This window comes from Ruditapes philippinarum, unplaced genomic scaffold (assembly GCF_026571515.1).
Source record: "Ruditapes philippinarum isolate M1 unplaced genomic scaffold, ASM2657151v2 ctg681_1_1_1_1, whole genome shotgun sequence".
NCBI classification, from domain to species: Eukaryota; Metazoa; Mollusca; class Bivalvia; order Venerida; family Veneridae; genus Ruditapes; species Ruditapes philippinarum.
Window position 1 is genome coordinate 133706 of NW_026864845.1, and position 72089 is coordinate 205794.

At 33.4% G+C, this 72089-nt stretch overlaps 5 protein-coding genes across 5 annotated transcripts; all 5 read right to left on the minus strand.

The window, feature by feature from the left end:
* Nucleotides 1-12140: 12140 nt before the first annotated feature.
* LOC132727022 (alpha-mannosidase 2-like) lies at nt 12141-21369 on the minus strand. The gene is made up of 4 exons (XM_060712436.1): nt 21191-21369; nt 18437-18552; nt 16589-17046; nt 12141-15498 (listed from the first exon to the last, which is right to left on the minus strand). Exons 2-4 carry the CDS (start codon nt 18547-18549, stop codon nt 12812-12814), a joined length of 3258 nt encoding a protein of 1085 aa, XP_060568419.1. The 5' UTR covers nt 18550-18552; nt 21191-21369; the 3' UTR covers nt 12141-12811.
* A 5802-nt stretch (nt 21370-27171) lies between these two features.
* LOC132727023 (uncharacterized) lies at nt 27172-39899 on the minus strand. Its single transcript, XM_060712437.1, has 19 exons — nt 39233-39899; nt 38437-38519; nt 37671-37791; nt 37036-37164; nt 36271-36393; nt 35161-35279; nt 34717-34821; nt 34025-34151; nt 33417-33618; nt 32785-32929; nt 32299-32463; nt 31822-31889; nt 31211-31292; nt 30796-30865; nt 30093-30318; nt 29592-29682; nt 29052-29174; nt 28417-28649; nt 27172-28002 (listed from the first exon to the last, which is right to left on the minus strand). Exons 1-19 carry the CDS (start codon nt 39590-39592, stop codon nt 27878-27880), a joined length of 2697 nt encoding a protein of 898 aa, XP_060568420.1. The 5' UTR covers nt 39593-39899; the 3' UTR covers nt 27172-27877.
* A 5600-nt stretch (nt 39900-45499) lies between these two features.
* LOC132727027 (L-xylulose reductase-like) lies at nt 45500-48434 on the minus strand. The gene is made up of 4 exons (XM_060712440.1): nt 48398-48434; nt 46620-46784; nt 46308-46425; nt 45500-45652 (listed from the first exon to the last, which is right to left on the minus strand). Exons 2-4 carry the CDS (start codon nt 46767-46769, stop codon nt 45543-45545), a joined length of 378 nt encoding a protein of 125 aa, XP_060568423.1. The 5' UTR covers nt 46770-46784; nt 48398-48434; the 3' UTR covers nt 45500-45542.
* A 682-nt stretch (nt 48435-49116) lies between these two features.
* Nucleotides 49117-51286, minus strand: LOC132727020 (L-xylulose reductase-like). Its single transcript, XM_060712434.1, has 3 exons — nt 51232-51286; nt 50583-50680; nt 49117-49275 (listed from the first exon to the last, which is right to left on the minus strand). The coding sequence occupies exons 1-3, from the start codon at nt 51284-51286 to the stop codon at nt 49117-49119; spliced, it is 312 nt and encodes a 103-aa protein (XP_060568417.1).
* Nucleotides 51287-59624: 8338 nt separating this feature from the next.
* On the minus strand, nt 59625-66659 carry LOC132727021 (L-xylulose reductase-like). Its single transcript, XM_060712435.1, has 8 exons — nt 66561-66659; nt 65005-65091; nt 64327-64424; nt 63165-63319; nt 62466-62508; nt 60731-60889; nt 60425-60542; nt 59625-59793 (listed from the first exon to the last, which is right to left on the minus strand). Exons 2-8 carry the CDS (start codon nt 65075-65077, stop codon nt 59684-59686), a joined length of 756 nt encoding a protein of 251 aa, XP_060568418.1. The 5' UTR covers nt 65078-65091; nt 66561-66659; the 3' UTR covers nt 59625-59683.
* Between the last annotated feature and the right edge of the window lie 5430 nt (nt 66660-72089).

A 72089-nucleotide genomic window follows, 5' to 3' on the forward strand; every position in this document is an offset into this window, starting at 1 on the left:
TTTGAAGTCTTAAGCACAGATGTCTTAGGTTATTTTATTTACAAATGTTAAGCGAAGTTTTGAAATGGCAGAATATTGATTGAACTTGGTGGAAAATTAAAAAGATAAACATGTGACTACAAGGACAAAGCTTGGTACAAGAATATTTTAAGGAATGATTGTCTTTGTAAATTATGTCTACAATTTACAATATAAGATGAAATTCATTTTATCTTAGATCGAAACAATGCAAAATATGGTTAATATCGTTGATTTATTGTGCACCTTTTATGTAGAATTGCAAAATATTTAACCAAGATGTTTGAGGTTAATGGTTAATGAGAACAGCATATATCAAACAATTCAAATATGTTGTCATATTGAAAATAACCATTCTCATTTTCTCACATTTGTGATACTCATAATAATTCTATGCTCGCATAACATACTTTTTATGCATGCATGAAAATTTTTACTGTTTAATAAATGTGCTGTTCTCATACGACCAATTAATAAACTTATGTTAGACTGCATTTTTATCATCGCATTTTTGCATTGTTTCGCCCTCGTACTTTCATCATCATACATTCGTTTTTTCCCTCGTCGTGCTTTTGCCTCTTTCTTTTTTTGCGTCGTTTTAAAATTACTACACTTATAAGCGTCGGCCTGAAGAATTTCCGTACTAAACGTACTAAAATATATTTTCAGATTATTTTGCCTTGAAAATGTTTTTAAAATTCATGATGTACAACCGTCATATCGCGTACAGGAAAAAACGAAAAAGAAACGAGAAAAAAAAACGCATTGGCTTCCGTAACAAAAACAGTTTCGGAAATGGTTTTGCCTGAAGTGAGATGGTGTGATTCGTGTATAATCATAAATGATTTGTAATGCGGAAACTATCTTAACAATTGTGCGATGAGTAAGCGGTTTAAAACGTTAATAGCTTCAAATCTAAACATTATAAGTGGGAAATGAACAGGCAAAATGCAGTTATAGCTTTTCTGAGTCTCTAAGTAACGATTTTTTTATCCCTGAACTTGTTTGAAATATTATAAACAACGTGCATATATCGTAAGTTATTGCCACGCGTTTCTATTTCGGTAATTTGAAAGTCGTAAAGTTTGAAATACAAGACATTCGGAATGATTCTTTACAGTTTAATCAAATTACTCATAGTTTAAAGAACTGCAGTTAAGTAAACAGTCAAAAATGTGTTTCTTGTGTAGAAAATTAGTTCTTTCCTTCCTTCTTTTGTTTCTTGCTTAGCTAAGCATATTTGTTTTATATTCTACAGAACTCATTGTTGTCGTTTTTGTTGTTGTTTTTATTGCTTTATCTGTTTGCAAATTCAATTAAAAACTCAGTACGTGTAAAGACAATATTACAATTATTATTATTATTATTATTATTATTATTATTATAATTATTTACAGCATTATTTTGTGTACTTTAAAACATTTTCATAGACGTTTGAAAAAAAAACTTTTAAAATTGGAAATTTTATAATATTATATGAAAAATAGAATCGAACATGTGTTATGTAACATCGAAAGATATATCCAAATGTTTGAAACTCGTGAACACAAAGTACGACAACAATTAGCCGAACGATTTATGAATCATGCTGCTCAGTATTTTTATTTATGAATCAACGATGACCTTCCATTATTAATATGTGCCTCACAATTTTTTGACAAGCGTCTGGTGAGAATGATTTGAAATCAGAGCTTCCTGGACGATTGATCTATCATCATTTTTCAGTTTATTGAAAAGCATGCATAGCACGTGAAGAGAATGGTCAGCTTTTTATAACGGACATGCTGAAGGATATAAGCATGGACTAAGTGAATACTGACTGATTTAGCGTTTTCTGATGACCACACTTGCTACCAAATGTATTCTTTCACGGAGAATATATACATGTCTTTCATCTTTTCAATGAAGATTTACGAACTTCGATCTAACACTCAGTCCCGTTAGGATGGCAATAACAATTAATGGAATCTCAAACGGACTAAATGGCCCTACATATGTCTCGTCTCAGATGTGGCCCAATAATCATGTTCTATAGAAAATTAAACACCATACTGTTATCATTAAAACAACATTTATTCATTTGATCATTGTTTCTTTTTATTTTATATCAACAAGAGGTGTTACAACTGTTTTGAGAAGAGATTACCGTAGTTTTTTTAACTCATACTTTTGTGATCGTGTTTTCTTCGTTTTCTATTTATATCAGAAACTGATCCGTGGGAAAATGCGGTACATCGTTTTCCTGATAGTTCTGAAATATTCCCCGACATTAAACAGTAAATCTCTTCGGAATAACAAAAACATTCACTTTGTCTAATAGTATTTAATCACTGATAAGGTGTTACCTTTATGGGCTTTAGCTTTCCTTTGTGCTTTTTAACAATTTATAAAGAATAAAACCCGATGGACGAAAACCGGCCGTCGGTCCTATTGTCCCCTCGACGACTCCCGTACAGAGACAGGTTATAACAGTCACACGGCCACGTGACGTCGGTCCGATTAACTACCAATTTGTAAGATTAGAAGCTACATTTGACATGAATAAACGATAAAAACTGAAGACACATTATAAATCACAAAACGCTAAAGAGTAGAAAATGATATAAAATGTCACCATGGATGGTATAGGTTTATGTTTTCTTGATAGTAAAACATCTATCATGGTACTGTATCGTTTAATCTTTATGTCCAAGGTATAAAACACTGTAAACATAGTGCGTGTGATGATTATGAAGATGGTCCTACCGAGCGTGTTCAGCACGATTTGTTGGATGTTTACATCGTAGCAACATGTTTGCTTGTCACGTGCGATTTTTGGCCGATCATCGGCATCAGTACGAAACGGTTTCGATTAAACTTTACGTTGTACTGGATGAACCCCAACGGCGTGCGTGCATAATTATTTTATTTTTTGTCGTCTGTATTTACCCGGAAGGCTTTTTTGATACCCCCCCCCCCCCTCATTTCTGTGAAAACATTGCACATTTCATAACTTTTTTTAAACCTTTTTTTATCTCATAATGATAATGCTAAAAATCTCTGAATAAAACTATAAAGATTTCACAACTTCAAGATTTCAAGATTTTAATTAAAACCAAGGCATATAATAATTATGCATAAGGGTATGGTAGATTTACAATATAATGAACAGTTATTCAAAAGTGATTAACAAACTGGTCGGTCTTTCGTAAAATAAATGTGTTGTGCGAGTCACTCACTTGGATAAAAAACAACAATTGAATAGAAATTTAAAAATCATTTTAATCGAACTGACTTTCTCGTTAATTAATACCCTTACCCGAATTGAAGGAGCCTCTAATACGACATTTATGACATCTTAAAGTTATTTAATGGACATGTCATCTTCTAAATTAAATTCATCACGAACTCATCTTCTGCCACATTTTGCCTCATTTAACAACTTTTGTCCCGTTTATTGCTCAACGCTTATTTTATTTCTCTTCAAGATGGAAATAAAACCCGAAACTTTCTCCATTTTCCCGAAATAAGTACCCCGAAGAGAATACCGAGATTTTAAGTACGCGAATTATGTCAAAGTCATAAAGAAGACTATTTTCATAGAAATGTTTAAGAATTAATAAAAATTCTTTTCATAATTTTGAAAGATTTAGTTGACAGTCTTCTTTCTTATTTGTGAGTAGGTTTTTGTCTTTGTCACTACATATCGGTGTTTTTTTGTTTTTGTTTTTTTTTTCTGAAAACAGATGGCGTTAATAGACTAAAACTATTTATTACCTAACCTCTTCATTTTCATTTTCCAGCTCTAACATTGTTTTGTAACTGCATACGAAATCTGTTGCTAATCACTCCTATTAAGATGAAAAGTATAAAGATTTGAACAGAAGACAACAAAACAACCTAATCAAAATCAACAACAACAAAACAATAAAACACCATGACATCGGATCATTCTTCCTTAGAATTAAATCTATTAAAATGCAAGTTTAAATCGGAGACGAACAAAAGCGTTTAGTTACTTGAAACAATCGCTGATCATTGTTTTTATTATGATTATCATTAATTTTCTGGTACCAGGTGAAAATTGCCGTGCATCGCTCTGGTTCCCCAGGTGCGTCTCCATTAATTTAATGAAACAGGGATAAGTCAATGAAAAGGCAGGTTACGGTTGGGAGATTGTGTTACATGAAATCAGATCTTAAAATGTTTTACGGAGACGAGCTCTTGAGTTTAATGTTTCTTTAATTGAAGACGATTTTTAGACGATTAAAGTATTTTACATTATAATTCATTTGAAATTAATGAAAAGTACAAGGATCCCCACAACATAAGGTCAGTGTTTGATTGGAATTTAATTACGGATGTTGAAGACTTAAAGATGTGCAAATTGAAAAGAAAATGATGGCACTGTCACGTGAAATTAAGTAACGCGGTAACAGATTGGCGGTAAAAGTGGTTTTACAATAATTTTTACTTAACCACTGTTTTAATTTTTAAACAACTTGGCGGTCTGATATTAATTAAACTATATGTTAATCATCCTGGCAATTTGTTTGAGGTTTTCAACTTCTAACCAAGCAGAACGTTGCATGGCAGCCCAGTTGTTCAATTAATGAAAGAATTACAACATGAGACTCAACTTAATGAAATAAACAACAACAAAAAATTGAAAAAGAAAAAGAAAACAATACTTTGAATACGAGACGAGAGAAGGGTTAGAAATCCTATCCAATCAGAGCATATTAAACGTGGGGCAAACATAATACACAGTTTTACGTCTGAAAAAAATGGTCATAGGAAAGAAATTTATTAAATTAATTATTGTCATGAATTATTTTTTATTTATTTAGTATTTTGTTGATGAACTGTTGGTCATCATGCATGATTAGTTACATTAAAACGATTGTTCAGACTTCATATGATTTAGGCATAATTTACGAGGGTTTCGCTGCCAGTTTTGATAAATATTTCAGAAGTTGTAGAGATCACAGTGAATGTCGGCTGATTACCGTTAGAGATAATCATTTAATAAGTGGGCTGTCTTCTGCTATTCAAACGCTAAATGACCCGTCTGCACGCGCAGTGGCCATTCTTTGAAAGATCCGGCGTTCTGATTGGTCCAGGCATGGGTCATTTAGAAGTATCGGCTTCATTTGATATTCACTTGGAAACCGATCGCCGAAAAGTTATTGGTCAGTTAAAAGTTTAACTACCATTATTGGTGGAAACTGCCTTTGTTCTTTGATCGCATGCCGGAAACGCGATGAAGATAGAAAACTGGGAGGGATGCATTACGGGTAATTTGTCGTCTGCTATCAGGGATGAACGGGATACGCACGAGAGATGCAGACAGTCGCGAGATAAGACGCACTTCATTAATGAACATGTTATTTTGTGTAGACAGTATCATGCTAATTAGAAACCTCACTACTGGAATAAATCAAATTTCCGAAATCTCTTTCATAGAAAAGAATATCTTCGCTAAATATAAGATATTAAATAATTTCCATAAAATTAAGCGAAACAAAACGAAAATATTAAATAATCAAAGCTCGTCTCCATCGTAATTAAGTGCACATATTGTCAAAAATAACAGAGGGTGAATAGAATAAATAGAAGCGCCAGGAAAACATGGCACCGTGTTAGAATATCGCGAGAACTCGTATTAACCAATCCAAGAATGCCAATAATAATACCGGCTCATAGTTTCAAATTCTTAAGCAAACTGAAATATAGAGTTTGTAGACAATTTATAAGCTCCCAAGTTATATTACCTTGCAAATTAATAAATTGTTTGACTTAAAGCGGCGTCTTGTGCATCAAAATTCGTCTGCGGACATTAAATTGATTCTTATCTAATGAATTGTTCAGACTGCTAAATTAGAGTAATGCTGAATGTAAAACTTACATAATACAGATGAACTTGTTTGTAAAAGCCCCTGATTGAAAGTGAAAATTATAATCATTAACTGAAATGTGGTTGCTCGTCACACCTGTGTTTACAATATAAATGCTAAAGTGGGTAAATAAAATTCTTACTTTAAGTGGTAGAATGTTTGAACGTGGTCTCCATTCGAAGGTGGCCATTGACACAGGGCTGACTGTAACTAGAATTGGTTTACGTTTACCGAGTGAACTAATTGAAAACTAAGCAATAGTAAATATTACCCTGCTGGCAGTGTCAGCCTTTTTTATTCTTTGATAATACAAAACTTGTTGTTCCTGATTAATTGTTATTTGCGTCTAGACCAAATTATGAACGTAGAATTATTACTTAAGTTTTTAAACAGTTGGCGAGTCTCTTGTATTAGATTTTAAATGACTGAATAGTTTATTAGTAGCAGTTTATTGAAAATGAAATAGCAATAAATGAAAAGAAATAAACATAATGTTTACGGGCGATGGTAATTTTTATGTTCTATACTGTATAGTATTTATGAAGGGAAATATAGGCCATTTTTCTGTAGCTATATGACTAATAATGTGACTAACAACTCGACAAAATAAATAAAGCATCTACCAATACATGTATATTGAAAAGCAACAGATAAAAAGTTAGAGGTGGAAAATAGACGAGATGAACGATGTAGGAATGAAACCAGAATAACAAAATGGGTGCGGAATGGGATGGTGTGATAAAAAAGATTTGACAAAAAAAGTTGTGATACAGGGAATTGTGGCAGAGAAAGAAGCTGTGGTGGAAAAAGATGTGATTGAGAAAGATAAGGTGGAGAAAACGAATGTGGTGTAAAAATACAGCAGAGGATGTCGTTGAGAATGTGGTGGAGAAAGGGAATGAAGTGGAGAAAGATGTTGTGATAAAGAAAGGTGTGACAAAAAAGATGTTGTGATTGAGAAAGAAGATGTGGTGGGAAAGGAGATGCGATGAAGATAAAACGATGTGGTGGAGACACAAAACGTGATGTAAATAGGGACGTCGTTAGAGAAAGATATTAAGTGGAGATTTGTAAAGAGGTGAAGTAAACGTAGGTAAGTGTCGATGTCTTGTGACACAGAAAGTAAAAAGAATGAAAGAAAAGCATTGGTTACCTTTAAGCTATGTGTATGGTGAAGAGATTATTTCCAGACGCTACTTATTCTACAAAATGAAATAATTCCAAAGTTTTGTTTGCCCCGTCATACCATGAAATAAGCTCGGCTAATTAACTTTGACAATAATTTTACAGAATGATAAATTAAAAAGGCTTTAAATCTAAATATGGAAACCTAATCGCAATATTTCACACTAAGCACCCGTCGTTGAATAAAGTGTTTCATTTACTTCAATGAAACTGTCCAGTAAATTATTCTAAGTAGGGTGGTCAGTGACATATATCTGTCAGGTTTAATAACGCACCGCGAGACTACAGTACGCGAGCCACGTGCCTTTACACGCGTTAATTGTTGTTCTTTTTCCTGTTCAAATCTTGTCTAGGAAATCGGCAACAGTTACAATCATCGATACGCACCGATAGTGTCCGAATGTCAAATATATCATATTTTGAAATAATGAAGAAATCGCCAAAATTAGCTAATTTATTCCGAACACGATACTTGAACTTTTCATTGCTCCACAAAGCGGTGTCTTGTCTTTAATGAGCGAACTTTGGCCTTTGGTTAACGATCAAATGCGCATCAATATCACAGTATCAAACAATACAACTTCATTCTGGCAGCTCCTGTGAGTGATAAGAAAGGTGTGTCATCGTTAATTGAGTGCAAACAAGGGTTTAAACGGTACACTCGTCCACAGCGTCTTGTAAGCGATGTTAGGACACTGTCGATTTCTACAGAAAACCCACTTAAAATTAACTTAACAGGAGATGTCATTTAGAAACGATGGCCGCTTTTAATGAAATTGATAGTCTTACAGTGAAAACCAAAATCTGCACTTTGAGTCACGTTCAGTATACACCATAACATATTTTTCAATTTCAAAAAGTTCTATGATATTTTAGGAACATATGTCCACACACATAACAAAAAATCCTCGTAAATCAGGGTATCATGTCTTTAATATTATTCCCGTGTACATCTCAAATGAACTATGAAAACGTGGAAAAATGCTTTAAATTAATTTCAATAATTTGTTAAATCGGCATGAAATTAAAATGAAACACGCGGTAGCCTTGCTTCCTTTCAAAGTAATATATCTGCAATTAAATCATTGGAATGAAATTTAATTCATTTCCCAGTAACCTTTGTTCAAAACAGTTTTTATTCCGTTATAATGTGTAACGCTTTCATAATAATCATTTGTTAATACTGTACTCAATGCTAATTTCCGATAGAAAACAAATTCAAAATTACAATTTGGTTCAATAGCTGTTTCAAGTCCAAAAGTGACAATTATAGAAAAAACAGATCTGTAATTTTCTATCACTCGCCTTCTTTTATATCAGAAACATCAAAAAGAAAACAGGAGCGAGTCAATTAAGCGGGTATTATTTCAAATACATAATAAAACTATCTCACAATAAAACATAAAAGCTCTGACTTTAATTTAAAGAGGGCTGGGGTATAAAAAAGGTATCACTTGGACAGTTCTTTTGATAAAATGATGTCATTTTAATGGACTAGTCGCTGTTTTACAGTTGTTCCTCTGGCTACATGTACTTCAAAGGTGGGATGATCAAATGTATTTATGTATTTAGTAATTCTAGCGACATTGTTTTTTTTCTTGGCAATTGTTACATGGCACATTTACTAAATCATTAATTCTCTAGATCAAAAAACGATGACTTATATAATGTAAATATGCAATTATTCATCTTTCCATTCACTGGTCCTTAAATGGTAATAAATCGTTTGAATAAAATGCATGTGGCATTTAATCAGAGTCATTTTATTTGTTTTGATCAAATGCAATAATTGTATCCTTTGTCAATGAAAGCAATACCTTGGAACGCGCATTAGCAGTGGTTGTTTTATGGAATCACACAACCAAGCATTCTACGACTATTTTCAATGTAGTTTGTTACAGAAGGGAGGTAATCCAAGTTTAAAAAATATTAAAGAACAAACATGCTTACTTCCCTCTTACATTTATTACTCATTACGTGTCAAAAAAAATACAACTTTATACACTATGTACATAATTTTATTATTCAAAGATTTAAAAAATCACCTTATATTGTTCTTACAATTACAAATGTACTTAACTTCTATAAATGATACAATGTATATTAATTATAAAATAAACAAGACAGTTTTAGTAAACAATCATATCACTTACATGAATTTTATATTTAAACTTGTTACTGGAACACCACAATATATTCAATTCTGTTCAATTGTTTTGTAAAATCAAAATTTAGTCTCAAAAATCTTGAAGGAGAGTAATACAAACTTTAGTAACCACATTTTTACTACGTATATCCAATTTATTCAGTGTAATTGAAATTGTACAAATTTTGAACGAATTAGTCTTAAAATCTCACCCTGCTAAAGATATGTTATGGCATTATAACTGCCTTGAATTTAGAATTATTTAAATTTAATTTAATAGATTCCAATATCTAAATGTTAAAAGTATTCAGCCACCAGATATAAAGTCTGGTCATACAGTATTGCTGTTTTTATCTTAACCTTACCATGCTGAATAACTACATTTGTAAAATGAACATATCCATATTTGAATCTGGGTAAGACCATTTTTTTTAAAAGGGAAATTTTAACATATTTATTGACTGAATAGCAAATAGTGCAGACCACTATCAAAGAGCATGCATGAATACACTGCATTAGACAATTTAACAAACATCATTAAATGAGTGTGCTGTGCACTTGTTTAACTATATTTCCACAGCTAAAAAAAGGCCCTCATAACCATCACTTTAAACCAAACAATATTTTTCAGTGTCCTGGCCCGGCTTTCACTAACATTCTTAAACTGAGACAAATCTCAACCTTAGATTGTCTCAATATTTGACTGAGATTCTTACTCATCTGAGAACAATCTCAAGATTTTATAATTAGCTGAGATTTTGACTTTGACAATGTTAGTGAAAACGTGAAAAACTGTTACTGAAAGCCAGGCCTGGCACATACAAAGATACAGAATAGAGGGGAAGTTGACCTGATGTTTTTTGGAGCAAACTGTTTGGAGAAAGGAGACATGACAGAAGGTGAGATGTCAAAAAGCTTACTTTAAGCATAAAGTGAACACTTAGAAAATACATGTACATTCTATTTGGCATTAAGTCAAAACTGTAATAATAACAAATCATGAAAAATACATCAGCAGGAATGTTAAAATGTAAATATTATGAAGTAAACAAAACTCATAAATCTAAAATCTATAGAAAATTTATACAGTAACATAATTATAATAATAGTAGTATCTATAACAAGAAGAATGATAATAATAATACAATTTTTGTCAGTAAAAATTTAAGTAGATAACATCAAAATCTTTTATGTACGGATATGTTTATACCTTGAAAGACATATATACGGACAAACAATGGTTATTTATCAATTAATAAATCATTTTTAACTTTGTCACAATCAATACAAGCAAGCTTGTTAACCCTTACCCATCTAAATATAATAAATGGACTTGTCCATCTTTTTACATGGACAAGTCCATTCATAAATACTAGGGATAAATTCAAAATACTTTTATATACAGATGGAATAGTGAACAGTGCAAACCATGATCAGGCAGCACATATGTGCCAGATGATCATGGTCTGCACTGGTCACATGGGTAGAATCTGGTGCTGCTAGACCGCAAATAGTTTATCAAAGAAGCATCAAATAGACAAAAGTTTTTATAAATCCTAAATAACATATCTAGAAAAATTAGTAAAAATTTTGCAATACAAATACAATAAATATTGTAAAAATGTGTTTGCTCCCCACCCATCCAGTATAATCATATAAAGAAATTTGCTCCCCACCCATCTAGTATAATTATATAAAGAAATTTGCTCCCCACCCATCTAGTATAATTATATAAAGAAATTTGCTCCCCACCCATCTAGTATAATTATATAAAGAAATTTGCTCCCCACCCATCTAGTATAATTATATAAAGAAATTTGCTCCCCACCCATCCAGTTATAATTATATAAAGAAATTTGCTCCCCACCCATCTAGTATAATTATATAAAGAAATTTGCTCCCCACCTATCTAGTATAAATAAGTAAAGAAAGACTAACATACAACATGTACAAAATATCCTTTACACATAATAATTTCAAAATCTAAAGTTATTGAATAAGAATCTAGCTACAGATAGATGGCTAGTAATCATACAATACATCAACTGATCAATTAGCACCTAAATAATACTTTGCCTCATGTAAAACACAAAATATGAACTTAAGTCCGATTGCAACCCAGTACAACTGTTTTATCTGGAGCCGCTTTCTTACCTTCTTCACAGCCTACACTCAACCTCACCCTTAAGTATAAACATGCAGTCACATATATAATATATGTAGGCCATTAACCCATATCCTGCTTAATATACTCCATTTTGAAATAGTTTATAATCAATTTGAAACCCTACCATGCTAAACATCTTAAATGAACTTGTCCATCTTTCAGTCTCCACAATTATCAATACCATGGGAAAATTTCAAAATATAAAAAACTTAATAGCAAACAGTGCAGTCCATAATCAGTGCTGGCTGATCTTGTTCTGCTTTGCACAGCCAACGGCTAAGGGATGCACACATAAAAAAATGAAAGTTTTGTCTGCAATCAATTTAATATTGTCTCAGCTAAAATTTCCCAGATTTGCAAGCTTGCCTGGTTTTATACTTATGGTAAAGTCTTTATAGTTTTATTTTATAAATGGTTAATTTATACAGTATTTATTTTAGCCGGATAGTGTAGGAAGCTATAAATTTATAAACATACTCTCAAATCTATAAATGGTTAACAAAATATATATCTTACAATCTAAATTAATAACCCTTTTTGAAATAATTGGACTAATACAATAACAATCAAATACATATTTTCACAGTGCTGACTTTAGGATTATTTATTATAATCCTATGTCAAAATAAAACATGTTTGATTAATTGGGATCAGCCGTAAGAAAATGACTAGTATCTACTGAAAAAATAAAATACATTTATACTCTTTCTTTTTACTATGAACTTGTAAGCCCTTCTTCTTTTATACATAAAGACATATAGACAAATTGAAAACTTTTCCATAATACTTACATGTATTTAAAATTTTGCATGATCTCTGAAAAAACTGCATGCTCTCTTGAAATTTTGCATGATCTCTTAACAATTTGTATGATCTCTTTAAAATTTACAATATTTCTGCAAACCAACAACATTTCTGGTCATGCTAAAATATAATTACATGTCAGGGTGCAAAAATAACTGGGTAGTCTCTCCTTTGGAATCAAAAAACTATTCCGTCCTATTATGCATATCATAACGTTTTTGCTTTTTTCATGTAAAGCATTATTCTACCCAACCAATAAACCCTGGAAACTAAAACTATTGTATTTTATTAAAATGTAAATACCAAATTAAACTTGTGATATTACAACAATGTTTACATATTCATTAAGTAACTGTAAGTTTGAATTAAAAGTCTCACCAAGACTGTAAAAGGTCATATGGTGACTTTCCAGCTTTACTTGGGGACACACCCCTTCGTGCATATTCAACATGAGCGCACCTGTTAAGGACCACAGATACATATTCATTAATGCCATAATACTTAACTACTTCAAAAAAAGGCAAAAATTGCTTCTCAAAGTAATATATATATATATATGAACAATAATGTTCAAAAAACTAAAAAATTGATCGTAATTTTATTTTAAATTTTCTTTCACTTTCTTCCAGTAGTAATAACATAAGACTTAAGCTCCATTGGCGGAACCTGAAGATTTCTTAGGTCAATATTTGATTGTTTTGTAGCCAGGTGTGTTAATGACGTTTCTTTTACATCATTATTAGATACATCGGGTAACAAATCTGCAATATTAACTTCGTCATTCGGGCACTGTAACCCCTGGGTGGGGTACCCACACTTATAACCTTTTCTGTGGATCACTAAGCTTGTACCATTGTATGCTAAGTCTGATTTATACAGGGATTTCATGGCAACTATAAATATATCACATGGTAATGGCTGCTTCAAAGGCACAAAATTTGGAGACACTATCTCCGAATTAATCGGTGTATACAACTTCAGAATTGGATTGTTTAAAAATTCATTAAGTATATTCGCTTGCATAGATGGGAATGTAAATTTGTCTTCAAAATCACGAGTATCGTAATGTTCAACTGTTAACATATACTTTGTCATTGTGAGTTTATTATCAGATATACCCTCACCGAGACCTCTCTCATCATCGTACAGTAACTGTCTCTCGATCATAAACTCTAACCAGCCCTCCTCAAGTGAAGCTGCACCATGCGCTTGTCCTGTATGTAAAGTTACACGAGTTTTACCATCTTCTATAAAAGCCATTGTAGTAACTGGGTAGTAATTTCTATCGATACTTTGAAATTGTTCGTGTGCAGAGTGCCTCTTGCGACCGATGAACTGATATCCATTTTCATCTGTAAAGAAATTACCTATTTCATTCCTAACGCCGGTTTCTAACCTCATGATTGGCTCCCTATCTCTCATGTTAAGGACAAACATGTCTAAGGCATTCTGAATAAGGAGTTGTCTCCCTTGCACACCAGGATGATGGTATAGCCTGACTCTATGATATAAGTTGACATAAACTGCTTGAACCTCAGTACAGAATGGCCCTTCAACCACTCGTACAACAGGTAAGCCTTCTAACATATCAGTTGCCGGACCAGTAGGTAAAAATATGTATGCACCACTCCCACGTGAAGTGTATTGCTTAAATTCAAGTTCAATTTTAGTTTCTCTTGTTTTGTTATTTGTTTTGTCAAGCCATTTGGTCATTAATCCACTTATTGACTTGAATTCTGCAGCTATTTGACCATTTTCAATAAATATTGCTTCATTTAGATATCCCCTATGTCTCGGCTTTTCTTGCTCAAATTTCAGTTCTGGAGCTATTATTAGTTCTTGTGTATTGTAAATAACAATTTTGGACCAAAAGCTATTTGGCGTCCTATTTATGATCTGGAAGGTGTATGTTTCAATGCCAAAAGCCAAGATCTCTGATAGAAACACTATCTCGAAAACATTTCTATCCACCTCAGTACTGGATGTAAATACGGGATTAATTTGAAAAGGAATGTCTTTTCTCTTGGAGTCTTTTATCTGAAATTGAACAGAGTCTACAATAACTTCCACAAATTCCGACCGCAGATGACTGGTTGGATTATAGAGTACCAGTCTAGTACCTTCCTTGGTTGGTGTTATTTTCTGATGCATTGACGCCTGTTTAAACGAAGCTCTAGTCAGTTCCGGTTCAAATATAGATGGGATATTGTCAAGTTTTCCCTTCGTCAATAAAAACTGGGCTGCTGATCCAAGAACCTGAATTGCATTATCAAATGCCACAAGAAGTTTTTCTTCATAATCTTCTACTACATATGCCTTGGACGTCCCTGTTATTGCATCATGGTGTAAAAATATTCCAAGATTATCTCTCGCCTCTTTTAGCAGCCTTGGTGCCCTCTGAAGAAATTTATAATCAATTTTCCAGAACCTACTGTAGGCCAAAGCAATTGAATGAAGTATTTCTGATGCTCTGAGTCTAGTTTCAACCTCTCTACAAAATCTTTTATCAAATGGACGGGTGGAAAAATAGCCTGTCCAATAGGCTTTATCGTGGTCAGAATATGGGAAGAAATCTCCGGATAATTCTTGCATAGGAAATGAACTACTTTTTACAGCTTGCTTCATTTCATTGAAATAATCAGTAATAGTCCCAAACTTCATATTTATTTTCCACTCTGGTTTAGAATTCATGTACTTCATTAATTTCTTATAATTTTCATACTGCTGGTCCCATTCCTCAATATGATCATATCTAAAATCATCGCCCAGTGGCACAAAAATAGTCCCGTGAGTAAACAGGCTTGACTTTAACCTGTACTGCTCATACAGCTCTTTAGCTTTGTTCACTATATTTTTATCCGTAATAGGCTGAATGACACTAAATTCCGGTTCACCCGGTATTTTTCTAAAATCAAACATGGCGCATATAAACTTATCCGGTCCACAAGTGTGATGAAGACTGTACAACATATAAGGCATGACATGGCATAAAATATCATCTGACTCAGATTTGCTCCAGAACTGTTTCCAATAAAATTCCAGACTTTTCTCCATAGCCATTCTTCCCTTCGTACCTTGATGAATTCTCCCTATCACCATGTTAGACATACCCGACTGTTTCCATAAGTAAGGCATAGTACCAGAGTGTCCGAACGGATCTATAGACCAACTGCTTGTTGGCTTGACACCAAATGTCTCATAAACCCACTGGTGGCCTTCCATCAGCTGGTCTATCACTGTGGTGTAGTGAGTAGAAGCCTCATCTGGCATAACCCAGCCACCTGACACAATTTCAAGTCTTCCTGAAATACATAACATACATGTATTATCTTGAAATACATCACATATTATGATTATGAATGTAAACAAATGTAATCAAAATGTAATCTTGATAATTGCAATTCCATCAATTACAACTTGAACAGATTAAATCAAAGCGAGTCTGCAATTTTCATGTAATTCTGCTGTTTTCAAAGCTTCTGAGAGATCACCCCTTTTCCAGATTTAGTTATTAGAGCAAATAGATTGCACTAATGGTTACCAAAGTTATCATGATCATGATATTATTATCACGTAATTGATCACATTTAAAGTAATAAATAATATTGACAGATATCATAAAAATCTAGCAATTTGTTTGAGACCACCTTTTTTTTAAAACATTCTTCCTTGAAGTATATTTACAATAACAATATAGTAAATGGTTTAAGATAAATATGATTAAAGTAAGCATCATGTTAACTTAATAAGGATATAAATTTATATAAATATAACAAACAAGGGCCATAATTCTTTTATGTACTGCTTTCATTAATACTAGAATCGATCCAGTGGTTATTTTAGTCATTTTAAAAGACAAATATCATGATAATGGTGCACAATGAATATGTCCTTTTGAAGAAATAAAATAAACATTATAAAGATTATAAAAAGCACATGGTAGCTACTTGAAGCAATGATCTGTTTAATTTGTTTATTTTTCTGGTTTTTATGCCAATTTTTACACATTTTAGGTCATATCTCTTCAGTTTATACACCTAACACTAGGTTAACAGGGTTTCCTGGATAAAAAACCATTAATTACCAGTTTCTTCGCAAGTAAATGACTACTAATCTCACATTATTTCTGAAACAGCTATGAAAGACAAATGACCATTTAACTGAATGCTTGAGATCAATTGTCATAGATCTGAGGATGATACCAGCAACACCTTTGGCCCTTGGTTACTTTTTCAATGTTCTACCTATTAAGCTAACCAGGCAGGCAAATGACCCTTGGAGTGTTAAAAAAAATAAAATAAAGTAATCGTTCAACCACAAACTTAGGTACATGTATTTCACAAACTGACAGCTTTATTGGCTTACCAGTACATACATTATTCAATAACATACCTGATTTGATCAGTTCATGGAATTGTTCTTGTATAAGTTTAGACTGACTTCCCCACCACCTATGCAAGAATATAATCTCTGCCCAGATAAATGTCATATCAGGATATAGGTGCAGCTTCCGTACCATGTGATCCAGAATAAACTTTACTTTCCTATTATAATATTCATCTACAGTCTCCAACCAGCCTGGATCTAAATGTGAATGAGGCACTATTATAACATTTAAAGGTTTTAAACTGGGACCATAGGCTGCATCCTTCAGCTGGGCGTGTGGTAGATTATACAGCCCGTTTGTATATGTGTTGAAGTCTGTTCTATCTGCCAAGTCTTGTGTTGTTGTAACATCCTTTGGCACTGAAAAGTCAGCTCTGCACTGACCCTCGTTTAATTTCCATCTTTTAAAACTGAACGATAGAGGATTTTTGTCCATAAATTCTTTTAACTTGTCTTTATGAGAACTGAAAAGGAACACAACAATATCTTTCAAAACAAATCAAATTGAAAAAGAAATCAAATATGTTCATGAGAGAGCCACAAAGTTCAAATATTTTGTTTTTAACTTCTGATGCACACAAGAAATTATCAATACAGTATCAAAACAAGAGCTGTCGGTAGGACAGCAACGCTCGACTATTCTAAGTGCTTGATAGTAAAAAAATGCTTGATACAGTTACCTCCTCCTGTTTACAGGTTGGGGTAATGATGGTGAACAAGTGTGCAAAGTTTCAAAGCCATATGTCAATGGACTTTGAAAATATTTTAACTATTACAAAAACTTTAACGTAAATTCTAAGTCGAAAAAGGGGCATAATTCTGTCAAAATGCTTGATAGAGTTACCTCCTCCTGTCTACAGGTTGGGATCAGGATGGTGAACAAGTGTGCAAAGTTTCAAAGCCATATGTCAATGGACTTGGAAAATATTTGAACTATTACAAAAACTTTAACGTAAATTCTAAGTCGAAAAAGGGGCATAATTCTGTCAAAATGCTTGATAGAGTTACCTCCTCCTGTCTAAAGGTTGGGGTCATGATGGTGAACAAGTGTGCAAAGTTTCAAAGCCATATGTCAATGGACTTTGAAAATATTTTAACTATTACAAAAACTTTAACGTAAATTCTAAGTCGAAAAAGGGGCATAATTCTGTCAAAATGCCTTGATAGAGTTACCTCCTCCTGTCTACAGATTGGGGTCATGATGGTGAACAAGTGTGCAAAGTTTCAAAGCCATATGTCAATGGACTTGGAAAATATTTGAACTATTACAAAAACTTTAACGTAAATTCTAAGTCAAAAAAGGGGCATAATTCTGTCAAAATGCTTGATAGAGTTACCTCCTCCTGTGTACAGGTTGGGGTCATGATGGTGAACAAGTGTGCAAAGTTTCAAGCCATATGTCAATGGACTTTGAAAATATTTTAACTATTACAAAAACTTTAACGTAAATTCTAAGTCGAAAAAGGGGCATAATTCTGTCAAAATGCTTGATAGAGTTACCTCCTCCTGTCTACAGATTGGGGTCATGATGGTGAACAAGTGTGCAAAGTTTCAAAGCCATATGTCAATGGACTTTGAAAATATTTGAACTATTACAAAAACTTTAACATAAGTGGTTACGCCGACGCCGACGCTCGGGTGACTGCAATAGCTCTACTTATTCTTATCGAATAGTCGAGCTAAAAACTTACTGCACAATCACTGTTTTTAGAAATTAAGCTGAAAAAATTTAAACAACAGCTAGTGAACAAGATCTTGAACTACCTTTGCTAGAAAAGACTATTTTAAAAAAAAAATGGTTGATAACTATTTGAATTGTTAACATTTAAACTTTATATGAGGATGACTCTTTACCTGAACATTTTCGGCATGAACCCTGTATATGACAGGAATAAGTAAACAACAGTTAAGGCCCCTGCCACAGACATCACAATCGCTCTGTGTCGGAATTTCATTCTTAATCTCATCCACTGAAGTCATGAAATTTAAAAAACAATATTGTTTTTAATGCTTGTATATAATTGTAATTGCCATAATAAAAAAGAATTATATAATATTACTGAGTTTAGCCTTACTATAATTGGACTATATGACTGGATTATGATACTTGCTTCCCTATAAATAATTATAAATATACTGATTTTGATATAACTGTTACCAATCTAAAAATATTAAGTACTGTAGACTTGTATATAATATCTTGTGTGTCTACAGTAAATATCTGAGATGAACACTTTCCATTCTTTCTCTTTTTTTATTAATTCTGTGATGATCATAGCTGTTTGATTTTTCTGTGATTTATCTTACGTGAAAATCCCAATCATTGATCTGAAAACTATGTAAAAATATGTGTATGCAGTATGTGTGTAATATTATGTACTTCCCCCTATTACAAGAGCTTTAAGGATTACTACAAAATGAATCATCAAGAGTGGGGCTTAACCAAGTGACTGACTAGTCCAGTCTATGCGAAAGACTTCAGAGTTTTACTGGACAGTAGGTCCTGTAAACTGAAAATTTTTACTGGACCAAACATGATTTTACTGGACCGAAAAAAAAACCTGATTGGTATAGCATTTTGAGTCACTTGATAAGTGTCAGCAGTCAAAAAATTTGTGTACAAAAAGAAAATTATATTATCAACGAAGTGAAGTTATCTTTTTTCACCACAATCAAATTGTAAACATAAATATTGTTATACATGTATTCAATGGATTTTGCTATTTAAACTTTTATTCCATACAGACTATATATACTAGCAAAATGAGAGGGTAAATTTCAGCAACAGTTTGGCATATGTATGTAAACATAATTATATATATCGGTAATTTAGTTAAGTTGACAGATTTAATAATTGTTCAATGATTTTGGCACCTTCACAGTATAGTTTAATTTTTGTCAACATCTTGGACGATCTTTCATATCCGTAATTGGCTGCTAAACACCAGTTGAGCACATGTGTAATTTAGCATTACTCTAAGTCTGTGGATTAAAGACGTAAATTGTTTCAATTAATACACTGACACTTTCAACTGTGTAAACAAGCTAATAGCGGGTGACCTTTCACATCAGGGCCGACGGTCCGACGGTCTTTCGGAAAGACTGCTAGTCAGACTAGTTATCCAAGCATTGTTGGCCCCGTGGGTTCAAACCCCGTCAGGATGAGTACAAAATCGCTGTATGCTGATTTGGCAGGACAAGTGGAAATTGACCGTCACAAATGTAATAGAAAGCTAGAATTCTCAAAATCAGTTTGTTTACATCTACAATGTCATGTAACAATGGAAAACCGGAAACAAAGCTTGTGTTTTAGGTTATGTATAAATCTCTCAAGGCATTGTTAATTGAGTACGGGTGTGAATCAAATGTGCCTGACAATGCCCTATAAAGTGGCAGTGCACGATTAAAACATAAACTAAAACACAAGCTTTGTTTCCTGCTTTGGTTCGCTAAATTTTTGTAAAGAAATTGAATGATTGATTATGAGAATTTTTAGTGGTCTTCTGAACCCGCGAAGTACTATTGCATCAGCAAAGTTTATCTTGAAAATCAAGGCAAAAATGCAGGATGAGTAGCAAAGCATGGACAAGTAGAATTTCGAGCCACTCATGATAATCTTGCAGGACGAGTGCTTTGAAAAGAATTTTTGATCCCTGCGCATTTTTCTAAAGGAACATATGAAGGAGTCAATAAGACATTGGAGTGTACATAGTACCGACGGAAACGCCTTATGTTTAACAGTTATATCAGCATGCCCATTCACGCACTACAGTGCATAATTCGCGCACAAAAATTCTAGATGCACGCATAAAAATTGTAAGCAGGGGGTACATGCAAGCAAAGTAAAATCGTAAGAATGAATGTTTGGGATAGCCTAATATGCATATCAACTAAATGTCGTTGCCATCTACCAATGGTTAGGAACAGTCTAAACCCGGTCACAATTGCATGTCTGCTTTCAAAGTCATCTCCAATGATCAGCAAAAAGTTACTCACTTGATTTTTTAACAACTACCTTCAATTGTGAGCTTTACGTATGTCATATGATAAGAAAATATTAACTTTGAGATTTTGAAATAAATGTACATTATTTCGGATATAAAAAATTTTGGTTATGGGTAATAATCATATTGACTAAACAAAATACCAGTGATTGTAATGGCTGTTATATTGCTACCTTAAGTGATGAGTTCGTGTCTGTGTTAGTGGGTAGTAATACATTTACTAAGTGAAACAGCAGTTGTTCATTAATATCATGTTGACTATAATGTTCTTACAAACAAAACCATGTTAAACTTATGGGTACCCCCAGATTTTGAAATGTACCCCAAATTTTCAATGGCATGGGGTACATGTACCCCTACATTTGAAATTGAGTGGACATGCTGTATATATATATAAGTCTAAATTAACAGTCTAATGTAGGACTAATAGCCAGGTAAGCTCGATTTTATATTATTTTATTGATCTGTGATATTTTAATGAGTTAATTTATGTCATAAATTATCTTATTCGTAAAAATATGTGTTGGGTGTTGCAAATAAATCCTGAGTGAGTTTACTAGTTATTGACTTGGCTACCGTCCCTACACCTGTGGTGGAAACTCACCGGTCACTTCCTCTAAAAAGTATCTTCAAAACAAAACTCGATAATAGCACTAGTTCACAGCTTGTGGAACATAAGCATGAGAAATGTTTGTGAACAGTCTCAAAATAAAACACGCTATATTAACAGTACGTTATTTCAAAAAGAAGTAAAGTTTATTCACTGATAAATCATCGTGCAAATGGTGTAAATGAAAATAGGGGCAATAACGGGTCGGGCAATAACTGCTAAAAGTGTTTGTTATTTCTTGTCTAAATCCCGTATGATACCGTAACATAAATTACTGAATCTTATTGGGCACTAATTAATCAAATGCCAACTTCAAAACATTTTTAAACTTAACATAAAGTCTGTTTTAAGTAGACGGGTTAATTTGACTAAATGACAGTATATATCATCGTATCATTGTATTAGATCTAATTTAAATTACCTATAATTATAAATACTGTTTTTTTTTATCCTCCTATAAAGTGATTTTTTTCACTGTATTTTACAGCCGAATAAAGGCTGTTTCCCCTACTGACGGCCCTAGCCCAAATAAAGTATATTTTCCCCTAAAAATGCTAATATTTTCCCCTATAATGCCTGATGCTCTTCCTTACCAGAACCATGACTTAACAGCATCTGACTTATATCAGCTTGAAGACAGAAATCTGTTCCTATAGACAGTCTCTGCTTTGTACCATGCATGTTAAATTGAATTGAAATTAATATTTTTCATTAAATGTGTGGGTAAATTCCATTTCCAGTTGTTGGAATTTGAGTTCAGGTTTCCCCCTTTTCTGATTTATCGCGCTATATTTTCCCCTTCAGAAAGCCACAGGTTGTTTTGAAAATTTGAAAAAAATCACTGCTATATAATATTTTAACATATAAAGTAGCTATATGTTAACTTATAAATAAATTTTACTACTTGATTAACTATAAAATTTTGTGCTCTTAGTTTTTATGTTTCTGATTTGCTGTAGTCATAATCTTACCTGTGTTTTTTCATAATTTTAACCTATTCATTGTCTTATCTTATATCACAGTCCATAATTTAATTTATTAATATCAATTTTATGAAATGATATTTTTATTTGCTAAACCGTTATTTCATATATGCATATTTATGTTTATGTAACTGTGACCTATGATGTGGCCAAAAAAATATATATAATTATTCATTTATCACGCCCTCTCTACTCGTCTGGCAAAAAAGTAAGCTAGCTTATTTCCTGGGACCAAAATTAAAAATTTACAATTTTTGGTCCCAGTTATTTCTCATGTTCATGTCAATTTTAAATATAGAAGGGAATTACTATACTTGTATCAGCTCCTCATTTCTCATTTCTCTTTCCTCATTTGCAAAACCGTGACTAAAGGTAAGAATTGACATCGAATGAGGTAAAACTCGATGCGATTTTTTTTCGATGGGCCATGACTGTCTTTTAGTTAATCTATTAACGAACCATGTAAGCTAACTTCAACAATAAAGGAATTAAAAAAACAACTCTATATTCAACCAGAAATCATTGTTCGATTCCAATAATTTAATTCTTCATTGTATGGTAACAAAATATGCTATCTTTAGATGCATATCTTTTTACGAAACTTAAGTGTAAATATGTAAGTTAACTTTTTACAAGGATGTATCAATAAAAACGTCTCTGACTATATGACACCATAGCACCAATGTTGCACTTTATATGTTGACTTTGACATTATATGGTGCCGATATAATACCAAAGTATCGGATTTAACTCAATATAGGACTAGAGCAGTACTTCGATCTAGACGCTTACAGAAATCATGATCAATAAAAAGACAAATGTCGTTTATTGTGGTTTTTTTCCCGCTGATTCTTACATTTTTCATTCATTATTATACATAAATCGATGTGAAAAGATGAACAAGACCTTTTAAAATTCATTCCGTTGGGTTTTAGCACTTAATCGTTCAAACGCGTTGCCCGGTATATACCGGAATACGGTATTTAGTTTGGTGCTCCAATCCATTTTAGTCTCACTATCCATTACGTATAAAATAAGTATAATGTACAAGCAAGGATACTTCATCAACGACATAGCCCGGCTATATCCTAGCTCGATTTTACGAGGAACTGGCTGACAAATGCGTTTCACATCTTACCCGTGCCGGCTTATCTCAGACAATGTTTCTTGAACCATTATGCCGCTTTATTGCCATAAATGGAGGTTCCATGTTACTGCACTGTTAAACCGGAACAATATGTTAATCGCGTATAGTGTTCAGAAAAGTACGAAAGCCTAATAGTGTCAAATAAAATAAAAAATAAAAATGCAAAGGCGTTATTACGCGAATCAAAAGGCGTAATAACGCGAATAAAGGCGTAATAACGCAAATCAAAAGGCGTAATAACGCGAGTAAAGGCGTTATAACGCGAAATAAAAGGCGTAATAACGCAAATCCAAAGGCGTAGTAACGCGAATAAAGGCGTAGTAACGCGAACCAAAAGGCGTACTAACGCAAATTAAAACGCAATATAATGCCAATTTAATACCATATTTATACTAATCAAATGGCCTAGTAACGTGAGAAAGCAAGACCAATATTGATCTGAATTTATTGCTCAAGATATAAACTCGTATAGAATAATATAATATACATTTACAATAACTAACATTCCATTTGCGCAGTAATAATGCAAACTATTTGTCATAGACTAATGAAGACTCTTTAATATTTGCCAATTTAAGGTGACTTGGTGCCTTATAGGTCTATTGGACTGGACGTAACTATAGTTAATCTGAATTCACATATATCACCTCATTGATTTTACACATGTCACTATAGTAAATGAATTTCTTTTCTCTTCTTATCTTATCTTATCTTATATCTTATCTTATCTCATATGTGCGTCATATGTTCAATTATCTTCGGATAATATATCCTATTTGATTACCTTATAACCTCTAGTATATTCTAATTATGTGAATGCCATTCCTAATTAAGCTATAGGTAATAGGCTATAGGTAACAAGATTTGGGAAAGGTATAAGTTAGTCACATTAGGGTGATTATTGATAGGTATGCTTAAATGGGGGATAGTGTTTCAGTTAAGTCACAATTATGGGAGACATTGCCTTCTTTGTCTATGTAAAAATGTATTTATAGTTGGGTGATAGTTAACCTCTAATCCGACGAAAGCATTTCCCAATAAAAGATTTAAAAATCAGACTGTGGCCTTAGGACGTATCCGTACAGAATTGAAAATAAAACGTACGTCTTGATCGATTTATTTAGATCAAATTGTTCTTCCTATCTTACATTACTAGGCCACTGAATTATATGGTATTGAATAAGCGTTATAACGCCTTTTGTTTTGCGTTATTACGCCTTTTGATTCGCGTTATAACGCCTTTATTCGCGTAAGTACGCCTTTTGATTCGCGTAATAACGCCTTTATTCGTGTTAGTACGCCTTTTGATTTGCGTAATTACGCCTTTTGATTCACGTTAAAAAGCGAATAAAGGCGTTAATACGCCTTTTGTTTTGCGTTATAACGCGAATAAGGCGTTACTACGCCTTTTGATTCGCGTTATAACGCCTTTATTCGCGTTAGTACGCCTTTTGATTCGCGTTATAACGCCTTAATTCGCGTTATTACGCCTTTTGATTCGCGTTATAACGCAAATAAAGGCGTTACTACGCCTTTTGTTTCGCGTTATAACGCCTTTATTCGCGTTATTACGCCTTTTGATTCGCGTTATAACGCCTTTATTCGCGTTCGTACGCCTTTTGGTTCGCGTAATTATGCCTTTGGATTCGCGTTATAACGCGAATAAAGGCGTTATCACGTCTTTTGATTCGCGTTATTACGCCTTTATTCGCGTTATTACGCCTTTTCTTTCGCGTTATAACGCGAATAAAGGCGTTATAACGCCTTTTGATTCGCGTAATTACGACTTTGTTTCGCGTTATAACGCGAATAAAGGCGTTACTACGCCTTTTGATTCGCGTTATAAGGCCTTTTTTTGCGTTATAACGCCTTTCAATTCGCGTTTTAACGCCTTTATTCGCGTTATAACGCGAAACAAAAGGCGTCATAACGCGAATCAAAAGGCGTTATAACGTGAACATAAAGGCGTAATAACGCGAACCAAAAGGCATAATAACGCGAAACGAAAGGCGTTATAACGCTAATTTAATACCATATAAATTCCAAACCGTGGCCTTGTGATGTAAGATAGGAAGAACAATGTTGATTTAAATGAATTGATCAAGATGTACGTTTTATTTTCAATTCTGTACGGATACGTCCTAAGGCCACAGTCTGATTTTTTAAATCTTTTATTAGGAAATGCTTTCATGAGATTAGAGGTTACTATCACCCAACTATAGATACTTTTCGATAAAGACAAAGAAGACAATGTCTCCTATAATTGTAACTTAACATAAACACTTTTACCCCTCTAAGTATACCTATCAATAATTAGAGATACTTTCACCCTAATGTGACTTACGTATGCCTTACGTTTTTCCAAATTTTGTTACCTAAAGCCAATTACCTATAGCGTAATTAGGAACGACATTCACATAATTAAAAGATACTAGAGGTTATTAAGTAATTATACAGGACATATCCGTAGATAATTGAACATATGACGCACATATAAAATAAGATAATATATAAGAAAAAATAGAAATTCATTTACTATAATGACATGTGTAAAATCAATGATGTGAATTCAGAGTAACTGTATTGACATATAACCCAATGGACCTTTAAGTCTCCAAGTCACCTGATATTGACAAATATCAAAAAGTCTTCATTAGTTTATTACAAATGGTTTGCAATATTACTGCGCAAATGGAATGATAGTTATTGTAAATGTATATTATTATTAATTTATATACGAGTTATATATCTTGAGCAATAAATTCAGATCAATATTGTTCTTCCTTTCTCACGTTACTAGGTCATTTGATTAGTATAAATATGGTATAAAAATGGCATTATAATGCGTTTTAATTTGCGTTATTACGCCTTTTGGTTCGCGTTACTACGCCTTTATTCGCGTTACTACGCCTTTTGATTTGCGTTATTACGCCTTTTGTTTCGCGTTACTACGCCTTTATTCGCGTTACTACGCCTTTTGATTTGCGTAATTACGCCTTTTTGGTTCGCGTTACTACGCCTTCATTCGCGTTACAACGCCTTTTGATTTGCGTTATTACGCCTTTTGTTTCGCGTTATAACGCGAATAAAAGCGATATTACGCCTTTTGATTCGCGTTATAACGCCTTTATTCGCGTTATTACGCCTTTTGATTCGCGTTATAACGCCTTTATTCGCGTTATTACGCCTTTTGATTCGCGTAATAACGCCTTTATTCGCGTTATAACGCCTTTGCATTTTTATTTTTTTTATTTTATTTGACACTATTAGGCTTTCGTAGAAAAGTGTACTTTTAAAGGAAAAACGTAGATTTTAAAAATAGCCGCACCGGCAACCACAAATGCTACGCGGGCATCTGGTGGCCGTATACTTTTGGTCTTGCGTCATGTTCCCTTTTATTGGCATGGAATAAAGACCCCCAAGCTATTGTGCTGGCTAATTTGCAATGGGATTAGAAAACTGGTAAGTCACGGTAGGCTCCGATTTTTTTTATAAATTGTAAAGTTGTTTATATTTAGAAATAACAAGTCCACGCGGCATCTGCCGGTCATGTTTCTTAAGTTAAGGAAATTGCCTTGTATTTCAGTAAATTGTAAACTATTACACTTTCTTATTCGCAATGAAATCGGAACATAAGGTAGCACAAGATGGGCCGACATAGAGAAAGGACAAAATAAACCAATCGTGAAACGTCATTTCATCATTATTGACTGATTAGAGAACAGTGCAGATCATGATCAGATGACACGAACCATCAGATAGTAGTTTTGGTAGCATTTGGTGCCGCAAGCAGACTAGAGGATGACGTGGAGCAACGTGGTCACAATGGGTATCAACTTACTAACAGTTTATCAAATTTTATGTTATTAATTGTCATGATATGATATCAACAAAATGTGTTTGCTTATCTAAAAAGTAAATACATCTTACTATATACACATGTAATAATTAAATATACCTATAAACTATACATATAGATTCTATATTTACAATATGATATGACGCCTTTATTATGTTCAATAGTGCCTTGTATGGACGCTCTTAAACACTGTTGTCAAGAACGGATTACATGTATTCCCTACTCCAGTATGACCTGATCACTTATATTTGTTTATACATTATTTTTATGAATGCTGCACGTGAAACAATGCTGCAAGAAATGAATGGTAAAAGCAAGAAACATTTCCAGTAACAATCCATTGTAATTCTCTGTCATTGACAATATGCTTTAACAAAAACAGCGTACATAATAAAATGCAGACGACAATCACAAACAATCATCTATTTAGGAAATAATATTTTACTGAAATAATGTCCTGGGCGGCCTGGTTACATATTTTCCTCACTCACACACTTTACACTTATTCTTTTTTTACTGATCTGGTATACATGTACATATCACTAAACACTAAAATCCAAAAGTATTTTTATGGTAACTAACTATGTGTAATCTTAACCATTTGTCATGGAAGGCAATTTTTCTGCTAACTGTTTAATTGCATTTGCATTGTATTCAAACTGCACATCGCTAAAACCTTATATATCTTATATTCACAGAATCATTGATTTAAGTCTGTTGTTCTGTGTGTTATCTGTGTAGTTGAGAGTTAAGTCAATTTCCGTGTCACATTCTACATCATACAGTTGTTGCAACAGTACTTCAATCTTTGTCCATCCTACAATGTAAAATATTCATGACAACATTGACACCACTTCTTATATACCTCCCTCCAATAACAGTACCTTTAGGACGTTCTGTATTGTATGATTAGTATTGTTAAGTATTGTTTACACTACAAACTGTTCACTTCACATATAACTTAGATGTACGCTAACATGCACGATTTACCATGCCGCTAACGATTGCAGCGATTCTTTTGAATATATTTCTGAAACCTTTTACACTAGCTCTACACTCGAACAATTTTGAAACAATATCCTTACAAATAAATCTTTGATTCAGTAAACTTAAAATCTATAAGCTGGGCGCATAAAAGCCGCTTTGAGAGGTTGAATTAAGAAAAGTAGGTTTTCGAAATCTTGAGAATGTTACGAGATAAAAAGAAGTCTAAATGAAAGTTTTGACACACCTCTTTTCTTTATGTGAAAGCGTATACCATCAAATCTGCTCAGTGTCGGCACGGAGCTCTTTCTTTTGCTTACGAAAGAGCTGATAGCGGCCGAGAATCTGACTTCAGCATTTCGCAATCCTTTCATGGTCGCACTCTCCACCCAGGGGTGTTGCCTCGGTTTTTCAATCGTTCCGTCCTTCAATAACTCATCCATTTCATGGTCAGACAGAGGAGCTGATATCTCCAGACCTCTAAAGTAAAACACGATATTTGTGCTTATTAATTTGTATGAGAAACACACATATAATTTACCAGAACACTACAATTACGATGTTTAAAGGTAAAACACAAAAACGTTATAATCTTTCTTCTTTAAAAGAGATCCCATGTGTTTTAGTTTTATTGTACGTGTATGTGTGATTTACATGGCATTATAATTTAACTGAATTTAAACTCAACTTGTACATAAATGATTAACGTTTTATACACCCAGCCCAATGTTTCTGAATATTGTTAGGTTAACTCTCATGTATCATCATTTCAACACCAGTACAAACTAGATTCGCAAAGTGTTTCATTCATTTAAAGTTAAAATACCATCTGTTTTGATATCGTTATTTAATACAAATACATGTATATTGCATAGCACATACGTGTCAGCATCTATTCCAAGACCAAGATCCTTTATTTTCTTCTCGACATTTGAATCACATTTTCCCTCCTTCTGGATGGTGTATTCATACATAAACATGTCCACAACGAACGCCGTTACAATGCTATATAATGTGTAAATTAAGCAGGTTATTCCGTTATACATAGAAACTGATTCGGAATAGTTAGTTATATCTTCTTTTTCTTCTTAAAATGCTTTTTGGTATCAAAACCCTCGAGAAACTCATTACAGTCTTTGTAAAGTAAGCATCTTACACGGGAAGCTTAAATAGCTATTAATATCGAAAGTATTAATGTCTGAATGAAACACATGTATTTTTATTTTAAAAGTTACAGGAAAAAGTCACTGATTAAAAGATGAATATTTGATCAAAAAATGTCAAAAGGACTAATATTAAAATAAACATATGTCAAAAATTTGGCGATCACCAACTTATACAAAATTAATTGCTAAATTATTAGTAAAGAATGGAAAATAATAATACAAGTTAAGTACAAAAGAAAAAGAAGCAAGTACATACTTCATTACGACAACGGAGACGCACATAAAGAAGACTGCAAAATATATCCGTGCGGCCTTTCCAACAACCAGCACATAACCCTGTGTGAGAACTTTGGTATGTTAAGGAAACTGTTATCATAGAAAGTGTTTTACATGATATGTGATTAACACGAACATTTACTTATAACTATAAATGGAATTAAGCTTTCAATGATTTTCAGGGACAAAAACTCCAAACATAAAGTTTCACAGAGCAAATATATAAAATATGGTAACTTGTACTTGATAACATTTTGTTAATGTTGAATTCTTAATTAGAAGAGAGTTAAATCGTTTTAAGCTCGAGGCCATAGCAATCAGACTTTGTTCTTAAATCCAATCATAATCAATGCAATATTTGCATGTTAAGTTATTTTCTTCAGTGACTGACTGTATTACACACTAACTATCAACTTTATTATCAAAGTCAAACGACAATTTTCCTAATTAAAAACAGATAACAGGACTTGATTAAGGATACTATGCCAATTGTTTTCAAACAGTATAGTTGAAAGAACAAGTATTGCACTGATGAAATCGTTGAAATTAAGATTGCAATATCTGGATTCATAGAAAGCACTGTCTTTCAGCTCCTCTGCACCACAATAGATATCATCTAAAGTGGCGTTGGTCACATTTTGCACGGGCGGCTTGATCGTTCCTTGAAATACCTCTATTCCGACGATAGCAAAGATATAGAATATGATCTGAAATATGGATAGCACTCTCAGAACAGTGATAATGAAAAATTCATTTATTTGTTAATTAATAAGGTGACACAGTTATTTATACAATTATTACATTGCGAATGAAATATTGCTGCTTTTAGTACATAACAGCCATACATTTAACGCTACATCAAAAGAAAAGACTCAAAGCGGTGATAACTAGCTATTTATCGATTGGCTATTCAATATGGTGATACAATATTTTATACAATTATTATCTTGGGAATAAAACATTGCTGTTTTGTGCATATCAGTCACACATTTAAGGTTGCATCACAAAAAAATTCAAAGCTCTAGTTGTAATGTAACCTTTACAAAATTTTTCAAATGAGCACAAATTTAAAACTAAAGACCCATTTTTGGCTTTTTTACTAATCTAAAATGGCATTCGTTAGGTAAAATATAACAGTATGTATATTAAATAGAGACACAGCATTTTAAAATGTTTATACTCACGAATAAAATACCACAATACATGAATATTGATAGTGAAATGTTGATTAATGTATCTGTAATAATTTTGAACCTGAAATATAACATATTGCATGAACAGTCAAAAGATGTGATGGATCTGCTCCAATTTCAAACATTTTATATTTAAAAAAACTCAAGGTATGATTTGTTCATAAATACTATTTGGAACAAATAATGTTTCTGAACAGATTTCAGACAGAAATTATTTAGCCATTTATATTATGATACATTCTTGGAATATATATTTGTATTATCTATATCATTCCGTATTTACAATGCATGGATATTTCGTATATGAAATAAAAATATAAGGTATATGTTTGGCTTTTCTCTGTTTTAATAAATAGGCGGCAATTAATGTTATCATTGGAGATGGAAAAGTTACATTATAGTTTACCTTTTAATATGAACAAGCAATCGCAAGATTCTGAATATTCTTATGATGTTTATAACTTGTGTCGTTTCTACCTGAACACGATCTGCAAGAAAAAAAACAACATTTTAATGACAATCTATAAATCTTACAAGTCAACGAAAAATACATGGTTTCAATATAATTACCACCAAAATTACAAAACAAAATACCATATCAACTTGTCAATGTCTTAGGTATACACTAGTGTATCAATTTAACATTTTGATTTTTTTCATTGTCGATCAGAACCAAACACAACATGACAGAGCATATCTTTTTTTATTCAATGTTACATATATAATTATACAGAATTCACATAGCATGGCATTTTAGCTGCATTAGGTAAATACATTTAATTAAAAAAAGTGTAAATAGAAAATAGTAAAATATGTAGATTGAGACAGAGTCAGGGGAATGGAATTAGATTATTAAGAAAGAGCCGGCGGAAATATGAACAGTGCATGTAAATTTTGAGATGTTGTTTTTTTTTCTCTCTTTTTTCTAGAATTTTCTTGATGGGCCATTACAAACGAAATTCATATTTCAATGAAGTACAGATATAAAACGTATTATGATAAAAGATAAATACTAACCTTGATGCGGATATACGGTCCTTGTGATAATAATGATCAAGGAAGCCAATGTAATGGTGACATCGAATCTGAAGTAGAAGATAGCAATGAGCATGTAGAATCGAGGCATCAAAATTTACTATGTAGGCGATATATTAATTGTGTGCTATTGAGCTTCGCTTTTTATTAAATTACCTTTTTTAAAGAAATTCTGTTGTATTAAAATTGACCGTAGTAAAGAAGTTAGGAAACAAAATTTCTCGACCGTCTGCAGTATTGGTAGCCTTCAAACTCCTACAAGCAGCTGGACACACATGTTTATATACAATTCATTTATATATATATCGTTTGATACCACTTTAATATGTTGGATTTAGAATAGTATTATAAATACAATCTTATTCGTAAAGATTATCAATTTTGAAAACACAATTAATCAATTTCATGTTAATATCAATTTTAGTCATCAAAAAGTACTAAAGATTATAAAATTCTTACAAGTTGCTGAATCGTTTGAAGTATTTCATCGGTCCATTCGTGAATATCTTAATCAAGATCTCGATGATGAACAGGACACAGAAAGGGACATCAATGTGTGGAACGTTGAATCCAATAAGGAATATCTCGATGATAACAATCAAATCATACATGAACTTGAAGAAACTGAAACAATGACAAAAGTGATTATTCACATAATTGAGACAAATAAAGTATTGAAACAAAAATAGGGCAGTTATTGTAAATTTGTTTAGTAAATGTGAAAATGCAACAGGACTTATTTACCAGGAGAAGACAGTCATGACCAAAGCACAAGGAACTTTTGCAAACAATGAGGAGACGATGAAATAAAGCAAATTGCTATTAATATTATAATCAAGTTCAATAAGTTAGAGAACCATTTTTGACCAGAACTTTACAGACTTTACTAGGAACAAATACCTATAGATAAAATACCAACAAAATTAATTCTGTAGTCATACATACACACTATCCACAAATGTTTTAACGTATTCAGCCGGAATTGAGTTGTACATGTTCGGGAACCATTTCTCTAGAATTGTTATTCTGTCCTCAACCTCAGATACCGGAACATTTAGGAGATCAGCAACGTTCATAAACTCTCGTTTCCCTAATAGAAATAAATGCTTTATCAATTATACAACCTCACAGTCAATTCTTTAAACATTATTTTGTTTTAAATATTTTTTACATCTCACTACAACTACATTTTTTTTCTCAATTTTGAATATTTACCTTATCAAACAATTATACTCGTTTACTTTGCTTTGTTGTAAAATAATTATTTACTTGTTTATGTGCAATTCATCATAATTAAAAAAAATAAAATCAGTCTGTTCATATTAAATACTTTTTCAAGGCATTCATTGATTTATTTTATTTCTCTTTTCTTTTGCTCAATGTGTTTTATAGTACTTCACGTTTGTAATGTCGATTTTCATTGGATAATTGTAAAGTTTATATAATCTATACACAGACCCAAATGACAGCCATATTGAGTCAAATATGATTAATATATGCAGAAACAATAATACAAACAGTCAAAAAAGTATATCATAACATATAAAAGCAGACTATATATCTTATTATGTATTAACCTATATGGCCAGAGCGGTTTGTATCTAAGATCAGCATAAGTAGGTCAATTTGGTTCTTGGATAGCTTTGGTTGAGCCAGGGTCATTAGACGCTTCCACATTCTGTAAGTAACCATGTCTTCTCCATTATGATTGATCTTGATCACATCAAACGCTTGAACCAGTTTCTTTTTCTTGTCGCGAGCACTTGTCTTTATTTCATCCTACGAATTATTATTTAAAAAAAATGTCTCGTGGTTTTTAAATCAAAATTTTATATTGTTTATACGAGAATGGTAAAATGTTACTAGTATAACATTTATAGCATAAAATTGGGAAAGTTATAACAATAATAACATTAATTTTCTTGTATAAATCCAATAAACCTAAATATAATGCAATTGAAATTTACATCCTGCGAAAGTATTATAATTTAAAGTGTGGGAGTTTGTATTATTATCTTAAATAACAATGCTAATTGTTCTAAATATGATAACATCGACTCAGGAAAATAGTAACACTAATTTTTCAATATCAATTATACAGTCAAACCAAACTAAATCTTCATAAGCAATGCAACACACTTAAATTATTATCATGAATGCCAAAGGACTATTTTCACAAACTAACCTTCATGTTTTCATTGTAGCTGTGGTAGGCGACAGCAAGGAACACGTTCAGGAGAAGGTAGAAACAGACGAGGATGAATACGAAGAAGAAGATGCAATAAAACCTGCTTTTCTCTATAGCCGGCATCCTGAAATGACGATATTTCACAAATGCTAATTTCTATTCCACTCATATAGATCGTAATACCATAAAAGGAGAACATATGTGTTACAAATTTACGTTTCTTTCTTTTGTGACGTTTTATGTTAAACTGATATTATCCGCTTAGTTGATACCTTAATTTGAGATGGAGTATCCAAATGTGCACCTCTCAACTTATTTTCGCAAATTATTTCTTGCATCTGGATCACATCACTAAATATCAGTTACCTAGATGAATTGCATTGTAGCAATGATTAATTCAGTGTTTTCGAGCAGTAGAACACATATAATTGACGGTCAAGGAAATTAGATTAAGCCCGACAAAATGAATCAGCAACAAAATGAATTGCACATTAAATCACTTTAAAGCATTTCATTGAATCGAACTTTTGGATTTGTTTTTGTGTCTTGTTGAGACTATATGATGTTATCTTAATTGTATTGTTCCGATTTTTTGACCCAAAATTACAATGCATTTAAATAGATAGGCACAAAATACAAAAAAAATAAAAATAAAAAAGTACTACACGTATTTTATATTTTTCACTTACATAACATCCGGGTTGTTTGACGTCGTTACAAGTACGTACAAATCCCAAACACTATCCATGTAGTCTTTAAAATAGTCTTTACCATCAGGGTACTTCATATCCGTTCTATCAAAGTGAAGCTATGTTAAATGAATTGTTTACAAAAACACAAAAAAGGGCTTCTAAAATTTTAGAATGACTGTCTATTTTAACACATCGATTATCTTTTGAAAAATGCATGCATAACTTTGAAGAGTTCTCTTAAGTAATTGTTCAGATGTTACTGATATAACAATTGTTTGGCTCACATACAAAACTACATGTGATTTTTTATATCCGAACTGACACAAACGTAGAGCACAGAAATCAATATATCCAATGCAATGATGCGTAATAAGTCATGTGTACATTGACGTCAAAAAAGTTAGATAAAAATCAATACTTTCATGATTGAAGTGTTCTCACCTTGAACTGAACATCTGGTAGGCGATAAGAGCAAACACAAAAATAAAGAAGTAGAAAAGAACAAGAACGTGAACAATCTCTTTTATGGTTCTACGCATGTTTCGCCAGGCTCGTCGTATCTAGAAATTAATCGCAACTATTATTCTAATTATTATTCTACAAACTTAACATATCAAATATAATAAAAAATGCAAAAGTTACACTATATAGGGGCTTCGTTCATTCTGTGTGGCCTTTTCTTGTTGATGTTTGTTCTCGTGTTCTTTATACAAACATAATACATGTATATGCATGCTTCACAAGGCTCATGGACGTCTCTTTTATGAAAATTGATATATATTTTCTTAAAAGTCCATGTGTAATGATTACTTTTCAATCTTTTGTGATGCTGGCTGAAAGTATTGCCAGTTCGAAACAAAATCTGATCCAAATAGATTTATGTAGAGTCTGAATGGAATACAGGTTCAGATTTTTATTAAGGCTGGTTCAACAGACTAAGAGAATGTTGAATTCACCTGATATAACACATCGTCCTTGTCCGCATTATAAATAATCATTAAACAATATTTAATAAACTAATATTATATTGAAGAACAACATTAATGTCCTCATCTTATACAAATATTATGAAATTATTCACTAACGCTGCTTTATTAAAACCCTTCTGATAAAAAATGGGTGATTCATTTTAAAATTATAATAGCTTTATAGCCCTTAACCTGTTGCAGCAACAGCTTCTACCTTTGCGATCAGTGTAGACCAAGATTAGCCAGTACATCTTGATCTGCACTGTTAACTATTCAGTCAGTACTCAATTTGCAATTTTCCATATAAATGATGAATGGTTAAATATATTGTACAATATTTAAACATGTTTTGCACAAATATTATATGTACATAATTGTGTAAAATGTTTCAATATTCCTATTCATAGACATTAATTGAATTACTGAAATGTATGTAGTATATGCATGAATTTAAAAATTCGTGTTACATTTTTATTTTTGATAGTGTGCAAAAATATATACCTTTTTCAGTCTTAATATATGCAAAATAACTCTATATATCGAAACAAAAAAAGGCTTCCTCAATTTTTTATACATTTCATACCTGTCTTCCATCTGAGAAGTTGACAATGAGAAGTGGTCTTAAAGCTCTAGAGTACCTTACAATTCGGCTATCTGGCATTGTTTGCTTCATTATGATGAACACTAACATGTCTATAACCGTTAGCTGAAAATATATATAGGTTATCGTATAAATTATTCAAATGGTTATCACTTAATTTTATTGTGTTTAGTACTGTTAACCTGTGGAATGTCTTACATGTAATTTCCAAGCTTCCATCTTTCGGAACTTTGGAAATGTTACGATAAAACTTTGCATTTAGTCAGCCAACATCGTAGAGTCTGGTTTGGGATATACTCGTATGTTTAAACAACAGTCAGAAGAAATCTAGTAAAGTTGTTTTTCAACGTGGCCATCATTTGATCATCTCCTGTATGTTCCATAAGAAATCCATTACAGTTTATGACACGTAAATTATTTAATGAAAGATAATACTAGTAACCAAACAAAGACATTATGAATTCGAGTGATTTCCAGTGTAAAGGGGCGTGGACGGAAGAAGCTTTTGTTTACAAGAACCACCAATGAACAGGTTGAACCAAACCGAGCCTGCAACATAATTGCTATCGCCCGTCAGATGACCTTATAAATACATACATTGCCTCTAATTCAATTTGTTAGTTAATATATAACTTTATATTTATCTTTTTCATTATCAAAATACATTTTTGTTAAACCTGGAGAAATAAAAATATAATAAACATTCGGTTTATAAAAAGTTTTGTATAATGTATTCGAATGAGTCACAGTTATTATTCCTATAATGAAGCTGTTTTTGATGTCTCTAAAGAACGACTTTGTTCTCCTCCAGTGAAAGTTATGACATGTTCGGATCGTAAAATACACCACACACAAAACTTCAACACTCATTGTTACCTAGAATATAACAAAAATGTACATGGCACTATAAAAAAGAAGAAGAAAAAAACATGTCAAAAGTCAACAATAAAATATTTACTCATTCAGCATTTTGTTATCATTTATTTTCACAATTATGACCAAATTCAAAAGACAATACATAACTACAATTTTTTCATACCTTTCGCTATTATAAAAGGGCAACGTACAAAAATAACCAAACTTTTCTTTCTTTTGTATTTCATTCATTTGAATCGTGAATTAATATTTGTTTTTATCATAATCCTTAGAGCAAAGATTTATTTTCAATGTTGGATCATCATGTTGGTTTCTTCAGCTTATCTGTACATCCTTTTCAAATTACATCTGAATATATGTCAAAGCAAATATAACAATCATGATTCCATAGCAATGGACTATTATTTAAAGCTTTTAAACATTTCCTTTCAATTCGAAACGAACGCTAAGTTCTATTTACATGAATAGTGTTAATAAATGGAGAAAAAAACAAGTTATATAATTACAGAATAGTGTAAGCCAATCCCCTGTACAGCTGGATCTTCAAACATTACTAGGCTGAGATCCACGACCAAACACACATATAGAAGGTATGTCAGAGGCCAGGACTTGTACCGGTTATACGACCTGTATCATAAATAGTAAATCATGTCTAACCGACATTGAGTCAGAAATTCATCTTTATATAACGTATTAGCTGATCTAATATACGGCCTTCGTGATCAATTCCTACGAATCAAAACTCCAAACCGGTGTTAAAGCTGAACTATTTCAAGAAATTCAATCTTTAGAAAAAAGTGTTAAGTAAAAAGATTTAATATTTATTAAATTATTTACATGTAATTTGCGATTAATGACTGAGTTTGCAGTATCAATCACTATGATTCTACTGCGTTACTAACGCAGTAAGAGGTATTTATGTATATTTTGACCCTTTTTTGGTAATTAACGCGGATTGTAAGTGTCGCTTGCTACGTGTAAATTACTTTCTTTGTTCACTTCATAATATTATTCTTATAAATACATTTTCAAATTTTTCATGAAAATTAGCATGAATATGGAGGCATGCTACTTAAAATAGCCGATATTATTTCTTAATTGAAACATAAATAAACACATGTTTGACATTTCTAAAGAATAAAAGAAATATGGATTTCTGAGGCATAATGTGCCTTTAAACTATTGGAATTCATTATTTCAAAAATATGTATTATCATATTTGGTTAAGTAATTTAAAATATATTTTTCTTTTAATTTCCATCTATCTCCTACCTCACATATTTTGGCTCTGATTTTATGTCTGTAGTTCTTCCTTCCATTGCATCGTGCACTAACGTTGCTGCTAAATTCAGATCCTGTAGTAAAACATCAGTTTTGTTAATCCTTATCTGGCCTAACAATTTTTTCGCAAGAGCTTTTTATTATGTAAACGACGGTCGCCTGGCATCTATGAAATATTAGTTTGTAGAATGAGTCGGTTTTGCGGTCGGTAATCGAAATATGGAGACTTATAATTATCCTTAAATATCTTTAATTGAATTTTTCCATTTTTCAATCTGGACAACAGCTTATCATTTTCGGGATATTTCAAAACATGTATTTACTGAGTAGTCTTCAAACAGTGTGGACCTTGATCAGGTGGTTACGGGTGCACTGGCCGATCATAGATGGCCAGCACTGGTCACTTGTGTGGGACTGTTGTCGCAATCAATTCAACGGTAAAAAATAAACTGAAAGTGCAACAAATGCTATCAAAAATATAGATATGCATTCCTGGCAGCTACTTTTTTACTTAACTGTTTGCTAACAACCATTCTTGCATATCCGTTCACTTATAAAAGACTAATATTAAGTTAATATAACATATTATATTCGGTCAGAGATATTATTGACACGATAATAAATGAAATATGTTATATTAATTTAATGTTAGTGTTTTATAAGTGAATGGATATGTAATAATGATTGTTAGGTTAATAGAACATGATTTTACGTAGTGCATGTACAAATGTATTTGAATTTCTTAAAAAGCCACTCCATATATTATAATTATAATCTTGAGACTTACATCATTGCTGACCATCTTTTCATTTCCTATCTCAAATTTCCTTCGCGAGGTTCCTGTTTTGGGTACTTGTACATAATCCATATATTTGTAATCATTGTCCGGTATGGTTTCAACAGTTTCTGAAAATGAAGTCTTCTTCCGTCTCAGTGTTACTTTACCTTCGTCACCGTTGCAAGTTACAACTTTGTTATCGGGACAACATTTTTCTATTACAATATCTAGACCCTCTGAATGTTCACTTTCTTCATCATCATCTTGTTCCAGGGTTTCCAAATCTTCATTACATTTAGCGTCTTCTTTTATAACATCCGGTTCATTGGTTTCAGAAAGACGCTCAACAGAAACGCGGTTTGTTTCCATCGCTTGTTTTGTTTGGGGTTTATTTAAACACAAGAAATGAGATATGTAAATATGCCACTAAATATTATCCATTAGACAACGAATCATCCATTTCCTAAGGGATCTGATTGTTGGATTATTATTTACATCATTTTGAGCGTGTTTCAATAATATCCTTCACACTACTATTCCATCCAATTAGTTTTTAAGGCAATACAGACTTAAACAAGGAATCTAAGCGATGCATTTTCATAAAAATACTGTATCATCAAATTTGGAAGATATGTTACTGGAAAAGCAATTTATAAAGTGTAAGGAATTAGCAACGAATTATAAGATGCGCTCATTAAGTACTTACAAACCGGATGTCGATCAATCTTGTACAATACGTCTTCACTTCCTGTGTCAGTTTCATATTGATAAAGGATTAAACTAGAGCAGTATTATAAAACGGGCCATACATTACATCATAACATTGCTCTAATTTCATTTGTTAACAAAAAAGGGGAAAAAAAAAAGAAAAGATACAAACAGTAATTATTAGCAACGCCATGATGCTTTAGGAGAGAAAATTAACATGCTAAATCGTTTTCTTCTTTTTTAAATCAAGAAATATGTAATAGATAAAATACACAGACCGCACGAAGTTGAAATCTTGAAGATGTGAATTCATAAATTAAAAATTGTGAAACCGGAAACTTGAATTTATTAAGTTGCAAAACGTGAATTCGTGGAGTTGTAATAGTGGGTTCGTGACGTTGCAGTCGTCAAATCGTGAAGTATATATCGTTTATTAGTGAAGTCATTTAAGAAATGATTATTTCTACTGTAAACAGTTCTTATTTAGTGTATGTGATTAGATAGAGCATTATACTCGTTGAATAAAACGATTAAGTGTCCAACTTTATTTGTCATCCAATGAAAACGCTGTATTTCTTAAAATAATGAGTGTTAATCATAGCCACCTTCTATTTTTCATAGTGCTTCATAGAACCGCGTTTGTTTAAATAGTCATTTGCATAAATTTGCGAATGCGCTTTCATGGACCGCTTTTGAATATTAATTAAGTAAAAATGACGTCAAAAGGTCAACCTACATGAATTTTGTATTTATGGTTAAGAGATATACATGCAGTTCAGATTTAAATCCACGTCTTGGCGAAAAATATACTGCACGTGTAACAGTAAAAACCAATACAAAATGTCAATTAATTTTTTATTGCGAATGTAGGAAAAGGTCTGAATTAATTTATAACTAAGAGGAAAATCACGTGTGTGACAGTGTAAGGTCATTGTGTAAGTAGTGCCTTGTGTGTCAGTGCTTGCGTAGTGTCATGTGTGACTTGTTCGCTGTCAGCATCATTGTGGTCAGTATGCATTGTGTCATGCCATACTGTAAGTAGTAGTGGACTGTGTGTATGGTCAGTGTTTGAGTTGTGACCAGTTTGTCAGTGTGTGAGAAGTGTCCTGTCTGCCAGTGTGTGAGTGGTGTCCTTTGTTATTGTGTCAGTCCAAGGTGTGTCAGTAGCACCCTTTGTGTTAGTGTGTACGTTATGCGTGGGGTGCCATGCGTGCTTTGGGTGTCTGTATGTTATTGTTTGAGTTGTGTCGATGCGTGTCATTTCTTATGTTTCAGTAGTGCTACTGTCCTAGGATGATAACTTGAGCCTTTGTTTACATAACAAAGACCAATAACAATGCAAAAAATAGGTTAGGCAGATCAATGCCACAACCTATAAAAATGAAAATTAAACTACATGTTATCATATGTCTTGTTAGCGAGTAGAGCACGGGTAGAGCAACCGTGTCAGTAATGTGTTTTACCCGTACAGGCAGAAGTTCGACTACTGGTAAGACCCATTTTTTTACCTCAGAGCAGTCAATTGTTCAAAAAAAAATTCGTATACATAGTTTATTACATTAATATGAGATCGAATATTTTATTACTCTGCGATCAAAAAATACAAAAAGAAAATAGAATAGAAATAAAAAAATATATACTATAAAATATATATTATAAGAAGAAATCAAAAAGGAAAATGAAAAATAAATAAATAATAATAATAATAAAAAACAGATAAAGAAGAAAAAACTGTGGTTATAAAATGGCACTACGTTGGGTTCGAACCTATGAGTTCAAAATATTAAAAGTTACAATGTCTTCCATCTACCGGCAGAGCCATAACGGTAATATACAATTGATACTGTAAAAATAATGCTATATAGTATATGTAAGAGTTTACTTTTACGATATCGGATAATAATCCAGATAACCCCGTTTTTGGACTTTTCCATGTACCGTAAAGACCAAATTATCATCCTAGGACAGTATGTGTGTCAGTCGTATGCAGTGTGTGTCATTATGTGAGTAGTGTCCCGTGTGTTATTGTGTCAGTTGTTGTGCAATATATGTTAGTGTGTGAATGGTGTCATGTTTGTTTTTTATTAGTATGTCTGTGTATGTCAGTAGCTCCCTATGTGTTAGTGTGTAAGTACAGTTTTGTGTTTGAGTGTGTGCGTTCTATGCTGTGTGTGTTTTGTGTGTCCAGTCTGTCGCGTAGTGTAGAGTGTGAGTATTGTCCTGTTGGTAAGTGTTAGTCTTCTGTCCTGTGTGTCAGTGTGTGAGTAGTGTCTTGTCTCTCAATATGTGAGTAGTGTTCAGTCTGTCAGACTGTGTGAGTCGTTTCCTGTCTGTTAGTGTGTGAGTAGTGTCCCGTGTGTCAGTGTGTAAGTAGTGTCCTGTCTGACAGTGTGTGAGAAGTGTCCCGTGTGTCAGTGTGTAAGTAGTGTCCTGTCTGTGAGTGTGCGAGTAGTGAGAGTAGTGTCCTGTCTGTCAGTGTGTGAGTAGTGTCCCGTGTGTCAGTGTGTAAGTAGTGTCATGTGTGTCAGTGTGTGAGTAGTGTCCTCCTGTCTGTCAGTGTCTAAGTTGTGTCATGTCTGTCATTGTGCGAGTAGTGTCCTGTCTGTCAGTGACAAGTGTCCTGCCTGTCAGTGTGTGAGTCGTTTCCTGTGTGTCAGTTTGTGAGTAGTGTCCTATCTGTCAGTGTGTGAGAAGTGTCCTGTCTGTCAGTGCGTGAATGGTGCTCCGTTAGTTTCGTTCATTGTGAAAGCTATGAATTGTGTGAATTACGTTTTATATTGAAATTACCATTACAAGACTCATTTTATTATTGTTGTTGTTAGTATTTTTAGTGGAGTAGCGGGGGGTCGAACTCGCAACCCCTAGATTTGTAGTCAGACAGTGTTACCACTGCACCACAGCGCCCGCTCTGATTTATAACTATTTTGTAGTCCCTTTATATATTATCACATTAGTAAACAAAAAATTGAGTAATACAATTGAATTTTCACACCTAAATAGTTTATCTATTGTGTTTTGCAATCGCTGACATTCGTGTACTTGCTCGAGGGGGCTATATACAAACGAGTACTGTAAGTATATAAGTAGGACTGTTAATAGGCAATAAAAACATATTAGAAAAGTCATGTTCTTTTTTATAGAACCGCAGTTCTGATATTGCTGTAACCAACTCTGTTAATTGAAGATAATCGCTGCCAAAATTACATCATGCGTTCTTACATTGTAAATTGCAGCCTCTATAATTATGTTTGCAAGTAAATTCGTTCATTAAACCTTTAAAATAACTACATGCTGCATTCTTACATTGGAAAGTTTAGTGGTTTTTTTTTTTTTTTTTTTTTTTTTTTTTTTTAATTTCATGGAAAAGAGTGCTTTCTTCTAACTCACTATATCACTTTTATTTAAAAGATGATTTCTTCTCACTCCTAATGAATATATAGTTCTTCATGGACAGTCTCTCTTTTCATAGCTTATAACATAAATTCTTTGCTCATTTTGAAACAATTAATTAAATATTGGATGTGGTCATTATGATGTGATTAAGATGTTGTTATTAGATGTCTATTTATTATGTTGTTCTTGTATCTACCATTTCAAAACATGTGTTAATCAATTATTTTAGAAATGTACTGCACAACCGTAAATGGTTACCTCGAAATAACATTTTCTATATTGCAAATCGGCCCTTTCCATCAGTCTTCGGATAAGGACAAATAGCCTAGCCGAGGATGTTCCGATTGTCATGACGGATATCCACCAAACCATAATATAAAGTTTTTTGAAATTATTTTTTCTTGCGTTACTGCTACTGCTGGGCTACTGCTAATGCCATTTTCACGTTTTTTAATTTGCCAATTGCTACTGCTGTGCTACTGTAGCTGCATATTTCACGTTTTATAATTTTGCTACTACTACTTCTGTGCTACTGCTAACTCCACGTTAACTACTGCTGCTACTGCCACTATTTCCCATACACATGAAGCAAAAATAAATTTTGCTACTACTACTGCTGTGCCACTGCTACTGTCAACCTCACATTTAATAATTATGCTACTGCAACTGCTGTGCATCCGCTTTTACTAACTTCATATTCTTTTTATTATGCTACTGCTACTGCTGCGCTCCTTCCAATATCACGTTTTCTAATTTTGCTACTGTGACTGCTGTGCCACTGCTATTCATATTTATGTATTGTGACTGCTGTGCCAAGGGTACTGTCAATTTCACGTTTTACTGCTGTGCTACTGGTACTTCTGTGCTACTGCTACTGCTGCGTTACTGCTTCTGCTCTGCTACTGCAACTGCCAATTTTACGTTTTATAATCTAACCACAGATATATCAACAATATATCTTACATTTACCTCCATGATTTTACTACTACTACTACTGCAGATTTCACGTTTATAATTTTGCTACTGCTCTGATATTGCTAACTCCAGGTTTACTACTGCTGCTAGTGCCACTGCTTACTTCCCATACATTTTACTACTGCTCTGATTCTGCTACTGCCATCTTCATGTTGAAGTCTATTTAGCGCGGTGAAGATTGAGGGTTTTCATGCAATTGTTTGGATAAAAAAATAAAAAACATAATTAATTAATGTATATCTGTCTATTATGATGATAATAATAATAATAATAATAATAATAATAATAATAATAATATCTTTATTTAAAGAATGTTACACATTAAGAACATACAATAGCAATCATACTGTCTGTTCATTTTTTTCGGTAGACAGAAAGTGAGAGTAGACGTTACTTTTTTAGAAAATACATTGCCACACCGTACAATCAAATGGGCAGACAGCTGTTCCAGCGTCGACAGCTGTACCAGTATATACATGTCGGCACAGCAAACACAAATGACGGACGGTAAGTATTCATCTATTTTAACATATCCCTACTGTGTTTGAGTAAATGAATGTTATGGATTTATAATCAACATCCAAAGGAGCACGCTAACAAATTTCTGGTCCTGTGCAAGCTTTACTTCACATGAATTTTGACTGAAAATAGCCACACTATCCGATGAGATGCGGCATTTTATTTTTAGGTCACAAAACCTTATATTTTCTAATTATAATAAATCCTTTTATCATTCGATTCGTCATCGTTAACATTTCGTCATTAAATATTCAAACCATACCTTCAAAAATGCTTTTTTGTTAATGTTATAGGGTATTTAAGTTTAAGTGTCATCAAAATTTTAGTAACGTCATCAGCCGTTCGCCTCGGAATATTTGACATTATGTAGGTAAGCTTCTATAACACTAAAATTATTATTAATTTTATTCACACTTATTCGGAATAGTTCACATTATGCAGGAAAGCTTATATAACACTAAAATGTAGCATATAAAATAACTATGTTAATATTATTATTTATATTCACACTTATATGTTTCGGAATATTTCACATTATGTAGGAAAGCTTATATAACACTAAAATGTAGCATATAAAATAACTATGTTAATATTATTATTTTTATTCACACTTATATGTTTCGGAATATTTCACATTATGCAGGAAAGCTTATATACACTAAAATGTACTAAAATAAATGTTAATATTATTCTTTTTATTCACACTTGTTTGTTTATGAATATTTCACATTATGTCTATAAGCATTCCTCCATCTACCGGTAAGGTAACGCCGGTGATCATTGAAGATTTTTCACTCAGCAAGAAAACTGTCGCATTGACGATGTCTTCTTCCTCTGAAAATATACAGACCTACATTGTAAATCAAATAGACAAGTACTTTATATGGCTTCACACATTAGAGTAAAGCCGTCATTTATTATAATTTTAAAGATTGTCAAACATCTAAAAAAAAGAAATTACCTATATTATACTTTAACTGTTTGACATTTACATTCCATTTAATTGAACAGATTTTTAGAAAATGAGATAATTTTTGATGTATACAGCATGACTAAAGTTCAGATCTCCTTGTGTAAGCGTTTATTAGGAGCTGATTTTAATTAGATTGTTTTGAATATCAGATGAATACATTCTCACGTGAAATCTCCTTTCTACTGATAAATAAACATAATTAATTTTCTCCCTTTGTTGTTTTTAATTCGGACTTATTTAAGACAACTTTCAAGCCTTATAAGTGAAGCCTCCCTTCAAACCCCTGTGTTTATCTCAGACACGAACCGGCAACTGAATGGATCAATTTTCTTCATTTAATATGTCGAAAATTGAAATTAACGTCCTCCTCGTGTGGCGTAATTGAGCCGCTGTCAGTCACTCAAGCACCTGGACTCTGTAGCCTATACATGTATTACCTGCTCTTTGTATGCAAAAAGATATGTTTACAAGGGAACCAGAGTATTGCACTCCACTGTACATCCAATAACTTCTTACCTGCACAACGTCCAATAGGAATTCGTGAAAGAATCGCCGCTTGCTTAACAGGATCGCCCCATACTTTCTTTCCAAGTTCTGTCATCACCACTGTAGGATTAACACTGTTAACCCGAATCTGACGATTTAAAATACAGAAAGAATTTCATGTTAGTTTTATTGTTATAGTGGGAACTAAACAAAATCATCACAATGTTGCCTGTAAATAGTTCAAGCATGCTTAAAAACTATCACTTAATTAAGGTACAATTCAATGTTAAGATACACTTGCTTTACAATGTTTGTACATTTCTGATTGCCATACAATTTCACCTTTTTGCAGCCAAGCTCGTGCGCCATTGATGACGTCATCATATCAAGGGCCGCCTTGGAAGTACTATAGCTCGTATGGTAAGCGGTGGTACGAATAGCAGCAATGCTGGAAATATTAACAATAGCTCCGCCATTCCCACGTTCAGCCATTCCCCGTGCAACCACCTGCCAAATATTAATAAGATTTTTTCTACATTTAAGAAAATTACGTACATGTATATATGTATTAATTCTAATAATTAATATTAATAATTTTATCATATTTAAAGCTGCGGTCTCACTAACATCCCGGCAAAGCCCTGGCAGAGCCCCGGTAGACGCCCGGAATGATCCGGGAACGACCTGAAATAACCGGGGTACATCCGTTACTCTGCCGGTAACGTACGGTATGATCCGGGAACATCCGGCATTCGACCCGGATGGAATAAAACATCCTATATAACCGGGATGGTCCGGGGTGATCCGGGAAATTTTAGCTTTGCCGGCTTCATCCTTAGCTCTGCTATGAACAACCGGTTACACCGGGGAAGAACAGTAACTGTGGCGGCACAAACCGGGGTTGATTCGGGGTACGATGTAGCCGGTAGAGCTACGGTAGAGCCCCGGTGAATGCCGGCAGAGCCCCGGTGAATGCTGGAAGAGCCCCCGGTGAATGCCGACAGAGTCCCGAAGGATTACGATGGAGCTTCGGTTGATCCCGGTAGTCCGGTTCATTTCAAAAGAATCACGGCAATTTGCGATGATTGCACTTGTTTGTATTATAACCCTCCCCACATTTCCCTTTTGTCCAGTCTTGCATCAGGATTATTTAGATAATTACTGTTCTGGAACAAAAGATATTATATCAAATAAAAATTATGTATCAACGTCATCATTTTAGAGTGTTTTAAATTCACTGGGGCTTTGTCTGCATCGACCGGGGCTCTGCCTTGGTCAAGCGGGGGCTCTGCCGACGTCATCCAGGGACTCTGCATGGATGGTCTGGGTGCATCATGGGTGTATGTTGGGAAATACCGTAATGCTGCCGGTGTAAATATGACCGCAACAATAATTTCACCCCGGACCGTCCGCGAATCATCCCCGTAACATACCGGGGTGGTCCTGGGCTCTGCTGATAGTAGGTGAGACCGCAGTTGAAGCAAAACATTCATTCTTTAACAGTATTTATATATTGTTTCTTCACAGTTAAATATTGTTTTCGAACAGGTTAATCAAACAGAATTCTAACGTTTTAGCCAAATAGATATTACAAATTCTAGAATGATGACATCCGTCAAAAGCAATAAAAACAAGGACAAGTAACTCCTTCATACTTAATCTAAATAACAGGAGCAAAATTTATCACGCCTCTTAGCATCAAGTGGTATATAATCATCAGCACTTAAAGTTTAAAAATCAATGATCATAAACGACCGTACAAAAATTTAAAACCGAGCTTTTTAGAGAAGTATGCTATTTTAATTTTCATTCGAAAACAAATAAAACTAAAACCAAAAGTAGGGGGGGGGGGGCGTCCGTGGCCGAGTGATTAAATTCGTTGATTGCAAACCACTTGCCCTTCACCGCTGTGGGTTCGAATCCTGACAGTGACTTTGAATAATTTCATGCTATCCACCCACCTGACTGAAAATAGGCAGTTTTACTCGGGTACCCGTTCGTGTCTGAAATAGTGCACGAAAGGGCACATGAGGTCTTCCTCCGCCAGTAAAGCTGGAAAGTCGCCATATGACTTATATTGTGTTGGTGCGACCTACATACAACTCCAAAAAATTACATACCTGAGAGATGTTGAATGCGGCCCGGAAATTTATATTGTGATGACTGAAAAATGAACAGGTTTATAAGTTTCTAACGTTAATCATTCAAATACTTAGATTTTTTAGTGTATATTTAATAATTATGGAATTTTAAAGACTGTTTAGCTACAGCTGGCGAACAGGGTTGTTTTACAATATTTTTATCATGTTTGTCGATTTTATATACACATAGTAAGTTAAGGCCCATTTTAACCCTCAAAAATGTTAGTATGCTTGTTTCTCAAAAGCTCTTTTTATCCATAGGGTTCTGTTACAGTTTTTAAAAAGATACTTATTGATTACACAGTTGAGCCCTGTTTTGTTTCTTTTGCATGTTTGCAATAAGTACAGTCATAGTGATTTAGCATTTTTGATGGAAGTCAAAATACCACTTTATGTACATTTTGCTACATTTATGACTAATTATTTTACATTCAGGACTATTTCCTTCATACAGGATGGTAATCATCTCACATGTTCTTAATCAGTTATACCAACATTACAAAACATATATTACCCTTTTTCTAAAGCGATAATTAAACACGCTTGCCTCGAGCCAAAGCAGCATTTTCATCTTTTGGTTATTCCAATCTAATTAAAAACCCAGGAAGGTTTTAACATGAACACGCAAACTCGTGTATAAGTGGTATATTTATAATTCGAACTACGGGAATTAATACAAAATAAAAATATATTACTCATCAAATTCTTCTTTTGTAATCTCTAAGAATGGAGTATATTATATGCTTTATTATTCCAGCGTTGTTCACAAGAAGGTCTATTGGACCAAGGTTTTCAACTACCTCTCTTGTCTTATCCCATTCTGATATATCCAATAACCGTGTCTCAATAGATGGAACCTGAAATAAATCATTATACAAACTGTATCGTATCATATGCTTATATTCTACTTAGTCGACCTTAATAAAAAGTATGTCCGTCCGTCTGTCTGTTCCTTCGTTGGTTGGTTGATTTATTGATTGATTGATTGATTGATTGATTGACACAATTAACCTATGTTTCTGGTTACATTTGGTACCGATACTTTGTTTATTTTTTTCTCTCGAAAAATCTCTTTTATATTAGAAGTAATATTAAGGAAATTCATTTGAGAAGACATTTTAGATGTTTTATTCTTCAAATAATTTGGTCTGTAGTCTGACAAATTCATGCTGGTACATGTTGCTGCCAAATGCCTTTCAATGCAAGTAACAGTCGTTTAAAGTAACGTATTCGCTAAGCACACTCAAATTGACATACATAATGGTTAAGCAGCATTCAACGCTTTTCAAGAACTTCGGAAATGTCACCACGTCGGTATTATGTCATATATGTGGTGATTCTTCATGTTATATTTTTCCTTCTAGATCTATTGTCATACGTTAATATTGATTCTTCTATCATCTCGAAAAAGAAATGATAAGATGAGACTACTAACAACAACATTAACACAGGAATGAGTTTCGTTTGCTATTGCAAATCAAATTTCATTCAACCTCTGCCAGTTTTCCCAACAGTAAGAAACTGACAAAAGAACCATTAAAACTATAAGCAGAAACTACGAAAGACCGGTTCGGACATTTCAAATTCATGAATTTCCGGTTTCATCTTCATTTACAATTTTAACTTCGTACATTGACCTATCCATCATACACAATTCACGAATTCACGATTTCAACTTAAAGAATAAAACTTCGCGAATTCGGGATTTCAACTTCACGAATTTGCTATTTCAAGATCATGAATTCAACTTTTCAACTTCATGAATTCAAGATCATTAATTCGTGTTATGAACTTCACAATTTCAACTTTATGAAGTTGATATACTGAATTTATGAAAGTGTAATCGTGAAGTTCAAAATGTGAATTAATAATGTTGTATTTGTGAATATGAAATCGTGCATGTCGTGAATTCGTGAAGTTGAAATGTTGAAATCTTGTACTCATGAAGTTGAATTAGTGAATTCTGTTTGTTGAAATTGTGTATAAATGAAGACGAACTTGTGAATTCGTGAAGATGAACCCAAGAATTTTTTTCTACTTCGACGTGCATAAAAATAAATAAGTAAACAATTAACAGCAATGTTCTATTCAAGATAAATGCAGTTTAATCACAACAGAGGAGAACTTTAAACTAGTAAAACTATCTCATAGAACAATGAAATACTTCTCTCTTAAGGTTGTCCAAGTCTGCCTGTGTTCTGCTTATCCCAAACACCTTGGCACCAAGGTTAGCTAATCTAATTGCCATTGCTCGCCCAATACCTATAATATATACCAATATATAAAATAAACATTTACAACTATATATGATATATCAACACTCTAGTGAACTTCAGTCACGGTATAAAAGTATTGATTAAGGCGGTACTAGATAAAACTGGCCCGCACAGTGACTTCGAGCTAAGGCAGGTATTCGAGCTATCCAAGTTCGAGCTAACGAAATTTTAGTGTATATTCAACACAACGAGTCGTCCTTGAAGTCATTTTTACATTAAAAGTGGGGACGTTTTGCATTCTATTTATTTGAATATTTTATTGACTTGCTTCTACAAATACATATAAGAATATTTGTGGAATAAAGAAATCAGATGATCTATTTTAATAAATCTGAACATTGAAAAAGGTCAAATTTAGCGACATCTACAATCCGAATATAGTTTCTTCATATATATTTTTTTTAATCTTTCAAAAAGAAATGTTATGTCATTATGATTTTACAATTATGAAATGTATGTAAAATAGTTGTTATTTAGAGTAAAAAATTGTTCTGAAAAGGTGATAAATATTTTGAATTGTTAAAAAAATCGAGTTACCTTTTCCGGCTCCTGTAACCAACGCCCCTTTTCCTATAAAATATGTTTGTGCCATACCGTCTGCTTGTTCCGTGCTTTAAATTTAAGCTAGGTCCAAAAAGTAATTATACTGTCTTGATGAAAACGTATACATGTATATTAACTTTAAAAAATAAACTTCAGTTAGATGTTTATTTAGTAGTATTATTTTTACTATAATTATATGGCGTGAAGAGTGATTAGGGCGTAAACATCGGTTGGTACAAGGTTACAAGATCATATTTTTTATATTTATATAAGGACAAGGTCACTGACCTTATCAGTGTTTTGTTACATCAATACGTCTATGTACACGAGTACATTAACTTTAAGATATGTTTATTGGTAATAATAATAGCTCAATTATGTGTCGTGATTTGCTTTTTTGTTATAAACATTAAATGATTATAAATAAAGATTTAGATTTACGAATTTTACGGAAGCTCTGGAGGTCTATTTTTTTTGTTACTTGTTATTTCTTGATTGTTATTTCTTATTGTTTCCAAGCCTAGCAGTTTTTTGAAAACAACAGATATTTGAAATGTAGTCACGTTAAAACATATTGGTTGATAGAGGACTTTGTGTAAAGAGATCGTACTCAACACGAAATATTAAAAATATACAAATTTATTGTACGATATCGTCGGAATAGGTCGGCGACCAAGTGCTTAAGCTAATTTGCGGGTCTCTCGCAACTGAAAAGTTAATAGTTTAAACTAATTTTTGATATGAAAACTATCTGAAAAAAGTAACAAATTGTTAATAAAGAAATTGTTCGAGATTTAAATGCTCGGTAAGGTCGTTTTAGATATAGATAGAAAGCAATAGACTATGTGTGTATTGTATAAATAATATGCAAGTTAATGAAATTATTATCATTTAAGTCCGTCCGATTTAAATTTATTTAAGTTGAGATGTTATTATACACTGTACATGGCTAAATATAAATGAATCCAAAAGGTTTTATGAACTCTACATCGAAAAGGATATATTGATAAGATTAGCTAAATACAATTACATAGGTCACATGAGATCAATTGCTAACTAGTTCATACATAATAAACATAATCATACACAAATAAGCCTTGAAACAGACTATACATTTTAAAAGGTAAACCTATTTGCATAATAACCATTAAAAGAAATTTATATTTTTAAACTATACTGTTTACAAAAGAGGATAAACACACAGGGACTTGAAAACTACTGCAAAATGTATGTCTGTACATATCGTAATGTATTGGGTGATACATAGCTTCATTTCTGATTTTGAATGCTTTATAAATACATAGTCCTAAATTATATATACCATGTTCATTTTGACATTTCAACACTTTTATGAATTTGAACATACTGGGTTTAATTACATAATATTGTGGTATTAACATTTTTCTCAGAACATTATATTCAGAGCAACATATTACAAAATGATATTCATCTTCAATCATATTACAGTGTCTACACAATCTATTACTTAAATCAACTCTATGTCTAGACCATCTACCAGTTTCTATTTCAAGTCAATGAGAAGACAAACGTAATCTAGTAAGTGCATGTCGCACATGCTTAGTTTTTATAAATTTAAGATAAGGATGGAAACTAAAACCCGAGATGTTTCTATAAAATAATGCTCTAGATGACTCTTCTAATCTTGAATTCCATTCTTGTACAAAAAATCAGACAGGCGTTGTTTAAACAATTCTAAAAACACATTGACATTTGCAACTCCTTGAAATAACCATACATGATAAAAAAAACTATACGGACTTAATACACGTTTCACCTGGTTTGCTTAATTAAGAGTATTTAGGTGTCTTTCTATTGTATTTAACATATCTTTATTAGCTATTTTAACATATTTCCTATCGTTTAAACGTAGAATTTTAAACCAATATTTAACCATTGAAAGTAAACATCTTATTCTGCATGGTTGTCTACCTGTTTCGCCATAAACAAAATCATGTTGACAGTTCTATTTAACAACAAGGATCTTCTTACAAAATTGGATGTGTACACGTTCAATATAGTTTGCAGATGTAAATCCCCAAACTTCACTGCTATATAATAAAATTGGATAAACTAACTTGTCAAATAGATCTAAAACATGCTTTGGCGATATATATACAAATTTATACAAATACTTGTCAAGCCTATACGTTGCTTTAAGGGCCTGAACAGCTTATAATGTTTGCGTTTCTGTAAATGCACCACCAGTTGTAAAAACAACACCTAAGTATGTGAAACGATTAACTATTTCCAATATATTACCATTATAGTTAAACTCTAAATGACCAGGCAAACGACCGCCGTTTCTAAAAACAATAACTTTTGTCTTTTCTGTGTTAACAACAAGTTTTCACCTTTGACAATATGCATATAAAACATCAAGCACTTTCTGTAAATCACTTGGGCTGTTAGAGAAAATAACAATGTCATCTGCATAAAGCATAAGAAATGACTTTATATAACCAATATCAATACCGTTTATACCATTTATAGTAAATTCATTTTCAATATCATTAAAAAACATAGAAAAAAAGGGGATAAGCATTCACCCTGTCGTACACCTAAGATGCATGAAAAGTAATTACTTATCTCATTATTAAGCTATACATGAGATTTTATATCATTATACATCTATTAGATATGATTATATTATGCAAACGTCCTCGTATAGGATATCTCGTACTACATAGTCAAATGCCTTCCTGAAATCTATTAAAGCATAATACAATTTGTTACCTGACTCTAAAGTTTTATTTATTCATACATGTAAAACAAAAATGTTGTCTACCGTAGACATATCTTTTCTAAAACGAACCTGCGCTTCTATGTATTTTATACAATTTTCCCAAAGTGCTTAGCAATGTTATACCTCTATAATTTTCAATAGCATTCAAACTCCCCTTTTTATGTAATGGTATAATGTAACCAGTAGCACATACCTTTGGAAAATATTCTAAGTCTAATATCTTATTAGATATACATTTAATTGACGAATGTAACTGTGGACTACCATATTTAAATATTTCATTGATATAAAAATCAGGACCACAACTTTTTCCATTTTTTAATTGTTTGATCGCTACCTCTAACTCAGTATTTGTTATATCATTATCTAACTCTTGAAACATTACAGTCCATTCGCCATCATTAAATTCTAAAATATCTTCATCAGGGACAAAAAATCTATCATCTGGGTTATTTATTGCTTTAAAATAATTTTCAAAACAATTCAAACTAGAACTGCCACTATCATGGCGTGAATACCCCCGCATACCACTTTGTCAGAATCAACAGTGGCCATTTAGAGCTCAAGGACAACCTCCCTGCCAAATCTGAGGTTACTAAGCCAGTGCATTGCTAAGTTATGTATTCTACATGCTTCAAATGTGAATATGTCAAAATCAATACATTGCGGACAGGACATTCTTTAGCAATTGAGAAGAAAAGCTTTTTTTTGTCAAGGTCCCTGTGACCTTGACCTTTGACCCAGTGACCTCAAAATCAATAGGGGTCACCTTATAGTCATGATCAACATCCATACCAAATATGAAGACTGTGGGTCAAAGGAATCTTAAGTTAATGGGTGGACAAACTTTTTGAAGTCAAAGTCCCTATGACCTTGACCTTTGATCCAGTGACCTCAAAATCAAAAGGGGTCATCTACTAATCATGATCAACATCCATGTCAAATATGAAGACTGTGGGTCAAAGGAATCTAAAGTTATTGGGCAGACAAAGTTTTTGAAGTCAAAGTCCCTGTGACCTTGACCTTTGACCTGGTGACCTCAAAATCAATAGGGGTCATCTACTTATCATGACTAACCTCCATGCCAAATATGACGACTGTAGGTCAAAGGAATCTTAAGTTATTGGGCGGACAAGCTTTTTGAAGTCAAGGCCCCTGTGACCTTGACCTTTGACCTGGTGACCTCAAAATCAATAGGGGTCATCTACTAATCATGACTAACCTCCATGCCAAATATGAAGACTAAGGGTCAAAGGAATCTTAAGTTATTGGGCGGACAAGCTTTTTGAAGTCAAGGCCCCTGTGACCTTGACCTTTGACCTAGTAACCTCAAAATCAATAGGGGTCATCTACTAATCAAGACTAATCTCCATGCCAAATATGAAGACTAAGGGTCAAAGGAATCTTAAGTTATTGGGCAGACAAGCTTTTTGAAGTCAAGGCCCCTGTGACCTTGACCTTTGACCTAGTGACCTCAAAATCAATAGGGGTCATCTACTAATCATGGCTAACCTCCATGCCAAATATGAAGACTAAGGGTCAAAGGAATCTTAAGTTATTGGGCGGACAAGCTTTTTGAAGTCAAGGCCCCTGTGACCTTGACCTTTGACCTAGTGACCTCAAAATCAATAGGGGTCATCTACTAATCATGACTAACCTCCATGCCAAATATGAAGACTAAGGGTCAAAGGAATCTTCAGTTATTGGTCGGACAAGAAAAAACCGACGGACGGACGGACGGACGGCCGGACGGACGGCCGGACGGACAAGCTGATTCCAGTATACCCCCCTTACAACTTTGTTGTGCGGGGGTATAATTAATTTTTCCAGTTTAAGGTGTACATAAACCCTTAAGCATATTCCAGTATGAGTTGGCATTCTTATATTTAGCATTTAACAACCGACCAGTCTGTTCTTGCCTATAAATATGCTTTGCTTTACGTACTTCAGCCTTATACTCACATCTGGCCGTACCATTTCTTGTCGATTTACATCGTTTTTATCTAGTCTATATGCATTTTATTTTTCATAAAATATATATTTTAGATCACAACACCGTTCACTATACCAACATTTGCTTTCACATCCTTGATAACTAAATATAGGTTCATTTATATTATTATAATTGAAATATTTTTTTAATTCAGGAGAGCAGACATCATCTAAAATATTAGAAAACTCTTCAATATATTCATCAATATCATTCGAATTCGAACAACTTTTAACATTGTGTTGTAAAGTTTCAATCTTTGAAACAATAACATTTGAATCTAACTAAGTATTAAAAGCATGAATAGTATCAGATTTCCACACATATTTAAATGGTATTTTGCAAAAATCATCAGCCACATCATTTTCTACAGTTTCATTTCCATTAAAAATAAAACTACTAGTTAACATACAGTGATCCGAAAGAGTATTTGGATTGTCCACGTAAAAATCAAAACAAAAATCAAACAAGAGCCATGTCAACATGGCCATCCCCCGCCGAATGTGTTTGCTCATTGGAAGAATGTATATGTAGTAGAGCGGAATAATTCCATTTTAAGAGGTCTTTTGGTAATGAAAACTGATGGCTATAGTGATTACAGATATACAACCTATGTGAATACTGATGGCTGAAAATAACAAAGGGCAATTACTGAAAAATAATGCAGGGTAGGTTATCATTCTTGTGTGCTGCATCCCTCCTCAGTACAATCTATCCACCTATGAAGTTTCAAGTTGATACCTCAAATACTTTTTGAGAAAAAAATTGAATTGAAAAATTTAGTATGAAAAAGAACAAAGGGCATTAACACAACAATTATAAAAGGTAGAGTTATCATTCTTGTGCAGTGCACACCTCCTGATTGAGATCTATGCATCTATGAAGTTTCATGTTAATATCTCATAGGCTTTTGGAGTTATGCTCTGGACAAAAATTAATTTTGAAAAATAACAAAGGGCAATAACTCAAAAATAATGCAGGGTAGAGATATCATTCTTAAGCACTGCACACCTCCTCAATGAGATCCATCCACATATGAAGTTTCAAGTTGATACCTCAAATACTTTATGAGATAAAGTATGGGCAAAATAGAATGAAAAATAACAAAGGGCAAGAAATCAAAAATTATGCAGGGTAGAGTTATCATTCTTGTGCACTGCACTCCTCCTCAATGAGGTCTATCCACCTATGAAGTTTCAAGTTGATAACTCAAATACTTTTAGAGATATGCTCCGGACAAAAATGTCGGACGGACGGAAGGACGGGCGGACGGACGGAAGGACGGACGGAAGGTCGGACGGACGGAGACTATTTCTATATCCTCCGCTGAAATTTTTCGGCGGCCGGGGGATAATAAATTTTCTGAAATAAGAATATATCAATAATAATCAATAACACTGCGACCTCTATTACATACATAAGTAAATTTGCCAACATTTTTATCTTGACAACAGCGACCATTCATCATTCTAAAACCTGTTTGTTTACATAAATGTAGGAACTGTTTACCGTTACTATTTTGCCTAACTTTATCTTGAGAACAACAGGTATATTGTACATCGGGTATATAATCATCTTGAAATATATGATTATTTGTTAAGTTGAAAGGTTTATGAGCAACAAAATCAGGTTCACTAGCAGTTCTGGCATTGAAATCGCCGCATAATATGATATTACTATTTTGAACAAAGTCATTTTCAAAATTTAAGATAGAGTCAACTAGCCTGTCGAATGTACCAACTTCCACCATATAGTCACCTCCAAACGTTTCCGGACAAACGTTTTTTTTTTTTTATTTAAATATTTCATGTAATTTGCTTATTTTACAAGTTTAAAACAATAGAAGTATCTTAACATAAGGTGTGATAAAGAAAGGTAATAAATTAACATAGTGTGCAAAAATTCATTTTATTTATGTAAAAAAAATTCCCTAAAACACATGTTTTTTGTGGTACATTTCAAGATAAACATTCCAAATTTAGATAAAAAATGTAATGAGTATGATAATAATGTGATAGCAGTTGTCATTTCTGATGTTAAAAAGTAGAATGCTGTCAGATGGATCTGGGTGTTCCGGTTGCAGAGATTGCACGCTCAGACAAGCAAAATTAACACTTTTAACACTCATGGATTTTGTTTTTCAGGTCAACGAGAACGTACAACGTCTTCAAGAGACTGGTTCCCATGCTCTTAGACCAAATTCTGGACGCCTCAAGGTAGGTCTCCAACGTAAGGAATGACAGGCTACTAGTGCGAACGTCTATGGTGGCTGATTTGGTACATTGCACAAAAGCGTTCCAAATCAGCCGCCATAAACTTCCCCCGAACCAAAAATTAACAGTTTCTGCCCTAAGGCTGGTCTGGCAGTGAATGCTACAAATTCTACCGTGAGACGCAGACTTAGAGTCACTGGCCTCAGTGGACAGTTAGCTATAAAGAAGTCTCTTTTAACTGCCAGACATTGCCAACTGCATCTGGAGTTTGACACTGATCTAAAGTAGACGGGTCATGTGTGTTATTCACGGATGAGTCGAGAGTTAGGTGTTGGCGTAAGGGTGAAAAGTTCAGGGATAATTGTGTAATTCAAACTGTGAAGTTTGGGGTGCTATGACATACAGGGAGTCAGAAATGCTTACGACGGTTTAATGGAACAGGATATGTGAACATTCTGGAAAACTTTACAGTGCCATCAGCCCTGCTGCTCCAGTGATATGGGGACAATTACTGGCAGAGGATGATAACGCCAAGTCAAAGAGCTAGACTAGTATATGACTGGAAGGAGGAAAATGGTCCCCACAATCACCAGACCTCAATCCTATAGAAAACCTGTCGTGGAATGTCAAGTGTGGACTTAAGAATCGATTTAGTCGCAACATGGGTGAACTGGAGGCAAATGTAGTGGCATCATATAAGTCCATACCCAGAGAAAGTGCTCTCGGCTTGTGAGAGGCATGCCTAACAAAATACAGGTTGTCATTGAAGCCCACAGAGGGCATATTAAGTATTAAGGGGAGGTGGTGGTATATTTTTACGAGAGTGTCCGTAGCCCACTGGTTAAGGTCGTTGTCTTCAAACCACTTGCCCCTCACCGCTGTGGGTTCGAATCTCGTCAGTGACTTGCATTCTTACATGTGATTGCTTCGTGCTTTCATGAAGTTGTTTTGATAAATTTATGGAATTATAAAAAAAAATATGTCCAGGTCTTTCGTGAGAAATGCTTTGTATTTTGATAAGACAGAAAACTTATATAACACTAAAATTAGGCATATAAAATAACTATGTTAATATTATTATTTTTATTCACACTTTTATGTTTCGGAATATTTTACATTATGTAGGAAAGCTTATATAACACTAAAATGTGGCATATAAAATAAATATGTTCTTATTTTTATTCACACTTATATGTTTCGAAATATTTCACATTATGTAGAAAAGCTTATATAACATTAAAATGTAGCATATAAAATAAATATGTTAATATTATTATTTTTATTCACACTTATATGTTTCGGAATATTTCACATTAATATGTAGAAAAGCTTATATAACACTAAAATGTAGCATATAAAATAAATATGTTAATATTTTTTTTTTCAAACTTATATGTTTCGGAATATTTCACATTATGCAGGAAAGCTTACATAGCACTAAATGTCAATATTTTTTTCACACATATGTTTAGGAATATTTCACATTATGTCTATTAGCATTCCTCCATCTACAGGTAAGGTAACGCCGGTGATCATTGAAGATTTTTCACTCAGCAAGAAAACCGTCGCATTTACGATGTCTTCTTCCTCTGAAAATATACAAACCTATATTGTAAATCAAATACACATGTACTTTATATGGCTTCACACATTAGAGTAAAACCGTCATTTATTATAATTTTAAAGATTGTCAAACATCTAAAAACGAAAATAACAATATTATGCTTTAACTGTTTGACATTTACATTCCATTTAATTGAACAGATGTTTAGATAATGAGATAATTTCTGATGTATACAGTCTGACTAAAGTTCAAATCTCCTTGTTGTAGAAGCTGATTTTAATTAGATTGTTTTGAATATCATATGTATACATTCCCAAGTGAAAACTCTTATCGACTGATAATTTCACTAAATCTTTAGTTCCCCTGTTGTTGTTTTTAATTCGGAACACATTTAAGAAATCTTTCCGGCCTTATAAGTGAAACATCCATTCTGTGTATTATCTCAGAAACGAACGGGCAACTGAGTAGATGCGTTAAAAAAATTCATAGTATTTAAACATTGCAGAAATTAACGTCCTTCTCGTGTGTGGCAAGCGGGCCACTATCAGTCACTTGAACACTTTGGCTACCTGTCCTTTGTATACACAAAGATATGTTTACAATACATGCTGGGAACCAGAGTATTGCACTCTGCTGTACCTCCAATAACTTCTTACCTGCACAACGTCCAATAGGAATTCGTGAAAGAACCGCCGCTTGCTTAACAGGATCGCCCCATACTTTCTTTCCAAGTTCTGTCATCACCACTGTAGGATTAACACTGTTAACACGAATCTGGCAATTTTAAAATATATAAAGAATTTCATGTTAGTTTTATTGTTATAGTGGGGACTAAACAAAATCATCACAGTGTTGCCTGTAAATATAAAAACTGTCACTTAATTAAGGTACAATTCAATGTTGAATATACACTTGCCTACAATGTTTGTACATTTCTGATTACCATACAATTTCACCTATTTGCAGCCAAGCTCGTGCGCCATTGATGAAGTCATCATATCAAGGGCAGCCTTAGAAGGACTATAGCTCGTATGGTAAGCGGTGGTACGAATAGCAGCAATGCTGGAAATATTAACAATAGCTCCGCCATTCCCACGTTCAGCCATTCCCCGGGCAACCACCTGCCAAATATAAATACGATTAATACATTTTCTACATTACATGTATACTGTATATGTATTAATTCTAACAATTAATATTAATAATTCTATACAAATTCATGTCATATATAAAGCTGCGGTCTCACTTACATCCCGGCAAAGCCCCGGTAGACGTCCGGGATGATCCGGGAACGACCTGGAACAACCGGGGTACATCCGTAACTCTGCCGGCAACGTACGGTATGATCCGGGAACATCCGGCATTCGACCCCGGATGGAATAGAACATTCTATATCAACGGGATGGTCCGGGGTGATCCGTGAAATTATAGCTTTGCCGGCTTCATCCTTAGCTCTGCTATGAACAACCGGGGTTATACCGGGGAAGCACCGTAAGTGTGGCGGCACAAACCGGGGATGATTCGGTGTACGATATAGCTGGTAGAGCTAGGTAGAGCCCCGGTGAATGCCGGCAGAGCCCCGGTGAATGCTGGCAGAGTCCCGAAGGATGACGATAGAGCTATGGTTGATCCTGGTAGAGCCACGGCAAAGTCCGGTTCATTTCAAAAGATTCACGGCAATTTGCGATGATTACACTTGTTTGTATTATAACTCTCCCCAATTTCCCTTTTGTCCAGTCTTGCATAAGGATTATTAAGAAAATTACTGTTCTGGAACAATAGATATTATATCAAAAGAAAATTATGTATCAACGTCATCATTTTCGAGTGTTTTCAATCCACCGGAGCCCTGCCGGGATCGTCCTGGGCTCTGCCTGGATCGACCGGGGCTCTGCCTGGGCCAAGCGGGGGCTTTGCCGACGTCATCCAGGGACTCTTCCTGGATGGTCTGGGCGCATCATGGGTGTTAGTTGGGAATTACCGTAATGCTGCCAGGGTAAATGTGACCGCAACAATAATTTTACCGCGGACCGTCCCCGAATCATCCCAGTAACATACCGGGGTGGTCCTGGGCTCTGCCGACAGTAGGTCAGACCGCAGCTGAAGCAAAACATTCATTCTTTTAACAGTATTTATATATTGTTTCTTCACAGTTTAATATTGTTTTCGAACAAGGTGTATCAAACAGTATTCTAACGTTTAAACCAAATAGATATTACAAATTCTAGAATGAGGACATCCGTCAAAGGACAAGTAACTCCTTCATACTTAGTCTAAATAACCGGGGCAACATTTATCACGCCTCTTAGCATCAAGTGGTATGTAATCTTCAGCACTTAAAGTTTAAAAATCAATGATCTTAAACGACCCGTACAAAAATTTAAAACCGAGCTTTTTATAGAAGTATGCTATTTTAATTTTTTTTTAAACCAAAAGTAGGGGCGTCCGTGGCCGAGAGATTAAATTCGTTGAATTCAAACCACTTGCCCCTCACCGCTGTGGGTTCGAATCCTGACAGTGACATTGAATAATTTCATACTATCCACCTACCTGACTGAAAATAGGCAGTTTTACTCAGGTACCCGTTCGTGTCTGAAATAGTGCACGAAAGGGCACATGAGATCTTCCTCCGCCAGTAAAGCTGGAAAGTCGCCATATGACCTATATTGTGTTGTATAACACCAAAAATTTACATACCTGAGAAATGTTGAATGCGGCCCGGAAATTTATATTGTGATGACTGAAAAATGAAAAAAAAAAGTTTCTAATCAATTAAATATTTACATTTTATGTTTTATATTTAATGTGGAATTTTAAAGACTGTTTAGCTACAGCTGGCGAACAGGGTTATTTTACAATATATGTTTCATGTTTGTTGATTTTATATACACATAGTAAGTTAAAGGCCCATTTTAAGCCTGAAAAATGCTATTATGCTTGTTTCTCAAAAGCTTTTATCCATAAGGTTCTGTTACAGTTTTTAAAATTATACTTATTGGTCGCACTGTTGAGCCCTCTGTTGCTTCTTTTGCATGTTTGCAATTAGAACAGTTATAGTAATTAAGTATTTTTGATGAAAGTCAAAATACCACTTTGTGTACATTTTGCTACCTTTATGACAAATTATTTTACATTCAGGACTATTTCCTTAATACAGGATAATAATCATTTCACATGTTCTCAATCAGTTATACCAACATTACAAAACATATATTACACTTTTTCTAAAGCGATAATTAAACACGCTTGCCGCGAGCCAAAGCAGCATTTTCATCTTTTGGTTATTCCAATCTAATTAAAAACCCAGGAAGGGTTTTACATGAACACGCAAACTCGTGTATAAGTAGTATATTAATAATTCGAACTACGGGAATAAATAAAAATAAAATATATTACTCATCAAATTCTTCTTTGGTAATCTCTAAGAATGGAGTATGCTTTATTATTCCAGCGTTGTTCACAAGAAGGTCTATTGGACCAAGGTTTTCAACCACTTCTCGTGTCTTATCCCATTCTGATATATCCAATAACCTTGTCTCAATAGATGGAACCTGAAATAAATAATTATACAAACTGTATCGTATTATATGTTCATAATCTACACAGTCGGTCTAAATAAAAAGTATGTCCGTCCGTCTGTCTGTTCCTTCGTTGGTTGGTTGGTTGATTTATTGATTGATTGATTGATTGATTGATTGAATGATTGATTGATTGATTTACCTATGTTTCTGGTTACATTTGGTACGGTACCAATTCTTTGCCTTTTTTTCACTCGAAACATCTCTTCCATTATATATGAAGTAAAATTTAGGAAAATTATTTGAGAAGACATTTGATATGTTTTATTCTTCAAATAATTTGGTCTGTAGTCTGACAAATTCATGCTGGTACATATTGTTGCCAAATGCCTTTCAAGTTACAGTCATTTAAAGTAAACATATTCGGTATGGCTCACTCAAATTGACATACATATTCAACTGTGTTCAAGTACTTCGGAGTTGTCACCATGTCAGCATTATGACGAAATAATTATCGTGTATTCATTCCATCATGTCATATCTATGGTGATTCTTCTGTCGTTTCATGTTATGTCTTTTCTTCTAGATATATTGTCATGTGTTAATTTTGATTCTTCTATCATCTCGAAAAAAATAATCATTAGATGAGACTTATTACACCAATATTAATACAGGAATGAGTCTCGTTTGCTATTGCAAAAATCATTCAACCTCTGGCAGTTTTCCCAACAGTAAGGAAATGACGAACTATATGCAGAAACTACGAAATACAGGTGGGACATTTCAAATTCATGAATTTCCGAATTCATCTTCCCGAAAATTCAAGAAGTATGTCTACTTCTGCCGTGCATAAAAATTAATGAGTAAACAATAATTATTAACAGCATTTTTCTATTCCTTTGCAGATATACATTCAAATTGACGTCACATACCATGTGTTATGACCATACTTTTAAGTTTAATCACAAATTACGCGTTAAAATAGTATAACAAAGAAGAACTCCAAACTAGTGAAACTATCTCATAGAACGATGAAATACCTCCTTCTTAAGACTGTCCAAGTCTGACTGTGTTCTGCTTATCCCAAACACCTTAGCACCAAGGTTAGCTAATCTAATTGCTATTGCTCGCCCAATACCTATAATATATACCAATATACAAAAATCATTTAAAAGTATATAAGATATATCAACACTGTAGTGAAATTAAAGTATTGATTAAGGCGATACTAGGTAAACCAGTATATAATATATAGGGACTTTGCCGGTCCATACAGTGACTTCGAGATAATGCAGGTATTCGAGTTATCCAAGTTCGAGCTAAAAACATTTTACTGTATATTCAAAATAACGAATTATCCGTCAAGTCATTTTACATTAAAAGGGGGGACGTTTTGCATTCTATTTATTTGATTTTTTTATTGTTTTGCATGAATTATATCGTCTACAAATACATATAAGAATATTTGTAGAATAAAGAAATCAGATGATCTATTTTAATAAAACTGAACATTGAAATAAGGTCAAATTTAGCGACATCTACAATTCGAATATAGTTCTTTAATATATTTTTAAAAAATCTTTCAAAAAGAAATGCTGTGTCATTATGATTTTACATTTTCATTTTATCGAAATGTATGTACGATAATAGTTATTTTGATAATGAAATTGTTCTGAAAAGATGATAAATATTTTGAATTGTTAAAAAAATCGAGTTACCTTTTCCGGCTCCTGTAACCAACGCCCTTTTTCCTTTAAAATCTGTTTGTGCCATACCGTCTGCTTGTTCCATGCTTTAAACTTAAGCTAGGTCACAAAATATTATTCAAAAAGTAATTATATTGTGTTGATGAAAACGTATACATGTATATTAACTTTAAAAAATATTTTGGGTATGTCTTTCTTTAAAAAATAAACTTCAGGTAGATGTTCAAATAGTATTATTTTTTACTACAAGTATATGGCGTGAAGAGTAATTAGGGCGTAAACATCGGTTGGTATAAGGTTACAAGATCATATTTTTTATATTTATATAAGGACAAAGTCACTGACCTTATCAATGTTTTGTTACATCAAAACGTCTATGTACAAAAATGTTTCTACGAGTATATTAACTTACAGAAATTGTTAATGGTAAAATGGTAAAATTAATAGGAGCCGCGTCACGACAAAACCAACATAGTGCGTTTGCGACCAGCATGGATCCAGACCAGCCTGCGCATCCGCGCAGTCTGCTCAGGGCTTACAAACCCTATTACAAGTAGAGGAACTATTAGCGAACAGCATGGATCCTGATCAGACTGTGCGGATGCGCAGGCTGGTCTGGATCCATGCTGGTCGCAAACCCATTATGTTGGTTTTGTCATGACGCGGCTCATATAATAACTCTATTTTGTGTCGTGATTTGCGTTGTTGATTATAATTACAAGCGAGGTTTTACGCAAGCATAAAATGGCTGCGAAGGAATTGGTTAAATGTTACCTGAAGAAAGTTGTGACGAAGTCATAAAAGTAGCAGAATGTGAAAGTAGTATTTTGACTTCCGTTTAAGATACTAAATTACCATAACTATACTATATAAGTTAAATCACCGGCAAATTACACACTAAATTCGATTTTCAACTTGTTTTTTTTTCTTCTTACAATTGTATATTTTTTTTTAAATATTGCAAATATTCGCAGGTTAACAACATGTATAATTATTACGACTTAGTATCTCGTGCGCACCACTTAATTATCTCATGGCCAAAACTAAGTAACTCGTGGCCACGACATAATATCACGTGCGCATCACTTAATGATCTCGTAGCCACGACATATAGTATCTCATGCGCATGAGATAAATAAAAACGCACAAATGTCACCTTTGCGCCACCGTAGAAAAGTGTAATAGAAAATTGTTCAAGATTTAAATATTCGGCTCATATACAGAAGGGTCGTTTTATTTATACATGTAGATAGAAAAAAATAGATTATGTGTGCATTGTATAAAAATTTATGCAAGTTTATGAAAATAATTATGATTAATATTTTAGTATGTCCAGTTCTATTTCGATTAACTTTATTTAAGTCGAGATGTTATTATGCATGTCAAAATATAAATAGATACAAAAGATTTTATGAAATCTACATAAAGATATATATACATTGATAACATTAGCTAAATAAACTTACTTTGTATTTCCTACATATTATGCATGTCAAAATATAAATAGATACAAAAGATTTTATGAAATCTACATAAAGATATATATAACATTAGCTAAATAAACTTACTTTGTATTTCCTACATATACTGTCTCCTAAGTGGCTTATATAAGTTGCACAATCAAGTTTATCTGTACCAGGGTAAAAAACGTTAAAAAAAGTTTAAAATCAAGGGCAGCAACCGCATAGTTGTTTTAGTTTAAATAAGCGCAATATTGATAAGCTCCCTTATTTACTAACTAACAAAGAAATTGTCGCGATTTGACAAATAGCTAATAACCGATATAAGTAAAACGAGTGCCACAATTCCGTTGATATTGTTCACATGGGTTTCAACGAGAGTTTGAATAACGTCACTAGCCTAAATATACCAAAATAAAAAGTTTATAATAGCATTCTTGGGGCTAACAGGGTCTTTAAGTATCCTTCCCGTTGATAAATTCAATCCGCAAACGTTTTTTTCATTTTCAAATGAATGAATAATTAAGTTACATGAACAGAAAAACCAGAAGAAATAAGACATAGCTTTGTTTGATTGTGAACTTTTTTTGCTGAAGAAGACTAATTGTCGAAAGCAAAGAACAAGTTTTATCAGAGAGCTAAATCTTTCTTTTTTTAGTTATTTATTTAACAGATTATATTTAGAAATGACCTAAAAGAAGAACAAAATTGTCATCCCCCATGTAATAATTAGTAATTACGTAAAACAACGTTTTATATACATTCTTTATTAAAACTTGTGCAATAATTATGCTTAAAGGCCCATTATGCCCATGAAAAGTGTTCATTTTAATTTCTCAAAATCTTTTTTGGTATTTTTTTGTTTTTTGGGTTTTTTTGTGTGTGTTTTTTTTTGCCAATTGGCACAGTACATTTATGGTGATTTAGTAGTTTGTACGGAAGTCAAAATACTACTTTGTTACATTTTGCTACTTTTATGACATATTCTTTTACATGTAGCGCTATTTTCTTTAGGTAACAAGAATTTAACATTCTCTTAAACATTATTTTCAATGTTTTGATCTTTCTAAAAAAGTAAATGTTTATTCATTTCTGAGGCATAATGTGCCTTTAATAAATTGCTCTATCTGTACCTTTTTCTGAGCCCAAAGAAAGAATAATATCATGTATTTCCAAGTTAATAATCCCCCGAAAACTGAATTTTGGACTTTATGATTTTGGTATCATTTATAAAGTTTTGTTTATACAAATATAAATATTGATAATTTCTTTTGTTTCTGATAGTGGAATTATATGCTTTCATGTAACATGTGTGCACAATGAAACGAGCCGCTTCACGACAAAACCAACGTAATGGGTTTGCGATCAGCATGGATCCAGGCCAGCCTGCGCATTCGGCAGTCTGATCAGGATCCATGCTGTTCGCTTACAAACACTATTACAAGTAGAGAAACTGATAGCGAACAGCATGTATCCTGATCAGACTGCGCAGATGCGCAGGCTGGCCTGGATCCATGCTGGTCGCAAACGCACTACGTTGGTTTTGTCGTGACGCGGCTCAAATATTGTAAGATTATACATGTAAGTTATTGACATAAATCTCACATCTGTTACGAGAAACAATCCGAAATCTATTTCTATGTACGGTTCATATTCTATGTATTATATGGTCTATATGGGGGATATATTTGTTGAATAGATCGTGTTATTGGCCTGTTCACTATAAATCATGCGCGTTAATACATGTGGCTAAGATAAGACATCGCCTGACTAACATCCGGGTGACGTTTTTTTATTCTTTCATGGTAACAGATGGGTCTAAAAAATTGTCGATTCTATCATGACTACATAGATGCTCAATTTCATGATTACTTATGATACAGCCTCCAAAAGAAAATTTGTCGTCTGCTATGATTGTTATTTTGTGCTGAAATTATGAAATCACACGTTACATTTCTAGCGTTCATTTATTTGGTGCTGTGTACAGTCAATGCAAATGGCACGGCATTGACCTTTGAACTTCCAGACAGACGACGATTCTGTTTAAACGAACGATTTGAAGGACCTAAAAATTATATTTTGGAATACCGTGTAATAAGAGGGGGTAAACAAGACGTGGATGTACATGTGAAAAGTCCAAATGGGAAAATATTACATAAAAATATCCAGGCTAAGGAAGGATCTTTTGAGTTTGAATCGTCAAGAGGCGATTTCTCGTTTTGTTTCAGTAACGAATTCTCAACTTGGACGCATAAAGTCATCTTCTTTGATTTCGACCACAGATTTTGAATACTCCCCCGAAAGGGGCGGGTGTTGAAAAACTTTCTTTAAAACTATCAAGAATTCTTGCGACGAATAAAGAGGTTAGTCAGTTGTAAAACATCAAGTGTTTAAAAGACGAAAGAATCTTACCCGACTTTTGGGGAATGCTCGCAGCATTTTTAACAGGGTGTCGGTTGCACACACGGGTTTGCAATTTTGGGTTGCTGGTCCGGACTTTATTTTAAACTTTTTTTAAAGTAAAGATAATAAATAAAAAACCGAAAACACAACAACTTCTGCTTGAAATAATAACTTAACAGGCTTTTTTTTCCCAAAATTTCAATTTAGAGAAATATTTCTGCAAAAATATATGTCCTTTACTAAGTCGATCTGTTACTTTTTTTGGTGAACGGGGTTAAAATTATGGCAAAAAATTTTTTTTTTAATTTTGCCTTCATAATTTTTAAAAAATATAATACCTTGGAACAATTTTTTTAATATTAAGTTTTTTATTCTTTTTCCGTTAATTTATTTATAATCATATTTTCATACAAAAAAAACTTGGTTTATAATCTTTTTCAAATTTAATTATTTTATTTTTTCCCCACGAAAAGGTTTTTTCTCTATATTTCCTTTAAAAATCTATTCAAAATTTCTTTGGGTTTTTTGTCATTGAAAACATTTTCTAAACATTTTAATAAATAAAAAAGTAAGAAAGCTGTTTTTTGTCTTAAAATTAAAAACCTCAATACGAAAAGTTGGAATGTCTTTGTTAAACCGTTGCAGTCTTATTATTTTAGTCACATTTAAGACAGACTGCATATAATTTGAAAATTGGCGTCAATACGGTTAATGTCATAACTTCTTGGCAAACTGTATGATTTTGAAAATTGATTATTAACTATGGTCAGCACCACTCGGATAAGCCCCAGCCAAAAGGTGTTCGTTTACTTTAACCGTATTTTTATTCAGAAAATTGTACATAGTAAACAACAATACCGTAGTAATAGATTTTGGCTGAAAGCAAAAGCTTATCAAAGCCATTTTTACAACATTCTGCCACGTAATGCCCGTGTCACGCAGAAAAGGATACAGTAGAAGGTCATTTAACGTGATATACGTTTATTTATAATCTAAACCGAAAACATTCACACTGAAAACCTAGTTTGGCCACTAGTTTACAGTTTACAGTTTCTTGTGAAACGTATACAGAAATTACTCCATTCTAAGAGTTTAAAAAGTGGTTTCAGCATGCCCCCGGGCCTATCCGAAAACACTTTTTTAAGTACCATTTTGTTTTGTAGCCGAGGTGGATTGTGGCCCGCCGTTATATGTCGCAACGGGCCGCTAATGTCGGCACTTACCCAAAAAATTGTTCGGCACCAAAATACCCCTAAATTTGTCCCAAATGCGCCGCTTAATTGTGCAAAATTCAATTTGCCGTTAAAAATGTAGCAATGTTTTGGCGTCGAAGTCGCATTCCGCTAAATGTCGCCCAACCCTAAATGTCCGCAACCACCGAGGTAAATTGCAATTTTTAAAGTTATAAATGTGTTGCCAACGAATTTTTCCCCGCTTACCGTTAAAATGTCGCAACCTACCGTTTAAAGTCGCAAGATATAAATTCAGTTAAAATCATGATTAAAAGAAATTTAAAAAAGGAGATAATTTAAGTTTTCTTACTGTAATTGCAATTTAACAAAAAGTTATCTTTGTTTTAATTGTTTTCTTTTATAAACCTAAATATGGAATTTGAGCTGCAAAAAGGCCCAAAAAGCGAAATTATAAAAAATTTAAAATTTAAAATTTCAATTTCCCAATAGATAATTTTTTTCTTTTGTCTCCCTTTTTTTTTGAACCCGGGATTGAAAATTTAAAAAATTTTTGGTTCCCCCCCCCAAAAAATTTCCCCTTTTTTAAAGAAATTTTCATTGATTGAAGACCTGTTTTTCTTGCTTACAAATTTATAAAAAGTCATCTGGGGGGGTTTTTAACCCCAAAAAACCCCGGGGTTTGGGTTGCCCCGGGGCCCTTTAACCATGATCAACCTTTGGAAAACCCCGGCGTTGGGCCCTTTTGGAATTCCGTAAAGAAAAGGGGAAAAAAACCCATGGTTAAAACCGGAAAAACTGGGGAGACCCCGGCATTTGTTTTCAAATTTTTTAATTTACAACCGGGGGTTTAAAGGGCATTTCCCCAAGAAAAAAAGCCCAAACCCCGTTTTTTTTCGGTTTTGGAACGGGAATTCCCGGGGAAACCCCACCTATTTTATATTGCTCCATAACGTAAATTTTAAATTTGAAAAGAAAAACCGGTATGCTTTGTCAATCAATGCCCCAAAGGAAAAGGGTCCCGGTGATCCAGGAAAAACCACCCGGGCGTTAAGGGAAACCGGGTACTTTGGGGGTCACGGGAAACCCAAGCTCCGGGTGGGGGCCGGAAAAGGGCCCCGGGAATTTTGCCGCCCTTTGTACGGTTATACAACGATAAAAGAGGGTTGGTGTAAGGGACCTAAATGCCGAACGGAAAATTTAAAGAACGGGAATAAAATAATTAAAAGTGCTACTTTGGATCTCATTTTGTTTAGAGAAGTAACACGAGCATGGACAATTTTGTTAAATGAGGAGAAGGAATAAATCTTCAGCTGGTGCATTTTCAGCTTCAGGTTTACCTCAACCTCTGAAGGTGTTGTAGACACAGTTTTTATTTCTAACTTCAATCCCCTTTTCTTCGCATGCATCTCTGCTATCTTTTTCCATAATTACTGATGTCCAACGGTGGTCAGTCAGTTTTTTTCTCAATAAACATGAACAGGAAGCATCGGGTGCATATTACCAGGTAGCGTCACCGAACAGTAACGGCATCCACCAATAGCATTACCGTTGGCAAAACGGCGATGGTCGGTGTATGGACCGGTGATGAAACTGTGTCTAGTCGGGTTTCCACCGGAATCAAGCGGGGAATACACCGATTTTAGCATCGGGCGCCATATCGTATATATCCGGTTGCTATATTCGGGTTCTGAACTGGGGAATTTTCCACCTGGATCTGTCCGGGGATGTGTAAACGCAATTTGATTTCTCAGAAAAACACCACGGAACACCTCGGTTCACCAGCTTAAGACACAGTAAGCTATACCCGTGCACCATTACCGGGACAGTGTTTATTTGAAGGCTTTATCCAAACCGGGTTAAACGGAACCTGCAACATTTTCAATTTTTTGCCGTTTTGGACAATCTTTAAAGGGGTTTTCTTTTTTTTCTCTTTTTTATCAATGACCTGATGTTTCCTCAACACAACATCTGAATAACTTTAAGTATTTAAGGGAAAATATAAGCACTCCAAAAACCCACTGATTCCGGGGCCAAAAAGACC

Coding starts and splice junctions, on each gene's coding strand:
- LOC132727023 (XM_060712437.1), bottom strand. CDS start 39,592: ATGGAAACAAACCGCGTTTCTGTTGAGCGTCTTTCTGAAACCAATGAA. Junction 36,394..37,035: donor TCATTATAGGAATAATAACT/GTGACTCATTCG, acceptor ATATATTTTCAG/CTAACGGTTATAGACATGTT. Junction 30,319..30,795: donor TGTATTGTGGTATTTTATTC/GTGAGTATAAAC, acceptor TCCATATTTCAG/ATCATATTCTATATCTTTGC.
- LOC132727027 (XM_060712440.1), bottom strand. CDS start 46,769: ATGGCTGAACGTGGGAATGGCGGAGCTATTGTTAATATTTCCAGCATT. Junction 46,426..46,619: donor ACGAGCTTGGCTGCAAAAAG/GTGAAATTGTAT, acceptor TTAAATCGTCAG/ATTCGGGTTAACAGTGTTAA. Junction 45,653..46,307: donor TCCTATTGGACGTTGTGCAG/GTAAGAAGTTAT, acceptor GTATATTTTCAG/AGGAAGAAGACATCGTCAAT.
- LOC132727020 (XM_060712434.1), bottom strand. CDS start 51,286: ATGGCACAAACATATTTTATAGGAAAAGGGGCGTTGGTTACAGGAGCC. Junction 50,681..51,231: donor GGTTACAGGAGCCGGAAAAG/GTAACTCGATTT, acceptor TATATATTATAG/GTATTGGGCGAGCAATGGCA. Junction 49,276..50,582: donor TGGACAACCTTAAGAGAGAA/GTATTTCATTGT, acceptor GATTTATTTCAG/GTTCCATCTATTGAGACACG.
- LOC132727021 (XM_060712435.1), bottom strand. CDS start 65,077: ATGGAACAAGCAGACGGTATGGCACAAACAGATTTTAAAGGAAAAAGG. Junction 62,509..63,164: donor ACCAAAGAAGAATTTGATGA/GTAATATATTTT, acceptor TTCATTTTTCAG/TCATCACAATATAAATTTCC. Junction 59,794..60,424: donor TCCTATTGGACGTTGTGCAG/GTAAGAAGTTAT, acceptor GTATATTTTCAG/AGGAAGAAGACATCGTAAAT.
- LOC132727022 (XM_060712436.1), bottom strand. CDS start 18,549: ATGAGATTAAGAATGAAATTCCGACACAGAGCGATTGTGATGTCTGTG. Junction 17,047..18,436: donor TTCATGCCGAAAATGTTCAG/GTAAAGAGTCAT, acceptor GTTCCTTTTCAG/TTCTCATAAAGACAAGTTAA. Junction 15,499..16,588: donor CCATGAACTGATCAAATCAG/GTATGTTATTGA, acceptor TATGTATTTCAG/GAAGACTTGAAATTGTGTCA.